Here is a 71,587-nt window from a genome sequence, read left to right as displayed (position 1 = left end):
ATGTCTATGGCAGGGGGTTGGAACTGGCTGAGCTCTGAGCTCTCTTCCAACCTAACTCATTCTATGATGCTATGGGAAGCAGAATCTCATGAGAGTCACCATATTTTTAAGAGGCTCCATCCCTTTCTGGGGCTTGCTAATTTGCACACAACCTTTTGGTGTACTCAGGAGGAAGACAGCAGGCAGCAATCAATCTGTTCCCTGTAGTTAAGAGCAGGCAGGAGGCTCCCTAGGGACAAAGCCACTTCGCTCAGCACAGTTAGAGCACTTCGTTTTGAGTCCCAAAGGCAGAGCTGTAGCTCATCCACCCTTTGTCATCCTGCCTGTGTCTGCTCATTGAGGCCTCTGCTCTAAAACATTGGAGAAAGAGAAATGGGAGAATTCCTTTTCTGCAGTGGTTGTCTTGTCAGTGACAGCAGAGGACTGACCTGGCCAAGTGGCTTCTTCTATTCATAGGATCAAGAGGGTTGGAGGAGACCTCCAAGCTTATCCAGCCCAACCTAGCACCCAGCAGCACAGAATCATGGAATCAAGCAGGCTGGAAGAGACCTCTAAGTTCATCCAGCCCAACTTAGAAGCCAGCAGCACAGAATGAATGAATGAAGCAGGTTGGAAGAGACCTCCAAGCTCATACAGTCCATCTCCCAGCAGCATAGAATCATAGAATCAAGCAGGTTGGAAAAGACCTCCAAGCTCATCCAGCCCAACTTTGATCACATTCTGTGATTCTGTGCTCCACAACCTCCCTGGAGGTGTTCAGGACCAGGTTGGATGAGGCCTTGAGCAATCTGTTCTAGTGGGAGGTGTCCCTGCCTATGGCAGAGGGGGTTGGAACTGGCTGAGCTTTGAGCTCCTTTTCAACCTAAACCATTCCATGATTCTATGATTATTCTTTGCATCAGTGGAGGGAAATCAGGAGTTAGTGCTGCCCTCAGGAGCACCAATGAAGTTGCAGACCTCTTGAGGAGGACACCAGGAGCTGTTATGGCATCAAGGAGCAGCAATGAAGTGGTAAACCTCTTCTTTTTATTCCCTCCTCTCTTAATTAAATCCACCACAGTGGGCATGAAGTAGCTCTCAGCCAACTGGTGCCTGAAAAAAAAGTCCTTGAGTGCCATCATAAAGAATAAAACCTGGAGGCAAAGAATGCAAAGGGCCTGCTGGACAGATCAAAGAGCATCTGAAGAGTTATTTAACAGGTTTGCTAATGGATAGATAAGGGCTTGCAGGAGGGATGATGGAAGGAGGGAAATAATAATAATAATAAATATAAAAGAGAAGAACTGAGGATAAATTAAAAAGGCCAAAAGAGGCCTGGTAAAATGAAGCAGCAAGAGAAATCCATTAGCTGTAAACACTGGATAATATTAATCCTATAAATGAGGCTCCACAGCCTTTCCTTGCATTACCTTGGGTGAAAGGTGGGAGCTAGTGGCAGGAAATAGAATCATAGAATCAAGCAGATGGGAAGAGAACTCCAGGCTGAGCCAGCCCAACCTAGCACCCAGCAGCACTGAATCATAGAATCATAGAATGAAGCAGGTGGGAAGAGACCTCCAAGCTCAGCCAGCCCAACCTAGCACCCAGCCCTAGCTGAGCAACCAGACCATGGCACTAAGTGCCCCAGCCAGGCTTGGCTTCAACACCTCCAGGCATGGGCACTCCACCACCTCCCTGGGCAGCCCATTCCAATGCCAATCACTCTCTCTGCCAGGAACTTCCTCCTAACCTCCAGCCTGAACCTGCCCTGGCACAGCTTGAGGCTGTGTCCCCTTCTTCTGGTGCTGGTTGCCTGGCAGCAGAGCCCAACCCCACCTGGCTACAGCCTCCCTTCAGGTAGCTGCACAGAGCAATGAGCTCTGCCCTGAGCCTCCTCTTCTGCAGGCCAAACACCCCCAGCTCCCTCAGCCTCTCCTCACAGGGCTGTGCTCCAGGCCCCTCCCCAGCCTTGCTGCCCTGCTCTGGACACCTTCCAGCACCTCAACACTCTCAGTCACTCTCTCTGTGAAGAACTTCCTCCTAACATCCAGCCTAGATCTCCCATGGCACAGCTTGAGACTTTGTCCTCTTGTTCTGTTGCTGATTGCCTGGCAGAAGAGTTCAACCTCACCTGGCTACATCCTCCCTTCAGGTAGCTGTTAGGGGTGGGCTTTTATTTGTTGTTATTATTGTTATTATTATTATTATGGCCTTAAATAAGGCTACTGGGCAGGCTGGCAGCTGTGCCAAAGGAGCAGCTGGTAGCTAGGCAAAGATGTTTAATGTTTGTAACAATGGGGAATGGCTTTGTGTGGTTTGGGATTAAAAGCTTTGGGGAGAGGTATCTGGAGGAAAGAGATTAAAAATGTTAGGGAAATATTAATTCAAGGCAATTTTTTATATACATGCATCATAGAATCATAGAATGATAGAATCAAGCAGGTTGGAAGAGACCTCCAAGCTCAGCCAGCCCAACCTAGCACCCAGCCCTAGCCAAGCAACCAGACCATGGCACTAAATGCCCCAGCCAGGCTTGGCTTCAACATCTCCAGGCATGGGCACTCCACCACCTCCCTGGGCAGCCCATTCCAATGCCAATCACTCTCTCTGACAACAACTTCCTCCTAACATCCAGCCTGAACCTGCCCTGGCACAGCTTGAGGTTGTCCTGCCTTGTTCTGTGCTGGTTGCTTGGGAGCAGAGCCCAACCCCACCTGGCTCCAACCTCCCTTCAGGTAGTTGTAGACAGCAATGAGGTCTGCCCTGAGCCTGCTCTTTTTCAGGCTAAATAACCCCAGCTCCCTCTCTCTCTATATACACACATATATCACAGGCTCACAGGATGTTAGGGGTTGAAAGGGACCCAAGGAGATCTTCCAGTCCTACCCCCCCCTGCCAGAGCAGGACAATCCTACCTAACACAGATCACAGAAGAACACATCCAGACAGGCCTGGAAAGGCTCCAGAGAAGGAGACTCCACAACCTCTCTGGGCAGCCTGTGCCAGTGCTCTGGGACCCTTACAGTCAAGAAGTTTCCCCTTGTGTTGAGCTGGAACCTCCTGTGCTGCAGCTTCCATCCATTGCTCCTTGTCCTATCCCAGGCAGCAGTGAGCAGAGCCTGTCCCCTCCCTCCTGGCCAACCCTCAGATACTTATAAACATTGATCAAATCCCCTCTCAGTCTTCTCTTCTCCAGGCTAAGCAGCCCCAGGTCCCTCAGCCTCTCCTCATCAGCCATGCCCTCCAGTCCCCTCATCATCCTCATAACCCCTCCACTGGAGCCTCTCCAGCAGATCCCTGTCCCTCTGAAACTGGGGAGCCCAAAACTGAAGGCACTACTCAAGATGAGGTCTGAGCAGGGCAGAGCAGAGGGGGAGGAGAACCTCCCTTGATCTGCTGGACACACTCCCCCTAATACTGCCCAGGATGCCATTGGCCTTCTTGGCCAGCAGGGCACATTGCTGTGCCATGGGTAACTTGTTACCCACCAGGACCCCCAGCTCCCTCTCTACAGGGCTGCTCTCCAGCATTTATATATATGTATATATAAATGAAGTTTTAATGAAATAAAGTTCTGCTTGATATTAAGAGGAAATTCTTGACAGAGAGACTGATTTGTCTTGGAATGAGCTGCCCAGGGAGGTGGTGGAGTGCCCATCCCTGAAGGTGTTCAAGAGATGTGTGGATGTGCACAGGCTGGATGTAACAGAGAGTGACTGGCATGGGAATGGACTGCCCAGGGAGGTGGTGGAGTGCCCATCCGTGGTGGTGTTCAAGAGATGTGTGGATGTGCACAGGCTGGATGTAACAGAGAGTGACTGGCATGGGAATGAGCTGCCCAGGGAGGTGGTGGAGTGCCCATCCCTGGAGGTGTTCAAGAGATGTGTGGATGTGCACAGGCTGGATGTTAGGAGGAAGTTCTTGCCAGAGAGAGACTGACATTGGAATGGGCTCAGCATGTTTAGCACTGAAAAGAAGTTCAGGACAGAGAGACAAATCTGATGGGTGACATTCAGGCCATGGAACCTGCCTCAACCCAACACCCATCTCGACACTAACCACAGCCACTGGTAAATGAACTTCTCTGTTAAAATAGTCCCCATTACCATCAGCCCATGGTAGCAGAAGCTTTCTGGGTCCATGCACTTCACTGCCTCTAAAAGAAACTTCAATTTGCTGCTGCCAGGCTGGGAGAAATCACATCAGGAAGCCACTGAGTTGTTAAGAAATGTTGAAAGCAACATCTATGACTTCAGCCACTCCAGCTGGAAGGCAACAGAGCTCAATGTGATTGCTATCAGGAGGGCAGGATGCTGAGCTGGAGCAGGGTGACACTTGAATAAGAAGCATTGTGAACTTGCTGGTGACCTTCTTCTGCCTCAGGGGTGATTGCCTTCCCCAGATAAAGGTGAGAACGTGGTGCTTCTGAGCCTAGGGCACCTCAGCCTCTCTGCCACTTCATTCTGCCTTTAGCTCAGCTTACCAAAAGGAGTTACAGCAACTGGGAGCTGAGCCATGGGGGAGCTGCTGAGAGGAAAAGGAGAAAAAGAAAAAGGAAAAGGAAAAGGAAAAAAGAAAAAGTGAAAAGGAAAAGAAAGGGGAAAGGGAAAGGGAAGAGGAAAAGGAAAGGGAGGGAAGGGAAGGGAAGGGAAGGGAAGGGAAGGGAAGGGAAGGGAAGGGAAGGGAAGGGAAGGGAAGGGAAGGGAAGGGAAGGGAAGGGAAGGGAAGGGAAGGGAAGGGAAGGGAAGGGAAGGGAAGGGAAGGGAAGGGAAGGGAAGGGAAGGGAAGGAAAGGAAAGGAAAGGAAAGGAAAGGAAAGGAAAGGAAAGGAAAGGAAAGGAAAGGAAAGGAAAGGAAAGGAAAGGAAAGGAAAGGAAAGGAAAGGAAAGGAAAGGAAAGGAAAGGAAAGGAAAGGAAAGGAAAGGAAAGGAAAGGAAAGGAAAGGAAAGGAAAGGAAAGGAAAGGAAAGGAAAGGAAAGGAAAGGAAAGGAAAGGAAAGGAAAGGAAAGGAAAACTAAACTTTTTTTGAGGGTTGTGGTTGTTTTATTGTTTTTTTTCTTTGTCTCTTCAGGAACTGGCTAAGGAATGGGCTGGATGGGTGCAGCACTGCTGGCTAAGGAATGGGCTGGATGGTGGCAGACAGAGAGTGGTGATCCAGGGCACAATGCCCACCTAGAGAGCAGTGTCAAGTGGCTGCCTCAGGGGTCAGTGCTGGCACCAGTGCTGTTGGACATCTCTGTCAGTGCCATGGACACAGCAGTGCAGTGCAGCCTCAGCAAGTGTGCAGCTGGCACCAAGCTGTGTGGCACAGGTGACTTGCTAGAGGGCAGGGATCCATGCAGAGGGAGCTGGACAGGCTGCAGAGCTGTGCCCAGGCCAACCTCATGGCATTCAACAAGGCCAAGTGTCAGGTCCTGCAGCTGGGTGGGTGCAATCCCAAGCCCACCTGCAGGCTGGGTGGGGAATGGCTGAGAGCAGCCCTGAGGAACAGGCCCTGGGGGTCTGAGCTAATGAGGAGGTTCCAGCTCAACACAAGGGGAAACTTCTTGACTGGAAGGGTCCCAGAGCACTGGCACAGGCAGCCCAGAGAGGTTGTGGAGTCTCCTTCTCTGGAGCCTTCCAGGCCTGTCTGGATATGTTCCTGTGTGATCTGTGCTAGATTGTGAGGTCCTGCTCTGGCAGGGGGGTTGGACTGGATTATCTCGGTTTCCTCCCCTCTAATCTGCTCTGCTGAGACCCCACCTGGAGTACTGCATCCAGTTCTGGAGCCCCCTTACAGGAGGGATGTGGAGATGCTGGAGTGTGTCCAGAGCAGGGCCACGAGGATGCTCAGAGGGCTGCAGCAGCTCTGCTGTGAGCACAGACTGAAAGAGTTGGGGCTGTGCAGTCTGCAGAAGAGGAGGCTCCCAGGTGACCTTCTTGTCGCCTTCCAGGATCTGAAGGGGGCTACAAAAAAGCTGGGGAGGGACTTTTTAGGCTGTGAGGGAGTGACAGGACTGGGGGGAATGGAGCAGAGCAGGAGGTGGGGAGATTCAGGCTGGATTTGAGGAGGAAGTTCCTCATTATGAGAGTGGTGAGAGGCTGGAATGGGTTGCCCAGGGAGGTGGTTGAGGCCCCATGGCTGGAGGTGTTTAAGGCCAGGCTGGCTGAGGCTGTGGCCAGGCTGGTCTAGGGTAGGGTGTCCCTGGGCATGGCAGGGGGGTTGGAACTGGCTGATGCTGGTGGTCCCTTCCAGCCCTGAGTGTTTCTGTGTGATTCTATGATCTTATTGAGTCCTTTCCAACCCCTGACATCGTCTGAGCCTGTGATCCTTAAAGGTCCCTTCCAGCCCCTGACATTCTCTGCCTCTCTGATGCTGTATTCCCTCAGCCCTTCACAGACCTTTTTCCCCTCTGCAGGTCTGAAGGAACCATTGCTCTAATCTCCCTCCTGGTTCTCACAGCAGGCTGCCACAATCCCTCCTGCTGTCTGCAAGCAGGCTCCCAAATTGGGCCTATTACCTTGCTGCTGTGTGGGGAGTGACAGGAGAGCAGCAGCAATTGCTTTTGTTTAGACTGTTACTAACAGATGTTGCTCTGCTACACGACACATGCTGCTTAATATTGCCCAAACAATTATTCATTTATTCAGATCTGTGCAGTGGCTGCAAGCTGGCAGCCCCAGATCCTGCAGACATGGCCCTCAGGAATGCATCAGCAGAGAGAGATGTGGCATGCAATGAAGCCCTCCCCCCCCTGCCTGGCCCAGGACAACCTCATGGCATTCAACAGGGCAAAGTGTAAGGTCCTGCAGCTGGGTGGGTGCAATCCCAAGCACAGCTCTAGGCTGGGTGGGGAATGGCTGAGAGCAGCCCTGAGGAGCAGGCCCTGGGGGTCTGGGCTGATGAAAAGCTCAAGAGGAGCCTGCAGTGTGAGTGCAGCCCAGACAGCAACCCTGTGCTGGGCTGCAGCAAGAGCAGTGTGGGCAGCAGGGCAAGGGAGGGCATTCTGCCCCTTGGCTCTGCTCTCCTCACACCCCACCTGCACTCCTGGCTGCAGCTCTGCAGCCCCCAGCACAAGCAGGACATGGAAGTGTTTGGGCCAGTGCAGAGGAGGCCACCAAGATGCTGAGAGGGCTGCAGCAGCTGTGCTGTGAGGACAGGCTGAGAGAGTTGGGGCTGTGCAGGCTGCAGAAGAGAAGGCTTCCAGGAGCCCTTGGAGTGGCCTTGCAGGCTGTGAAGGGAGCTGCAGGAGGGCTGGGGAGGAACTCTTGAGAAGGTCTTGTCATGAGAGGAGGAGGAGGAGGAGGAGGAGGAGGAGGAGGAGGTGGAGGAGGAGGAGGAGGAGGAGGAGGAGGAGGAGGAGAAAATGGGTTTGAAGTGTCAGAGGAGAGCTTGAAAGTGGATGTTAGGAAGTTGTTTGCAGTGAGGGTGGTGAGAGACTGGCAGAGGTTGCCCTGGGAGGTCGTGGAGCACAGAAGCACAGAATGGGATTCACTCAAGCTGTGCCCTCACCAGTGCTGAGCACAGGGACACAATCCTGTGTGTTCCTCTTGGACAGAGGACTCAGAACTGCCCCCAGGATTCTAGGGCATTGAGTGCAGGGGAACCATCCCTACCTGAGTCCTGCTGGTCACACTGATATCCCTGCCCCAGGACCCAGGGCCAAATGCCCTGATGCCAGTTCCTCCTTCTTCCTTTTACCTCCTTGGTCCTCCTCCAAGAGCAAAGCACAAGGAAGAAAAAAAAACAGTTGAAGAGTTGGTTTGATTTCTTTTGATTGAATTAACAAGGGTTCCTTTTAATTGAATTAACTAGTGGGATAACAGCATGACTGAATTTTAATGCATAATTAAAGGATTCATCTCCAACTTAATGATGGTAGGCAAGGAAATTACCTCGGAGCAGACGCTCCACAAGTTGTCTCTCTTCTCCTTTGGGTGTTCATGAGCAGGTAGCACATTAAACCTTCTCTAAAGGGCAGAACTGGAACCAAGGGCATGCCTTAAAGGACACTTCTGTCTGCTCTCAGAGCCATGGCTTGTGCTGACAGGTTAGGATTCGCTCTGCTCTGGATGTAGGAACTCTTGGGTGCTTTGACTGCAGCAATTAACAGATGCCAGCTCCCCAAAGCAGGGTGTTCAAGCCTCTGGTTGGTTGTGTTGTAAAGCATGGAATCATAGAATCACTGAGTCACAGAATGACAGAATCACTGAGTCATAGAATGACAGAATCACTGAGTCACAGAATCACTGAGTCATAGAATCACTGAGTCACAGAATCACTGAGTCACAGAATCACAGAATCAGAGTCACAGAATCACAGAATCACTGAGTCACAGAATCACTGAGTCACAGAATCACTGAGTCACAGAATCGCTGAGTCACAGAATCACTGAGTCATAGAATCACTGAGTCACAGAATCACTGAGTCATAGAATCGCTGAGTCACAGAATCACTGAGTCACAGAATCACTGAGTCATAGAATCACTGAGTCATAGAATCACTGAGTCACAGAATCACTGAGTCATAGAATCACAGAATCACTGAGTCACAGAATCGCTGAGTCACAGAATCACTGAGTCATAGAATCACTGAGTCACAGAATCGCTGAGTCACAGAATCACTGAGTCATAGAATCACTGAGTCACAGAATCACTGAGTCACAGAATCACTGAGTCACAGAATCACTGAGTCACAGAATCACTGAGTCATAGAATCACTGAGTCACAGAATCACTGAGTCATAGAATCACAGAATCACTGAGTCACAGAATCACCAAGTCATAGAATCACTGAGTCATAGAATCACAGAATCACTGAGTCATAGAATCACTGAGACACAGATCACCAAGTCATAGAATCACTGAGTCACTGAGTCACAGAATCACAGAATCACTGAGTCATAGAATCACTGAGTCACAGAATCACAGAATCACTGAGTCACAGAATCACAGAATCACTGAATCCCAGAATGGTTTGAGTTGGAAGGGACCCCCCAAAGCTCATCTCCAGACTAAGCCCCTGCACTCAGCAGGGATATCCTCCACTAGAGCAATTTGCTCCCAGCCTTGTCCAGCCTGGAATATCTCAGGTGGGGGAGGTTCAGGTTGGACATGAGAAGAAACTTGTTGACTGGAAGGGTTCTCCAAGCCTGGCACAGGCTGCCCAGGGAGGTGATTGAATGCCCATCCCTGAGCTGTTGGGAAGAGGCAGAGCTGTGGTGCTGAGGGCCATGGCTCAGCCTCAGCCTGGGCAGTTAGAGAATCACAGAATCCTAGGATGGTCTGGGCTGGAAGGGACCTCCAAAGCTGACCCAGCCCAGCCCCCTGCACTCAGCAGGGACATCCTCCACCAGAGCAGGTTGCTCACAGCCTTGCCCAGCCTCACCTTGAGTATCTCCAGGCATGGAGCCTCAAGCACCTCCCTGGGCAACCTGTTGCAGTGTTGCAGCAGCCTCCTGGTGCAGAACTTGTTCCTCACATCCAATCTCCATCTGCTCTGCTCTCATTTCAAACCATTGCCCTGCTCCTGCCCCTGCAGCCCTTTGGGAACAGTTCCTCTGCAGCCTGCCTGAAGCCCCTTTGGGCACTCAAAGGCTGCTATTAGGTCTCCTTAGAGCCTTCTCTTCTCCAAGCTGCACACCCCCAACTCCCTCAGCCTGTCCTCATAGCAGAGGTGTTTCAGGCCCTCCTCTGGTCCCACTCCATGAGTATGACACTTTCCCCACGTGTTTGTCAGGAATCAGACTTTCATGCATGCTAATGATCTTTTTTTCCCCCGTTCCTGCCTTTTCCAGCATTATTTTCATTGGGGGGAAAAAGGAAAAGTAAAACTGAGAGAAACTTTTCCTTCAAGGCTTCCAGCAGCTAAACAGAAGTTAAGGAAGACATTTATCCCCGAAGGAAATGGTTTGAAGGCAGTGAAATTTGCCCCCTCAGGCCTGAAGGTAATAGCTTTCCCTGGAAGTGTATTCAGAATCTAATTATCAAGGACCTGATAGCATCTTGTAGCCCTGCAAGGCAGCAATCCCTGGGTTTATCATTAACCTTCAGAGCTGGATGACCTCCTGCAATGAGGAGAGAGGTGATCAAGAGGAGAACTGAATCAGTTCTAACTTCTTGTTGATTCCTTTGGGGTTTGGCTGGCAGGAGGCCTTCCAGAAGTGAAAGGGAGGCTACAGGCATGCTGGGGACACCATCCTGTAGCCAAGGCACCCTAGAGTCATAGAATTGTAGAGCCATGGAATTATTTGGGTTGGAAAAAGCCCTCTGAGGTCACCCAGTCCAACCAGCAACCCAGCACCACCATAGCCATTAAACCATGTCCCCACATGCCATGGCAAGGGTGGGGGTTGGCATGAGATGGAAGGCACCGTGAAGATCACCTAGTTCCAAGGCCCCTTCACAGGAAAACAATTCCTCCTCATCTTCCCATGAAGCTTCCCATGGCTCAGCTTCCACCCAGTGCCCCTTGGCCTGTCCCTTGGGCATCACCCAGCAGAGCCTGGCTCCAGCCTCCTGCCACTCACCTGCACATCCTGAGACCCATTGCTGAGGTCACCTCTCAGGCTCCTCCTGTCCCAGCAGCACAGCCCCAGCTCCCTCAGGCTCTCCTCCTAACAGAGCTGTTCCATTCCCTTCAGCACCTTTGTGGCTCTGTGCTGGACTCTCTCCAGCAGTTCTCTGTCCCTCTTGAACTGGGGGGCTCAGAAATGGACACAGTCCTCCAGCTGTGGCCACAGCAGGGCAGAGCAGAGGGGCAGGAGAACCTCTCTCCACCTCCTACCCACCACCCTTCTAATCCCCCCAAGACTGGCACTGCCCCTCCTGGCCACCAGAGCACATTGCTGGCTCATGCTCACCCTCCCATCCACCAGGACCCCCAGATCCTTTTCCCCTTTGCTGCCTTCCAACAGCTCAGTCCCCAACCTGTCCTGCTCCCTGGGGTTGTTCTTTCCCAGGTGCCAGACTCTCCCCTTGCCCTTGTTGACCTTCATTCCATTTCTCCCTGCCCACCCCTCCAGCCTGTCCCAGCCTGGCTGAATGCCACCACAGCCTTCTGGTGTGTCACCACTCCAGCCAGTTTGGTGCCATCAGCAAACTTGCTGCCAGTGCCCTCTGTGCCCTCTGCCAGGGCATCAATGGATTTATTGACCAGAACTGTCCTTCAGGCAGCTCTTGCAAAACCTATGAGCTTGGGTCTCTTTTCCATGTAGAAATTCCCATTTCTGGGATAAGCTCCTGCTGTTCTCCTTCTTCAGAGCTGGCACAGCCTGACCCCTGGGGTTGTCCTATCCTAGGTGCAAGATTCTGCCCTTGCCCTTACTGGAAGGGTGCTGACAGCAACCAGCACCAGAAGAAGGGGACACAGCCTCAAGCTGTGCCAGGGCAGGTTCAGGCTGGATGTGAGGAGGAAGTTGTTGTCAGAGAGAGTGATTGGCATTGGAATGGGCTGCCCAGGGAGGTGGTGGAGTCCCCATCCCTGGAGGTGTTGAAGCCAAGCCTGGCTGGGGCACTTAGTGCCATGGTCTGGTTGCTTGGCTAGGGCTGGGTGCTAGGTTGGGCTGGCTGAGCTTGGAGGTCTCTTCCAACCTGCTTCATTCTCTGATTCTATTCTATGATTCTCTGAGTTCCCAGCACTGTTGTTATGCAATCCCTCACCTGTTCCTCCAAACACTTGCAAACCTTCTGAGTTTGAAGTGGCAGAGCCACACTCTGGCAGTAACTTGCAGGCTGCAGTCAGAGGCTGGGTACAAATCATGATTATTGCTCTGGAAACATTTTGCTTTGAATGTGCTGAAGAATGAGTCCCTGTAAAGTCTCCTTTCTCAATTAATCCTTATTATTCCCTCCACTTTTATCACCTTCCCCCTTCAATCATTTAACATAATCATCTTTCACTCTTCCTTTGAAGTAAAGATTTAGTTTTGGGTGGGTTTTTCCCCCCCTTTCCTTACCAATAATTTGTTCTTATCTCTCTTCCCTCAACCTGTCTAGTTTTGCAGTGTGTTTTCTCTGATAAGGAACCAGGCTGAAGCAGAGAAGTATTAGGGGGCTACATCAGTGACAATCTCCAAAGACATTTGCTGCACCAGCACCCCACTCATTATGCACCTCAACAATTTATTTCCCTTGGGATACAAGAGTCCAACCATTCTCTGGCTCTGCCAAGGCTGGGGCTAAGCCATGACCCTCAGCACCACAGCTCTGCCTCTTTGAAACACCTCCAGGGATGGGAATTCATATATTCATAGAATCATAGAGTCACAGAGTCATAGAATCATAGTATCAGAGAGTCATAGAATCATAGAGTCATATATTCAGAGAATCATAGAAACATTTAGAGTCATAGATTCATAGAGTCATAGAATCATAGATTCATAGAGTCATAGAATCATAGATTCATAGAGTCATAGATTCACAGAGTCATAGATTCATGGAATCATAGAATCATAGATTCATATATTCAGAGAATCATAGAAACATTAAGAGTCATAGATTCATAGAGTCAGAGAGTCATAGACTCATAGACTCATGGAATCATAGAACCATAGAGTCATAGAATCAGAGAATCATAGAGTCATACAATCATATATTCATAGACTCATAGATTCATAGAACCATAGAATCACAGAATCAGTCAGGGTTGGAAGGGACCACGAGGATCAGCCAGTCCCAACCCCCCCTGCCATGCCCAGGGACACCTCACACTAGAGCAGGCTGCCCACAGCCTCAGCCAGCCTGGCCTTAAACACATCCAGGGATAAGGCTTCCTCCACCTCCCTGGGCAACCCCTTCCAGGCTCTCACCAGCCTCATGCTGAAGAGCTTCTTCCTCACATCCAGGCTGAATCTCCCAATTTCTAGCTTGGTTCTATTCCCCCCACTCCTATCCCTATCTGACAGCCTACAAAGTCCCTCCCCAGCTTTCTTCTTGTCCCCTTCAGATACTGAAACATCAGATTGTTTCAGTTGGAAAAGATCTCTAAGCTCACCCAGCCATTCTCTGACTCTACCATGGCACTGCATGGAAGCTGAGCCATAGGAAGTTCCATGGAAACAGGAGGAGGAATGTTTTCCCTGTGAGGGTGCCAGAACCCTGGAAGAGGCTGCCCAGGGGGGTTGTGGAGTCTCCCTCTCTGGAGATACTCCAAACCTGCCTAGATGTGTTCTGTGTGCTGTGGTCTAGGAGATGCTGCTCTGGCAAGGGGGTTGGACTGGATGAGCTTTGGAGGTCCCTTCCAGCCCCTGACACTCTGTGATGCTGTGATTTTGTGCTTGTCCTGAAGGAGCAATCTCTTTGGCACTGAATTTGCTGTCAAAGCTTTGATCAAGGTACTCCTAAGACTTGAATTTTCTGCCTCCTTCTGAAGGTTTAGGTTGGATTTCCTTCACTTCCTGCTCACAGGCAAGCAGTTGCTCATTTAGTTTTGGGATTGGTTTTGTTTCTTTTCATCCTGGGATGGTGCAGAGAGGGGTACAAGGTCAGTGCAAGTGGAAAACTCTCGCTGCTGTATTTAATTCTGCCCTGACTTGCTGACAGCAGAGGCTGATTGGGATCTTGCACAAAGCTGACCCTTGTTTGCTGCCACTGCTGGGATGCTTCTGTTGTAAGGAGACCCTCAGAGCCCCAAAGCAGAGGTCACAGTTGTTCAAGGCACTGCATCCAGTTCCCATGATGAAAAACATTAGTTAAACTCTCTGGTTAATGTACCTGTGTTTGGATTTGAGAACTCATTAACTGCCACAGACATCAAAAGGCTGTGTCAGAACTGCAGGGGAACAGCTTCACTGTGGAGATGTGTGGGAAACAGCTGTGAAACGAAGGCAAATAATGAATAATTGTTCTCCAGGAATGAGATTGGTGCAGACAAGGCCCTGGCAAATGACAGAAGATCTCATCAAAGCCAGAGAGGTTAACAATTGCTGCCTGTGCTCTGCCTTGTGGGGGATAACTTCCGAGTTTGCCTTTTCCGTCTTTGAACGACAGGCAGCAGCAATTTCTTCTGCTCCAGCAGTTTCCCTGTGAATGTGGGAGGGGAAAATAAGAGAGAAATTCTGGAGATTTGAAACAGTCTGAAATGAAAAGAATCACAGAATCACAGAGACATCCAGGTTGGAAAAGACCCTCAGGTCACCAAGTCCAACCTTGATCTTCGGAGGTCCTTTCCAGCCCCTGACGTTCTATGAACACCCTGGAGGTGTTCAAGGACCAGGTTGGATGAGGCTTTGAGTGACCTGTTCTAGTGGGAGGTGTTCCTGCCTATAGCAGGGGGTGGGAGCTGGCTGAGCTTTGAGCTCCCTTCCAACCTAACCCATTCTGTGCTTCTATGAGACAACATCTGGAGTATGGTGTCCAGCTCTGAGCTCCCCAGTTGAAGAGAGACCTATCAGAGAGAGTCCAATGGAGGCTGTGAGGATGCTGAAGGGGTTGGAACATCTGTGTGAGGAGGGAAGGCTGGGAGTCCTGGGGCTGCTGAGCCTGGAGGAGACTGACAGCAGGCCTTATGAATGCTTATGGATATCTGAATCATAGAACCATAGAATCATTGAATCATAGAACCATAGAGTCATAGAACCATAGAGTCATAGAACCATAGAATCATAGAACATAGAATCATAGAGTCATAGAACCATAGAATCATAGAACATAGAACCATAGAATCATAGAACACAGAATCACAGAATCACAGAATCATAGTCATAGAACCATAGAGTCATAGAACCATAGAAACATTGAATCATAGAACTATAGAATCACAGAATCACAGAACCATAGAATCATAGAACCATGGAACCATAGAATCATAGAACCAGAGAACCATAGAATCATAATAATTGAATCATAGAATCATAGAACATAGAATCATAGAGTCACAGAATCATAGAGTCATAGAACCATAGAATCATTGAATCATAGAACTATAGAATCACAGATTCACAGAACCATAGAGTCATAGAAGCATGGAACCATAGAATCATAGAACCATAGAACCAAAGAATTATAGAACCAGAGAACCATAGAATCACTGAACCATACAATCATAATAATTGAATCATAGAACCATAGAATCATAGAACATAGAATTAGAGAATCACAGAACCATAGTCATAGAACCATTGAATCATAGAACTATAGAATCACAGATTCACAGAACCATAGAGTCATAGAACAATGGAACCATAGAATCATAGAACCAGAGAATTATAGAACCAGAGAACCATAGAATTATTGAACCATAGAATCATAATAATTGAGTCATAGAACCATAAAATCATAGAACATAGAATCATAGTATCATTGAATCATAGAACCATAGAATCATAGAACCATATAAACATAGATTAATAGAATCATTGACTCATAGAACCATGGAATCATTGAATCATAGAATCATAGAACCATAGAATCATAGAACCATAGAACAATGGAATCATTGAACCATACAACCATAGAACCATTGAATCATAGAACCACAGAATCATAGAACTATCGAACCATGGACTCATTGAATCACAGAATCAGGGAACCATAGAATCATAGAACCATAGACTGAGAATCACAGAATCAGGGTTGGAAGAGACCACAAGCATCATCCAGTTCCAACCCCCCCTTCCATGCCCAGGGACACCTCACACTAGATCAGGCTGGCCAGAGCCGAAGGGTGAGAGGCAAGGAGAAAGAGGGCAATAAGATGCCAGGCTCTGTTTAGTGATACTCTTTGACAGGACAAAGGGGCAATGAGCACAAACTGGAACCCAGGAGGTTCCACCTCAACATGAGGAGAAACTTCCTTGGTTTGAGGGTGCTGGAGGCCTGGAGCAGGCTGCCCAGAGAGGCTGTGGAGTCTCCTCTGGAGGTTTTCCAACCCCATGTGGATATGTTGCTGTGTGCCCTGCATCAGCCTGGGTGATGCTGCATTGGCAGGGGGAGTTGGAGTGGATGATCTCTGGAGGTCTGTTCCAACCTCTACCACTCTGTGATTTTCTGATTCATAGAATCACAGAATCAAGCAGGTTGGAAGAGACCTCCAAGCTCATCCAGCCCAACCTAGCAACCAGCCCTGTCCAGTCAACCAGACCATGACACTAAGTGCCTCATCCAGTATTTTTTTGAACACCACCAGGTTGAATCATTCCAGAACTTTGAAGCCTTTCTCCAATGTTCCCTCTTTGAACTCTTCCCCATTTTAATTCAGCTGGGATCTAAATTTCACCAGAGTGAAAACATGCAGGAAATGTAAAGCAGGAGCCAGGTCTGGACTTTCAGATGCACTTTTGGTGACTCCTCTCCAAGGAGATTCATGCAAGCAAAGTTTCACTGGGGGTGAATTTCCTTCAGAAAAGTGAATTTTGGGGCCAGTAGCTGAAATTTGTTTTCTGATTAGCTGTAAATCCTTCCAGGCAGCAAGCAATATGCTTGTTTTTCCAGCTCAATCTGCCCACAAAATGCTGACCTTTCTCTCCAGCAGATCCCAGGATCCAGCAGGGAGAACAAAGCATCTGGGTGGAAGTGTTGGAGTTAGTTCTTGGTGACCAAGTCAGGATCTCATCTTGGCAGGGAAGCATAGAATCATAGAATCAAGCAGGTGGGAAGAGACCTCCAAGCTCACCCAGCCCAACCTAGCACCCAGCCCTAGCCAAGCAACCAGACCATGGCACTAAGTGCACCAGCCAGGCTTGGCTTCAACACCTCCAGGCATGGGCACTCCACCACCTCCCTGGGCAGCCCATTCCAATGCCAACAACTTCCTCCTATCATCCAGCCTGAACCTGCCCTGGCACAGCTTGAGGCTGTGTCCCCTTGTTCTGTTGCTGGGTGTCTGGCAGCAGAGCCCAACCCCACCTGGCTACAACCTCCCTTCAGGGAGCTGCAGAGAGCAATGAGCTCTGCCCTGAGCCTCCTCTTCTGCAGGCCAAACACCCCCAGCTCCCTCAGCCTCTCCTCACAGGGCTGTGCTCCAGGCCTCTCCCCAGCCTTGCTGCCCTGCTCTGGACACCTTCCAGCACCTCAACAGCTCTTTTCAATTGAGGAGCCCACAGCTGGACACAGCACTCAAGGGGTGTCCTGAGCAGTGCTGAGCACAGGGGCACAAGAACCTCCCTTGTCCTGCTGCCCACACTGCTCCTGAGCCAGCCCAGGATGCCATTGGCTCTGCTGCCCACCTGGGCACACTGCTGCCTCAGCTTCAGCTCCTCTCTCCCAGCACCCCCAGGGCCCTCTCTGCCTGCCTGCTCTCAGCCACTCTGGCCCCAGCCTGGAGTGCTGCTTGGGCTTGTTGTGGCCAAAGTGTAGAACCCTGCACTTGGCCTTGTTCAGTCTCATCCCATTGGCCTCTGCCCACCCATCCAGCCAGGCCAGGTCCCTCTGCAGGGCTCTCCTACCCTCCACCAGCTCCACACCTGCTCCTAGCTTGGTGTCATCTGCAACCTCACTGATGCTGGACTCAATTCCCTGCTCCAGATCATCAATAAACATAATGAACAGGACTGTGCCCAGCACTGATCCTTGTCCATTTTTAATTGTTTTTACTATATATTTATTGTTTCCCAAGGAGGTCATCCACATCTGGCCTCAGGTTGCACCAGGGGAGGTTTAGGTTAGAGAAGGGCACCAGCAGCCTGGCCTGGATCAGCACTGGTGTGGGCAGCAGGGGCAGGGCAGGGATTGTACCACTGTGCCCAGCACTGGGGAGGCCACAGCTTGAGGGCTGGGGTCAGGTTTGGGACCCTCACTGCAGGAAGGACATTGAGGGACTGGAGCAGGTCGAGGGAAGGGCACGAAATGTGGAGAAGGGTCTGGAGAACAGGACTGAGGAGGAGCAGCTGAGGGAGCTGGGGGAGTTTGGTGTGGAGCAGAGGAGGCTGAGGGCAGAGCTCATTGCTCTCTGCAGCTCCCTGACAGGAGGCTGGAGCCAGGTGGGGGTTGGGCTCTGCTCCCTAGTAAAAGTTGTAGGAGGAGAGGAGATGTCCTCAGGTAGCACCAGGGGAGGTTTAGGCTGAAGATGAGAGGAAACTTCTTGACTGGAAGGGTTCTCACAGCTTGGCACAGGCTGCCCAGGGAGGTGGCTGAATGCCCACCCCTGGAGGGGTTTGAAGGAGGCAGAGCTGTGGTGCTGAGGGCCATGGCTTAGCCCCAGCCCTGCTAGAATTAGAGAACGATTAGAGTTGATGATCTTAGTTTCAAACCACAGCTCCTTGTCCTGACACTGCACACCCTTGTAAACAGCCCTTCCCCAGCCTTCAGACAGTGAAATCCTTCATCATTTCCAAGGATGAGCTGTCCATGGTCTCTCTGGGCAGCCTGTTCCTGTGCCTCACCACCCTCACTGCCCAGAACCTCTTTCTGATGGCCAGCCTAAACCTACCCTGCCATGGTTCCAGACCTTTGCCCCTCTCCTATCACCTTGTAAAAAGTCCTTCTCCAAATGAAATGTTAAACAAAGCATTAGAGTCACAGAATCAGTCAGGGTTGGAAGGGACCACAAGGATCAGCCAGTTCCAACCCCTGCCATGCCCAGGGACACCTCACACTAGAGCAGGCTGCCCACAGCCTCATCCAGCCTGGCCTTAAACACCTCCAGGGATAAGGCTTCCACCCCCTCCCTGGGTGAGCTTGAGGTGCTCTGGCAAGGGGTGGGGGCTGGGCTGGATGATCTCCAGAGGTCCCTTCCAACCCCTACCATTCTGTGTGCTCTGAGGGCAGGTCTGGCTGACCCAGAAAAGCCAGCATGAAGAAGTGGCTACCATCAATGCCCTCTGTGTTTGCTCTGCACCCACAGACCATCCACTTAAAGGGTTTGATGCTCAGCTCCAGGCTCACTGCCACGGCTGGGATCCAATTTCGAGCTCCATTAGCACTCCTTCCCTCTTGAAGCTTCTTTAGCTCAGCCACTGCCCCTGATAAGGAAAGGACATTCATTTGCTAAATAGGATTTGAATCGAGGCACGCCAGGAGTGCCCCTGGCAGCAGACACCAACGGATCGATGCTAACCCTTCCCTAATTCCATTTGTGCCTCAGGGCTGCTCCACTTTGCCTTTGCAGCCCCTGGTATCCATAACCAGAGAGGAGAGAAAATCACAACCTCCCTCAGACTTGCCTAATTCGAGCCAAGCTGGAGGGTAAAATGGGTCTAGAGGTTAATTTAGAGGTCAGCTGGCTGGAAAACAGCTTCCAGAAAGAGACTGCCTGGGTGATGGGCATGGGATTGAGGTGATGTGGGCAAGTCACTGGCACTGCTCAGCAGCTGTGGCTCAGCTGCTGAATGCTTCGTCCATCTACTCAAAGGAGCATTGGGGGTTTACATTTACTCAGTGCTCACAGAGTCAAGTCAGGGTTGGAAGGGACCACAAGGATCATCCAGTCCCAACCCCCCTGCCATGGCCAGGGACACCTCACACTAAATCAGGCTGGCCAAAGCCATCTTCAGGAGCAGCCTCCTGCTCCAGGGCTCTCTTGGTTGATCAATGAAGTAATCTTCTTGCTGCTGTGTGCCTGTTGTGGGTTGTGGTACTGCCTGTGAGAGGCTTTTGTCTCCTTCTAGCCTCCTGTACTCCAAGGAGCTGTTGTTGGAGGCCTGGCCTTAATGCTTCAGCATTCTCTGCTGCTCAGTATCCTGCATACAGGCACCTCTGTCCCAGAGCATCCCATGGTCCTGCTCTGGCAGGGGGGTTGATCTCTAGAGGTCCCTTCCAGTCCCTAACATTCTGTAGTCCTGTGATCCAGCCTGGCCTTAAACACCTTCAGGGACGAGGCTTCCACCACCTCCCTGGGCAACCTATTCCAGGCTCTCACCACCCTCATGCTGAACAACTTCTTCCTCACATCCAGGCTGAGTCTCCCCATTTCTAGCTTGGTTCTATTCCCCCCACTCCTATCCCTACCTGACAGCCTGAAAAGTCCCTCCCCAGCTTTCTCTAGCCCCCTTCAGATACTATAAGGCCAAAATCAGGTCATGGTTTGGGTTGGAAAGGCTCTTAAAGACCATCCAGTTCCATCCCCCTGCCATGGGCAGGGACATCTTCCCCTAGATCAGGTTGTTCAAGGCCTCTATGTTAGGACTGAACAACTTCTGCTATGGGTAGGTTGACCTTATTTAATGAGTTACTACTGTGAGTAGCTCAGACAAACAGAGGTCTGTAAAGTGATGCCCCAGGAACACACAGAGGAACTGTGACCTTCCAGTATCTGAAGGAGGCTACAAGAAAGCTGGGGAGGGACTTTTGAGGCTGTCAGGTAGGGATAGGAGTGGGGGGCATAGAACCAAGCTAGAGATGGGGAGAAGGAAGTTGTTGTCAGAGAGAGTGATTGGCATTGGAATGGGCTGCCCAGGCAGGTGGTGGAGTGCCCATGCCTGGAGGTGTTGAAGCCAAGCCTGGCTGGGGCACTTAGTGCCATGGTCTGGTTGCTTGGCTAGGGCTGGGTGCTAGGTTGGGCTGGATGAGCTTGGAGGTCTCTTCCAAACTGCTTGATTCTATGACCCTGTGATCCTATGACTATGATTTTCAATCCTTATTTCCATGGTAGTAATAAAATAACCTTTCTATTTATTGCCCATTAATATTGTTATTATTATTACTATTATTATTAATTATTATTATTATTATTTTCCTGGTGTTTAAAATGATTCTGGCTGTCATCCCTGCTGGGTCTCTTTCAGGCTGCCTCCTCCTCCTCCTCCTCCTCTCATATACAAAGTTCAGCCCTGGCACACTGAGCGCTGGCGACCAAGATAGGAACCAACCCTTTCCTACCTCCTGTGCGGGGCTGCCCCTGTTGGAAACACCTCTCCAAGGCATCCAGGATGGAGTTGCCTCTTCTCTGGCTGCCTGGGGAGCACAGCAGCAGGCCTCCACTCCAAACAAACTAAATGCCAACGGTGCCACACTGCTGCCCACCTGGAGCCCAGCGGCGCAGCGCTCCTGCCGCGTCCTGCTCGCCACAGCTCCTCCAGGGCTTCTTAATACAATTAAACATTTAAAACGTTCAGACTGGATGAGATCTGCCTTTTGGCCATCTGGAACCACAACCTGTCCAGATTAGATGCACGTATCCAGAGCATTCCTCCTCCTGCCCGCTGGCTCTCTGCCACCTTGCTGATCCCGAGGAGATTTCCCCCCGCAGCATGGTTGTTGCTTTTGTGCTGCTTTATTAACTCCTTCCCATCCTTCCTGCAGGGCTCTCTACATCCAGACTTGATAGATGGTGGCATTTGGACTCACTCTTGACACACCGACTGCTGCTCAGGCTCCTGTCTCTAAATCATTGCTGCTTAGCCTGTGCTGATCCACGTGGACCTGTGTTCACTTTCATCCTTTCTGCCACCACTGCTTTAAATCACTGCATGCTTTGGGCTGGAAGGGACCCTCAAGGGTCATCTTGTCATCCCCCCAAGTCAGTGGGGACTGGAAGGGACCCTTAAGGGTCATTTTGGGTGTGTCCCCCCCCCCCAGTCAGTGGGGACTGGAAGGGACTCTCAAGTGTTCTACCACCCTCAGAGTAAAGAGTTTCTTCCCAATGACCAACCTAAATCTCCCCTGGTCTAGTTTCATGCCATCATCTCCTGTCCTAGTGCTACAGGTCCTCTCCAGCTCTCTTGTAGGCTCTCTGCAGGTGTGGGAAGGCATTGGAAGGTTTTACTCTTCTCCAGGCTGAACACCCCCAGCTCCCTCAGGCTCTCCTTGTAGCAGAGGTATTCCAGCCCTAGGAAAATCTCTGTGGCCCTCCTCTGGGTTCTGTGCCCTGCTTACGATGGGGACAGCAGAACTGGACTCAGTATTTGAGGTGGAGTCAGAGAACCATAGAATCAAGCAGGTTGGAAGAGACCTCCAAGCAGATCCAGTCCAACCTAGCACCTAACTTTTCTATTTAACTAACCCTAGGGCTGCAGAGTGGGGGGGGGGGGGGGGGGGGGGGGGCGGGGGGCGGAAATAGCCTAGAAAGATCAACAGGTTCCTTTAATTGCATCTAATGGATTTAATGTAGCCTCAGTATTTGTTGTTCCATTAGATTTTATTCTTATTATTAGGAAAAAAATGTTTCAAGAATCATAGAATCAAGCCAACATTATCCAGTACAACCTATCCAACCAAGCTCATCCAGTCCAACCTAACCAACCAAGCTCATCCAGCCCAACCTATCCAACCAAGCTCATCCAGCCCAACCTATCCAACCTATCCATCCAGTCCAACCAAGCTCATCCAGCCCAACCTATCCAACCAAGCTCATCCAGTCCAACCTATCCAACCTATCCATCCAGTCCAACCAAGCTCAGCCAGCCCAACCTATCCATCCAGTCCAACCAAGCTCAGCCAGCCCAACCTATCCAACCTATCCATCCAGTCCAACCAAGCTCATCCAGCCCGAACTAGCACCCAGCCCTAGCCAAGCAACCAGACCATGGCACTAAGTGTCCCAGCCAGGCTTGGCTTCAACACCTCCAGGCATGGGCACTCCACCACCTCCCTGGGCTGCCCATTCCAATGCCAATCACTCTCTCTGACAACAACTTCCTAACAACATCCAGCCTGAACCTGCCCTGGCACAGCTGGAGGCTGTGTCCCCTTGTTCTGTTGCTGGCTGCCTGGCAGCAGAGCCCAACCCCACCTGGCTACAACCTCCCTTCAGGGAGCTGCAGAGAGCAATGAGGTCTGCCCTGAGCCTCCTCTTCTGCAGGCCAAACACCCCCAGCTCCCTCAGCCTCTCCTCACAGGGCTGTGCTCCAGGCCCCTCCCCAGCCTTGCTGCCCTGCTCTGGAGAAGAGTAAAGCTGCCTCAAGATGCAAGTGCAGACAGCCCCAGACACTTCATCTGCAGCCTCAGCAGCACACATTTCTAGCTGGTTTGTGTCTCTCCTGCAGACACTGCAGTCTGTGCTCTGCTGCCAACGTTCTGAGCGAAGATCTGCTGGGATTTGGCAATAGCTACATGAAAAACAAAAGCTCTGCTGCAAGGGTCTCCAGGAGACAGCCCATCCCTCAAGAGAAGATTAACTAGGCATGTTATCACTGCTGACAGATGGGTGCAGAGCGTATTCCTGAAGACCTCGGTGGTGGAGAGTCTCAAAACAAAGTATTCCACACTCTGTGCAGCTCTGCAGATGCAGCACTGCAAGGCTGCAGCTGACACCGAGCTGGGTGGCAGTATTAATCTGCTGGAGGGTAAGGAAGGCTCTGCAGAGGCACCTGGCCAGGCTGGATCACAGAATGAACCAGGTTGGAAGAGACCTCCAGGGTCATCGAGTCCAACCTATCACCTAAGCCTTCCATTTAACTAACCCATGGCACTAAATGCCTATGCAGCCTTCTCTTAAACACTTCCAGGGACAGCAACTCCACCACCCCCCTGGGCAGCCCATTCCAATGCCCATCACTCACTGGCAAGAGCTTAGTATCATAGAATCATAGAATCAAGTAGGTTGGAAGAGACCTCCAAGCTCATCCAGTCCAACCTAGCACCCAGCCCTAGCCAAGCAACCAGACCATGGCACTAAGTGCCCCAGCCAGGCTTGGCTTCAACAACTTCAGGGACAGCAACTCCACCACCTCCCTGGGCACCCATTCCAATGCCAATCACTCTCTCTGACAACAACTTCCTCCTAACATCCAGCCTGAATCTGCCCTGGCACAGCTTGAGGCTGTGTCCCCTTCTTCTGTTGCTGGGAGCCTGGCTTTGAGCACCTCATTAGACTTAGATGAAAGATCAGCTGAAAAGTAAAGTCTTTCCTAAACTATTTGCTGCCTTTGAGTAAGGCATTTGACTGTCCCACAGGACAGTCTGGTCACCAAGCTGCAAATACACAGATGGATGGGTGCACCACTGCTGGCTAAGGAATGGGCTGGATGGTGGCAGACAGAGAGTGGTGATCCAGAGCACAATGCCCACCTGGACAGCAGTGCCAAGTGGCTGCCTCAGGGGTCAGTGCTGGCACCAGTGATGTTGGACATCTCTGTCAGTGCCATGGACAGAGCAGTGCAGTGCAGCCTCAGCAAGTGTGCAGCTGGCACCAAGCTGTGTGGCACAGGTGACTTGCTAGAGGGCAGGGATCCATGCAGAGGGAGCTGGACAGGCTGCAGAGCTGTGCCCAGGCCAACCTCATGGCATTCAACAGGGCAAAGTGTAAGGTCCTGCAGCTGGGTGGGTGCAATCCCAAGCGCAACTGCAGGCTGGGTGGGGAATGGCTGAGAGCAGCCCTGAGGAACAGGCCCTGGGGGGTCTGGGCTGAGGAAAAGCTCAAAAGGAGCCTGCAGTGTGAGTGCAGCCCAGACAGCAACCCTGTGCTGGGCTGCAGCAAGAGCAGTGTGGGCAGCAGGGCAAGGGAGGGCATTCTGCCCCTTGGCTCTGCTCTCCTCACACCCCACCTGCACTCCTGGCTGCAGCTCTGCAGCCCCCAGCACAAGCAGGACATGGAAGTGTTGGAGCCAGTGCAGAGGAGGCCACCAAGATGCTGAGAGGGCTGCAGCAGCTGTGCTGTGAGGACAGGCTGAGAGAGTTGGGGCTGTGCAGGCTGCAGAAGAGAAGGCTTCCAGGAGCCCTTGGAGTGTCCTTGCAGGATGTGAAGGGGGCTGCAGGAGGGCTGGGGAGGAACTATTGAGAAGGTCTTGTGATGAGAGGAGGAGGAGGAATGGGTTTGGAGTGTCAGAGGGGAGACTGAAAGTGGCCGTTAGGAAGGAGTTTGCAGTGAGGGTGGTGAGAGACTGGCACAGGTTGCCCAGGGAGGTTGTGAAGCAGAGAAGTGCAGGATGTGAGCAAAGATCACCCCTCTGGAGGTGTTCAGGACCAGGCTGAATGAGACCTTGAGCAACCTGTTCTAGTGGAAGGTGTCCCTTCCTATGGCAGAGAGGCTGGACCTGGCTGAGCTTTGAGCTCCCTTCCAACCTAACCCATTCTACACATCGCTTCCTATGACAATCCCCCACCCTGCGAGGCTCCGTTTTAACTCCCAGCTGCTGGAATCTCTCTGGCATCATTCTGGAATACTTTTATTTATTTGATTTGAGTGGGTTGTGGTTTGTTTTTTTTATAACTCTCATTAAAAGGAAAGAATACAAACCCAAATCCTCCAACACTCAGACCATAAGCATCCTGCTTGAGGCAGAAACAGCAGCTTGCAAAGGAAGAGGTACCTGCTGCTTAAGCGATATATTTTACTTTTAGAGTTTCAGCTGGGGGTTTGGGGTGGGTTTGTTTTATGATGTGTTTGGTTTGGGGTTTTTTTTTTTTGAAGGGGAAATGAACTAAATGGCATCTGCCTCAGCTTCCAATTTCCAACTTGGAATGCACAAAGTACGTTGGGAAAAGGGAAAACCAAGCGAACAAAGAGAGCCGTTCTGAAGCCACTGCAGTAAAAGTCTGTTCGGGATGGAGTTTTGTGTTGGGTTTTATCTTCCTCTTAGATGGCAGAGTTTGAGGGTCTGCAGGGAAATGAACAGCAGAAATTAAAGAAGCCCCTGCCTGAGCACAGAGAACCCTCCTGGGCTCTGTGTGTGCAGCTCCTAAGGGGAGAGAGATTGGGAAGCAAAATGAGGTTGGGAATGAGTCTCTCACCTGCAGGCTGTAGAGACCACAGAGCTACTCTGCTGCTATTTCACAGCTACCTCAGGCTTCTCTTTGAGCCCTTTGCTCAAAAAAGGATCTCCTCCTTTCATCCAGTTTCTATAGCTACCTTGTCTGGTTCTGTCAGTCTACCTGCCCCCAGTATCAGAGAACCATGGAATCACAGAACTACAGAATCACAGAATCAAAGAATCACAGAATCATAGAATCATTAAATCATAGAACCACAGAATCACAGATCATAGAACCACAGAATCACAGAGCCACAGAACCACAGAGCCACAGAACCACAGAATCACAGAACCACAGAATCACAGAACCACAGAATCATAGAATCACAGAATCATAGAATCATAGAATCATTAAATCATAGAACCACAGAATCACAGATCATAGAACCACAGAATCACAGAGCCACAGAATCACAGAATCATAGAACCACAGAATCACAGAACCACAGAATCACAGAGCCACAGAATCACAGAATCATAGAACCACAGAATCACAGAATCATAGAACCACAGAATCACAGAACCACAGAATCACAGAGCCACAGAATCACAGAATCATAGAACCACAGAATCACAGAGCCACAGAATCATAGAACCACAGAATCACAGAACCACAGAATCACAGAGCCACAGAATCACAGAACCACAGAATCACAGAATCATTGAATTATAGAACCACAGAATCACAGAATCCAAGATTCACAGAATCATAAAACCACAGAATCACAGAATCACAGAGCCACAGAACCACAGAATCATAGAACCACAGAATCACAGAATCAAAGAATCACAGAATCACAGAATCATAGAACCACAGAATCACAGAATCAAAGAATCACAGAATCACAGAATCAATCACAAAATCATAGAACCACAGCATCACTGAATCATAGAATCAGAGAATCATAGAAACACAGCTTTGCAGCAAAGTAGCTAAAGATGGACAAGAAGAAATTCCAGTTTTAGAGCATCACCAAGACACGTTGGGTGTTGAAATTTCCACTCCCTTTGTGTGCCCACTCCACTCCATTCTAGGAGTGAGTCCCACCAAGATTATCAGAGTGCTGGAGCACTTCTCCTATCACTACAGGCTGAGAGAGTTGGGGAAGAGAAGGTTACAGGGAGACCTTAGAGCTGCATTACAATATCTGAATGGGACCCACAGGAAGGCTGGGGAGGAAATGCTTAGAAGGGCTTGGAATGATCACAGGCTCACAGGACATCAGAGTCTGGAAGGGACTCAAAGAGCTCATTGAGTCCAACCCCCCCTGCCAGAGCAGGACCATCCAATATAGCTCAGGGCACACAGGGACACATCCAGACAGGCCTGGAAAGGCTCCAGAGAAGGAGACTCCACAGCATCTCTGGGCAGCCTGTGCCAGTGCTCTGGGACCCTTCCAGTCAAGAAGTTCCCCCTTGTGTTGAGCTGGAACCTCCTGTGCTGCAGCTTCCATCCACTGCTCCTTGTCCTATCTCAGGCAGCAGTGAGCAGTGCCTGTCCCCCCTCATCACCCCCAATCCCCAGCCCTCAGATAGTTACAGACATTGATTAGATCCCCTCTCAGTCTTCTCCAGACTAAGCAGCTCCAGGTCCTTCAGCATCTCCTCACCAGGCAGTGCTCCAGTCCTCTCATGATCCTCATAGCCCTCACTTGGAGTCTCTCCAGCAGATCCCTGTCCCTCTGAAAATGAGGAGCCCAAAACTGAAGGCAGTACTCAAGATGAGGTCTCAGCAGGGCAGAGTAGAGGTGGAGGAGAACCTCCTTTGATCCCTTGATAGGGTGAGAGGCAATGGTATGAAACTGGAGCATGGGAGGAATTTCTGCACAATGAGGGTGGAGAAAGCTTGGAATAGGTTTTCCAGGAGGGTGGTTGAAGTCCCATCCCTGGAAGCACTCAAGATTAGGATGAATGTGGCCCTGGGCAGCCTGATCTAGCTGGGGCTGTCCATGCTGACTGCAGGGGGCTGGACAAGGTCACAGAATCACAGAATGAAGCAGGTTGGAAGAGACCTCCAAGCTCGAGTCCACCCTATCCCCTAACTCTTCTAATTAACTAACCCATGGCACTCAGTGCCCCAGCCAGGCTTGGCTTCAACACCTCCAGGCATGGGCACTCCACCACCTCCCTGGGCAGCCCATTCCAATGCCAATCACTCTCTCTGACAACAACTTCCTCCTAACACCCAGCCTGAACCTGCCCTGGCACAGCTTGAGGCTGTGTCCCCTTGTTCTCTTGCTGGGTGCCTGGCAGCAGAGCCCAACCCCACCTGGCTACAGCCTCCCTTCAGGTAGCTGTAGAGAGCAATGAGGTCTGCCCTGAGCCTCCTCTTCAGCAGTTTGAGAAGGGCAAATATGCCCTTTGATGATCCCTCCCCACCCAATACCAGCTTTAGATGTGTGCCTGTGCAGCTCTTTCTAACTGCTCCTCACCTGTAGCCTCCCCATGACACTCTCCATGTCCAACTGGATCCTTCAGAGAAACACAGAACCACAGCCTTCAGCCAGCAAAAAGACACAAAGATCCATGCAAGAGCTTTGCTGGCTCCCTGCCTGAGCTTGGGAGGCCAAAACCTGCTTCCCACATTGCAGGCTGCAGACACAGAATGCAGCTGTGGAGCATAGCAGGAGTATTTCTTATCTCACCCTAGCGTCTGCTTGTCCTACTTTGAATTCCAGCAGCTAAACCAATCCTCAAGTGGGTTTGTATTTCATTTCATCCCAACCCTGAGAGGTAGAATTAGAAAGTGAGTTCAGCTGATTTGGCAAGGAAATGTTTGTCTTCTCAACAGGCACCAAATTGGGGCAGGGAGTTGGGTGGTGGAATTGTAGAATAGAAGGGAATGGGTTAGGTTGGAAGGAACCTCAAGGATGAGCCAGTTCCAACACCCTGCCATAGACAGGGATACCTCCCACTAGAACAGGTTGGTCAAGATCTCATCCACCCTGGCCTTGTATGCCTCCCTGGGCAACCTGTGCCAGTGTCTCACCACCCTCACTGAAAACAACTTCTTCCTAACATCCATTTTCAATCTCCCCTCTGCCACTTCAAACCCATTCCTCCTCCTCCTCCTGTCCTTACAGGACCTTGTCAATAGTCCCTATGAGGTTCACCTCATAGAATCAAGCAGGTGGGAAGAGACCTCCAAGCTCAGCCAGCCCAAGCTAGCACCCAGCCCTAGCCAAGCAACCAGACCATGGCACTAAGTGCCCCAGCCAGGCTTGGCTTCAACACCTCCAGGCATGGGCACTCCACCACCTCCCTGGGCAGCCCAATCCAATGCCAATCACTCTGTCTGACAACAACTTCCTCCTAACATCCAGCCTGAACCTGCCCTGGCACAGCTTGAGGCTGTGTCCCCTTCTTCTGTTGCTGGCTGCCTGGCAGCAGAGCCCAACCCCACCTGGCTACAACCTCCCTTCAGGTAGTTGTAGACAGCAATGAGGTCTGCTCTGAGCCTCCTCTTCTGCAGGCTGCACACCCCCAGCTCCCTCAGCCTCTCCTCGTAGGGCAAACAGCAAACCCTGTTGGAATTCTGGTACTCCACATCACAGAATCACAGAATCAAGCAGGTTAGAAGAGACCTCCAAGCTCATCCAGCCCAACCTAGCACCCAGCCCTGGCACTAAGTGCCTCATCCAGGCTTTGCTTCCACAACATGAATGGTGACTGGGGGCAGTATAGTGCTAAAGCCCATCCATGCTCCCTTCAAAGCCTTCTAGCAGCTCTTGGCACATGAAATAATCAAGCTGAAATGAAAGAAATCAGGCAATGCTCCATTCCTTACTGTGACAGCTTCCTCCTCCTCCTCCTCCTCTGCAAACACCTAATCGTGTGGCCACAGCTCCCACACTTCACTGCAGCTCCCACATTGCAAGGGTTATGATAAAGAACATGAGCCTTGGAGATTGCTTTCTTCCAGAGCTCTGTAGTCTCTCCTAACATGAGAGCTTTGTGATTTGTTTGTTGTTTTGGTTGTTGTTTTTTTTTATTTTCCTGAGCTTCTCTCTGCTGAGAAGGAAAAAAAATATTAAAAGAGAGAAAGAAAAAGGGAAAAGGAAAAAAAAAGTAACCAAAGTGTGAAAAATTTGAGTTCAGTGCAGAGGCAGGAATTTGGGATGCTGGTTCTGAAGTGCTGGTTCAGGTTGTTGTTCGTTTACAAAGCCAACAGCAGCACTGAACAGCTGCACTTAGATATAGTTCTACAAGAAATACTTGTGGTGGGTTGGGTGTTGGGGCTTTTTTTTTTTCTCCTCTTGGCTGTAGAGTTTCATGTGAAAATATCAAAGATGAAGGGTTGGAAATCATAGAATGGTTTGAGCTGGAAGAAAACTGAAAGATAAACTACTCCCAACTGCCCTGCCATGGGCAGGGTCGCCTTGCACTAGCCCAGCCTGCTCAAGGGCTTGTCCAATATGAGTTTCTATATCATAGAAGCATAGAATCAGACAGGGCTGGAAGGGACCACAAGGATCAGCTAGTCCCAAACTCCCTGTCATGCCCAGGGACACCTCACATTAGAGCAGGCTGCCCACAGCCTCAGCCAGCCTGGCCTTAAACACCTCCAGCCATGAGGCTTCCACCACTTCCCTGGGCAACCCCTTCCAGGCTCTCACCACCCTTATGCTGAACAACTTCATCCTCACATCCAGGCTGAATCTCCCCATTTCTATTTTGGGTCCATTCTGGTTCTGTGATGTCCATAGCAGCATAGAATGTCCATAGAAGCATAGAACCAGTCAGGTTGTGACCAAGGATTAGCCAGTTCCAACTCTCCTGCAATGGGCAGGACACCCTACCCTAGAAGTTCTTCACAGAGAGTGGTTTGCCATTGGAATGGGCTGGCTGAGGCTGTGGGCAGCCTGCTCTACTGTGAGGTGTCCCTGGGCATGGCAGGGGGATTGGAACTGGCTGATCCTTGAGGTTCCTTCCAACCCTGACTGACTCTATGATTCTGTGATTCTCCAGTCTCAATCTGCCCTCTCCCAGCTTCAATCCCTTCTCTCTGGTCCTATCACAACCAGCCCTTGCTAAAAGTCCCTTCCTGGTTTTCTTGTGTCCCAGCACTGGTGTGGGGGTGACCTGCTGGAAAGCAGCTCTGTGGAGCAGTAACTGACAGTTGAAAGCAGCCTTTCAACCTCCACCTGCACATCTTCCTGCCTAGGTGAACCTGCTTTGGCATGGGGCATGGAGTGGATGATCTCCAATCCCTACCATTTTTTGCTTCTGTGATGCCTTCTGAGTCTTCATCCTGCACAAACTCCTTGCAGAGATGCTTAGCAGGTTGTCACACCTCTGGATCTAAGCCTGAAGAGAGGAGATTGAGACTGGAGATGAGGAAGGAATTCTTTACTGACATTCTCTGCACTCAGCACCCCCCTCAGCATTTTGGATCAGAGACAACTTCCATACACTGCAGCTGCACAACCTGGTGCCTTGGTGATGCTTCTCCCTAGGGCACACAGGCTGGGAGAGCTGCTGGAGCACCTCTGCTGCAGAGACAGACTGAGAGAGTTGGGGTCATTCAGCCTGGAAAAGAGAAGGCTCCAGGGAGAGCACAGAGTGGTCTTCCAGTACCTGAAAGGGGCTGCAAGAAAGGTGGAGAGGGACATTTGGCAAGGGCTGGGAGTGCCAAGATGAGGGACAATGGCTTAGAGCTGGGAGAGGAGAGCTTGAGAGTGGAGATGATGAAGAAATCCTTGAGAGTGAGGGTGGTGAGAGACTGGCACAGGTTGCCCAGGAAGGTTGTGGAGCACAGAGAGTGAGGGTGGTGAGAGAGTGGCACAGGTTGCCCAGGGAGGTTGTGGAGCACAGAGAGTGAGGGTGGTGAGACACTGGCACAGGTTGCTCAGAGAGGTTGTGGAGCACAGAGAATGAGAGTGGTGAGACCCTGGCACAGGTTGCCCAGGGAGATTGTGGAGCACAGAAGCACCCAATGTGATCTGTGCTTCTGTGCTCCACAACCTCCCTGGAGGTGTTCAAGGCCAGGCTGGGTGAGGCTTTGATCACCGTGGAGTGGTGGGAGGTGTCCCTGCCCATGGCAGGGGGCTGGAACTGAGTGATCTCCCTGAGGTCCCTTTCAACCCAACCCATTGTAGCAGTCTGTGAAGATGATGCTGAACACTGGAAAGACCTCGTTGCCGGCCAGGGGAGCTGCCTGGAGGGTTCCTAGGTGCTGATCCCTTCTGCCACACAAAGCCTCTGCCTCTGCTCCAGCAGCACACAAAGGAGCGGAGCTGCATATTGATTTCCCATTGTCTTTTGCCACTCCGGAGGCTGATTGTGAGCAGCCTGAGCTAAGTCTTTCTCACCTGCTGTTTGAAACCTGACTCAGGCTGCCTTTAGCAGGACAATCACAGGGGCATTGTTTCTCTGCCTGCTCCCAGTGTGGCTGCTGCTCTTACAACCCAGAGGGCAGGCTAATGAAACCACTTTTCCACCCCCCACCACCCCTGCTTCTTTCAGGCAAATAAATGCAACAGCTAAGACATTTGAGATGAATTCCCTGCCTTTTGCCTTCTGGAGATGAATTCTCTGCCTTTTCCTTTCTTTTGCAGCAAGATCCTTTGGGATGTGAGCCTGAGATGCTGCTTGTTCTGAGCCACCCTGGGCTCTCCCTTGGGATAAAGCAGAACAGGTTGCCAAGGCAGGTGGTGGACTCACCCCTGGAGGTGTTCCAAATGCATAGACCTGGCCTTCTGGGGCATCTTTTACTGGGCATGGTGGTGCTGGGTTGATAGATGGACTTGATGTTAGAGCTACTGCATTCAGGTAGTGATAGGACTTGGGGGGATGGAACCAAGCCAGAAATAGGTAGATTGAGCCTGGATGTTAGGAAGAAGTTCTTCAACTTGCAACCTGCTCTGGTGGGAGGTGTCCCTGCCCATGGCAGGCTCTGCTCACTGCTCCCTGGGATAGGACAAGGAGCAATGGATGGAAGCTGCAGCACAGAAGGTTCCAGCTCAACACAAGGGGGAACTTCTTGACTGGAAGGGTCCCAGAGCACTGGCACAGGCTGCCCAGAGAGGTTGTGGAGTCTCCTTCCCTGGAGCCTTTCCAGGCCTGTCTGGATGTGTCCCTGTGTGACCTGAGCTAGCTCAGATGGTCCTGCTCTGGCAGGGGGAGTTGGTCTCGATGATCTCTTTGGGTCCTTTTTGCCTCCTGACATCCTGTGAGCCTGTGAACCTGTGAGATTCTCTGTTTCTTAGCACAGAATCTGAAGCCAGTTAGGCAGCTAAAGCTGTGCTGCTGAGTCTCTAGAAGTTCCTGAGTGCTTACAAAGAAATGTTGATGGTTGCACGAGAGAATGGACACATCTTGACAACCTCCCCAGGGATGGTGGACAGGCTGGAGAGCAGGGCAGAGAGGAACACCAGGAAGTTCAAGAAGGGCAAGTATAGAGTCATAGAATCATAGAACCAACCACGTTGGAAGAGACCTCCAAGCTCATCCAGCCCAACCTAGCACCCAGCCCTATCCAGTCAACCAGACCATGGCTTTGCTTCAACACCTCCAGGGATGGTGACTCCACCACCTCCCTGCACCTGGGGATGAATAACTTCCTGCAGGTCTGGAGAGAGGAGATAAAGATCACAAGGTTCATCCCTATCCCTTTCTTGGAGATATTCAAGGCCAGGCTGGATGAGTGCTTGAGCAACCTGGGCTAGTGGGAGGTGTCCCTACCCACTGCAGGGGTAGGGACTGGCTGAGCTGTAAGGTCCCTTCCAACCCAACCCATTCCATGATCACTTTTACCACATCACCCCTGAAGCAGCTGAAGTGGTCTGCGCAGTGTCTGCCTCGGCTCTGTGACCAGACCTTGCTTTAGCTGCTTCTGTGTCAGAGCTTTAACAAAGGAAATTTGAGCCTCTCAGCCCCTGTGACTTGCTTTAAGCATCACCTTCCACAAAACTGCCTGCCTGCCTTCATGGATGGCTGCCACGCACCGAAGAGAAGCAGTTGCAGCAGCAGCAGATGGAGACATTTTCCTGCCAAGCAGACTTCTGTGCCTCAGGTTATGCAAGGGACTGGCCCCAACATCAGCATCAGCAATTTTCTCATTACAGCCCGGCAGATACCCTTAGATGAAAGTCAGCCCCACCCCAGAGGGTGCCCATCACCACAAGAGGATGTGGAGCTTCTTATCTGAATGCCAAGGTTGCCACTGAGTGCATCGACTGGTGCAGTCCTTGCTGCACACACAACGTGGCCTTTGCCAGGGTCATGCTCCTGCTCCTGCACTAAGAAATCATTTTTCCTCCTAATTCTGTTTCTAGACCCAAATCCCATCCCTGGGATCAGCTTCCTCTGCAGTTTTGTTTCCTGTTTCATGAGAAGTTTTTAATCCTTTCCAATGTGGGCAGCTTCTGGTAAAAGCAATCAGAGTAGTCATGCTGAGCCTCTTGGGCCACATCCTGCACTGAGCAGACCCTCATTTGAACACCCCACTCTGCTCTGCCCAAGCAGCATCCCTCAATCATAGAATCATAGAATCACAGAACCAAGCAGGTTGGAAGAGACCTGCAAGCTCATCCAGCCCAACCTAGCACCCAGCCCTAGCCAAGCAACCAGACCATGGCACTAAGTGCCCCCAGCCAGGCTTGGCTTCAACACCTCCAGGCATGGGCACTCCACCACCTCCCTGGGCAGCCCATTCCAATGCCAATCACTCTCTCTGACAACAACTTCCTCCTCACATCCAACCTGAACCTGCCCTGGCACAGCTTGAGGCTGTGTCCCCTTGTTCTCTTGCTGGCTGCCTGGCAGCAGAGCCCAACCTTACCTGGCTACAGCCTCCCTTCAGGTAGTTGTAGAGAGCAATGAGGTCTGCCCTGCCTCTTCATCCACTCTGCCTCTTCATCCAGGTGGTTGATGAAGATATTCTAGTGGGAGGAGTCCCTGCCCATGGCAGGGGAGTTGGAACTGGATGATCCTCGTGGTCCCTTCCAACCCTGACTATGATTCTGTGTTAGGGGTTGGAAGGGACCTCTGGAGATCTTTGAGTCTAACCCTCCTGCCAGAGCAACAGCACAGAATTCAGAGGAGAGATTCTCCAACCTACTAATCCTGTTCTTCTTGAGCTGGAGAGCCCAGAGCTGGCCACAAGGCTCCAGGTGAGCCTCAGCAGGGCTGAGTAGAAGAGAAGGAGATCCTCTCTTCACCTGTTGGTCACACTCTTCTTCGTGCAGCCCAGGAGACCATTGGCATTCCTGGCTGTGAGGGCACATTACGCTCTCATGACCAACTTAATGTCCACCAGCACTCCCAGCTCCTGCTCTGCAGAGCTGCTTCCCCCCACCTGTCCTGGTGCAGGACCCTACACTCACCCTTGCTGAACTTCATGAAGTTCCTCTCTGCCCAGCACTCCAGGCTGGTCAAATAATCATAGTATCATAGAATGGGTTAGGTTGGAAGGGAGCTCAAAAGCTCAGCCAGTTCCAACCCCCTGCCATAGGAAGGGACACTTCCCACTAGAACAGGTCACTCAAGGCCTCATCCAACCTGGTCCTCAACACCTACAGAGGGGGTTGTGGAGCACAAAAGTGCAGAATGAGATCTTAGATCCCATTCTGTGCTTCTGAGCTCCACAACCTCCCTGGGCAACCTGTGCCAGTCTCTCACCACCCTCACTGAAAACAACTTCTTCCTAATATCCACTTTCAATCTCCCCTCTCACACTTCAAACCCATTCCTCCTCCTCCTCTCATGACAAGACTTTCTCAGTAGTCCCTCCCCAGCCCTCCTGCAGCCCCCTTCACAGCCTGCAAGGACACTCCAAGAGCTCCTGGAAGCCTTCTCTTCTGCAGCCTGCACAGCCCCAACTCTCTCAGCCTGTCCTCACAGCACAGCTGCTGCAGCCCTCTCAGCATCTTGGTGGCCTCCTCTGCACTGCCTCCAACACTTCCATGTCCTGCTTGTGCTGGGGGCTGCAGAGCTGCAGCCAGGAGTGCAGGTGGGGTGTGAGGAGAGCAGAGCCAAGGGGCAGAATGCCCTCCCTTGCTCTGCTGCCCACACTGCTCTTGCTGCAGCCCAGCACAGGGTTGCTGTCTGGGCTGCACTCACACTGCAGGCTCCTCTTGAGCTTTTCCTCAGCCCAGACCCCCAGGGCCTGTTCCTCAGGGCTGCTCTCAGCCATGCACTGGCACAGGCTCCCCGGAGAGGTTGTGGAGTCTTCTCTGGAGCCTTTCAAGGCCTGTCTGGATGTGTTCCTCTGTGAACCGAGATAGATTGTATGGCCCTGCTCTGGCAGGGACGTTGGACTGGATGATCTCCTTGGAACACTTCCAATCCTGTGATCCTGTAATTCCCAAACCCAGCCTGGAGTTGTGCTTGGGACTGCACACACCCAAGTGCAGGACCTTACACTTGGCCTCGTTTGAACGTCACGCGAGTTGGCTTGGGCACACCTCTGCAGCCTTTCCAGCTCCCTCTGGACAGCAACCATCAGCAAGAAGAGGTTTTTTAGAGCCCAAAGGAATGGAATAACTACAGTTTCATTGTCCCTCAGCACAGCAGCGAGGCCCTGGGAGCTTTCAAAGCAGGTTGGAAGGCTGCTGCTCGTTGTGCTGGGCTGTTGTTTTCTTTTTGTACAGCAAGAGAGCAGGCAAGGGGAAAAAAAAACCTAAAAGAAGCCAACCAACTGTTTTTCATAAAGCCCCAAACTTTCCAACACACTCCAGGCCTGTTTTGGAGAGCATTCTGACAAACAGAATGCAAGGGACCAGGGGCAATTTAATTATCATCTTGTGCGGATGGAGGTTCAGCAGATGGCAAATATCTTTTGCTGCAAGAAGCAAGCCTTGAAGAGGGAGGAGGGGGAAGGTACAAAGTTCAGCTGTCTGCTTTCAGAGGTCTGCTGTGAAGCAGAGCTGGGATGAGACCTGTTAAGGTCCTGCTCCGAGGTGGACCAGGGTTAGTCATAGGTTGGGGGTTCCTAATTGCCCTCCTGGCACTCGTGTTCCCAGGCAGTGCATTGCAGACTCTAGCAGGGGCGTTCACACTTCAAGGGTGGCAGATGAGAGCATGTAGATAATGCCAATAATAAGTTGTTTGCACAAGGCTGAGAAGCCTCTAAACATCTGTCAGAAGTTTTGTTGTTTCTCTTCTGCTAGAGACCCAAAAAAATAATGCAGCCAGTTCTGGAGCCTCTATTACAGGAGGGATGTGGAGATGCTGGAGTGTGTCCAGAGAAGGGCCACGAGGGTGCTCAGAGGGCTGCAGCAGCTCTGCTGTGAGCACAGACTGAAAGAGTTGGGGCTGTGCAGTCTGCAGAAGAGGAGGCTCCCAGGTGACCTTCTTGTGGCCTTCCAGGATCTGAAAGGGACTACAAAAAAGCTGGGGAGGGACTTTTTAGGCTGTCTGGGAGTGACAGGACTGGGGGGAATGGAGCAAACCTGGAGGTGGGGAGATTCAGAGTGGACACAAGGAGGAAGTTGTTGAGCATGAGAGTGGTGAGAGGCTGGCATGGATTGCCCAGGGAGGTGGTTGAGGCCCCATGGCTGGAGGTGTTTAAGGCCAGGCTGGATGAGGCTGTGGGCAGCCTGATTTAGGGTAGGGTGTCCCTGCCCATGGCAAGGAGGTTAGAACTGATTGATCCTTGTGGTCCCTTCCAACCCTGACTGAGTCTATGATTCTATGCTTTCCTGGAATGATGGCTTGGCTTGGATTAATGCCATCCTGTTTTCCATGACATCATCATCATCATCATCATCATCATCATCATCATCATCATCATCATCATCATCATCATCATCAATCTGGAGTGTGAGTCAGGGGAGGGATTGTAAGAATCCCAGCTGTGTTAGATTGAAGTTCTCACTGAAGCTCTTGCAGGACATCTTTATGTTCATAGATGCAACAGAATGGGTTGGGTTGGAAGGGACCTTCAAGCTCATCCAATCCCATACCTCTGCCAAGGGCAGGGACACCTCCCACCAGGCCAGGGTGCTCAGGGCCTCATCCAGCCTGGTCTTGAGCATCTCCAGGGAGGGGGCAGCCACAGCCTCCATGGGTAGCCTCTGCTAGTGTCTCACCACCCTCACTGCCCTGAATTTCTTCCTAATCTCCACTCTCAATCTCCCCTCTCCCAGCTTCAATCCATCCCTTCTCATCCTGGCATTCCCAGCCTTTATCCAAATTCCCTCCCTAGCTCACCTGGAGCCCCTTCAGCTACTGGAAGGCTTCTCTAAGGTCTCCCTGGAGCCTTTTCTTCTGCAGGCTGAATAGCCCAAGCTCTCTCAGCCTGTCACCTAGAGCAGGTTTGCAACCTTCTGATCATAGAATCATAGAATCAAGCAGGTGGGAAGAGACCTCCAAGCTCAGCCAGCCCAACCTAGCACCCAGCCCTAGCCAAGCAACCAGATCATGGCACTAAGTGCCCCAGCCAGGCTTGGCTTCAACATCTCCAGGGATGGGGACTCCACCACCTCCCTGGGCAGCCTGTGGTAACCTCTGCACCAAAGATGGGTCCTTTGGGGTTTTGCTCATCATAGAATGATAGAATCACTCAGCCCAACCACCAACCCAACACCTCCATGGCCACTAAACCATGGCCCCAAGTACCAAGTACCATGTTTTTAACACCTGCAGGGATGGGGACTCCACCACCTCCCTGGGCAGCCTGTGCCAACCTCTGCACCACAGGTGATTCCTTTGGGGTTTTGCTCAGCATAGAATCATGGAATCTCTCAGTCCAACCATCAACCCAACACCACCATGGCCACTAAACCGTGGCCCCAGGTGCAACACCCACACCATTCTGGGACACCTCCAGAGATGGAGACTCCACCACCTCCTTGGGCAACCTATTTCTGCGCCTTGTGGCAAGTTGCAGGAGAGTGCCTGCAGAGAAGCCAAGCTTCAAACTCATGGAATCACAGAATCAAGCAGGTTGGAAGAGACCTCCAAGCTCATCTAGCCCTGTCCAATCAACCAGACCATAGCACTAAGTGCCTCATCCAGTCTTGAACACCTCCAGGGATGACAACTCCACCTCCATGGACACAACTTTCTTCTCCACTTTGAAATGCTTGCAGGTGCTCCCAGGCAGCTCTCCCCACCTCACGCTGCCTCCCTCACCTCTTCAGCCAGCAAATCTTTGTTGAGCTGCAGTCAAGCTCCTGCTTTATTTTTAGCAGGGCTGCAGAACACTGGATGCTGGGGACAGCTGGAGCGTGTGGGATGTGGCAGGCTATTTATTCTCCTCACTCAGAAAAAAAGCAGCAGATGGGTGACTACTTGATGAAATCCAAGCCCATGTATGGTACCTTCCAGATGTTGACCACAGGCTTTGCCCAGCTAAGACATGCAGAACCTATTCCTGTGTGCCCACTTCTTCAAAGCCGCCTCAGATGTGCTTGTCCCACCCAACTGCTGAGCTGCTGATCCACATCTGTCCTGCTTTGCTGATGGGATAAGGGAGATGGCCTTCAAATCAAAGGAGAAAACAACAACTGAGAGCTTTTCATATAATTTTAAGTACTCCCTGTTGCATTTATAAACATACAAGGGGGCTGGCAGTCACTTCCTTTCAAGTAGGGTGGTGCAATGCTTTGATGGCACAGCATGCTCATAAATCATAGAATCATAGAAACAAGCAGGTTGGAAGAGACCTCCAAGCTCATCCAGCCCAACTTAACACCCAGCCCTAGCCAAGCAACCGGACCATGGCACTAAGTGCCCCAGCCAGGCTTGGCTTCAACACCTCCAGGCATGGGAACTTCACCACCTGCCTGGGTAACCATCTACCTCAACCCCCTATGCTAGAACAGGTCCACTTCATACAACCACAGAATCAAAGACTCAGAGAATCATAGAATCAAGCAGGTCGAAGAGACCTCCAAGCCCATCCAGCCCAACCTAGCACCCAGCCCTAGCCAGTCCACCAGACCATGGCACTAAGTGCCCCAGCCAGTCTTGAACACCTCCAGGGAGAGCAACTCCACCACCTCCCTGGGCAGCCCATTCCAATGGCAAATCACTTTCTCTGCGGCATATATCAGCAGCCTGCTCTAGATGAATCTGCTTCAGCAGGGAGATTGGACTAGATCATAGAATCATAGAATCAACCAGGTTGGGAGAGACCTCCAAGATCATCCAGTCCAACCTAGCACCCAGCCCTGTCCAGTCAACTAGACCATGGCACTAAGTGCCTCATCCAGTCTTTTCTTGGAGACCCCCAGGGATGGTGCCTCCACCACCTCCCTGGGCAGCCCATTCCAATGCCAATCACTCTCTCTGGGAAGAACTTCCTCCTAACATCCAGCCTATATCTACCCTGGCACAACTTGAGACTGTGTCCCCTTGTTCTATTGCTGATTGCCTGGGAGAAGAGGCCACCCCTCACCTGGCTACAATGTCCCTTCAGGTAGTTGTAGACAGTAATAAGATCACCCCTGAGCCTCCTCTTCTCCAGGCTAAACAGGCCCAGCTCCTTCATAAATACATCAGCAGCCTGCTCTAGGTGAACCTGCTCTGGCAGGAAGGCTGGATTAGAGGATGTCCAGAGGTCACCTCCAACCCCCATCACTCTGTGATTGAAAGGAACAGCAATAAGGAACCTGTGAGAGAAAGAGGAGGAGAGGACAGTGTCAAGCCTTGGCAAACCCTTCTACTCTGCCCTGGTGTTCAGTCAGTCCTGTGGTCAGTTCTGGGCTCCTCAGTTCAAGAGAGACAAGGAACTCCTGGAGAGAGTCCAAAGGAGGGACACCAAAGCAGTGAGGGGACAGGAGCAGCTCTCTTTACCTTCCAGTACCTGAGAGGGGCTACAGAAAATCTGGAAATGGCCTAACTCTAAGAGCCTGTGGTGACAGGACAAGGGACAATGGTTTGAAGCTAGAGCAGGATAACTTTAGGTTGGACTGGTTGGACATGTTGCAGGTGTCTTCCAACCTGGTTGATTCTATGGTTCTATGACATCAGGAAGAAGCTCACAGGTTGCACTGAGAAGTTACAGATGCCTCATCCCTGGAGGTGTTCAAGGCCAGGCTGGATGAGGCTTGGAGCAACTTGGGCTGCTGAGAGGTGTCCCTGCCTATGGGAGGGAGCTGGAACTGGATGGTCTTTAAGGTGGCTTCCAAGTCAAGCCATTGTGTGGTTCTATGATCTTCAGAGATTCCATCAGAGCCCTAATATTCTTTGATGCTATGCATTTGCACTCAGTCAAAGAAGTGACTGAGACCTGAGGGAGTCTGCATTTGACACAAGTTCTCCCATTGCACGAAGGAGGAATGGTAGAGAAGAAAATGAATTTCTTTGTCATCTTGCTCAACACAGATTCACAGAGTGGCTTGGCTTGGAAGGCACCCACCTTCTTTGCAGTGAGAGTGACAGAGCCCTGGAGCAGGCTGCCCAGAGAGGCTGTGGAGTTTCCTCCTCTGGAGGCTTTGCAAACCTGCCTGCATGAATTCTTGTGTGAACTGCCCTGAGTGATCCTGCTTGGCAGGAGGGGGTTGGACTGGATGACTTCTAGAGGTCCCTTCCAACCTCTAATGTTTGGGATTCTGTGATTCCATGATTGTATAATTTTATGATTCCATGGTTAAATGTTTCACTGATTCCATGATTCCATGTCTCCATCCTTCCATGACTCTACAATTCTATGACTCCATGGTTCTATGTCCCCATGATTCCACAATTCTATCATTCCATGGTTCTCTAAACCCATGACTATGATTCCATGTCCCTATGATTTCATGACTCTCTGATTCCATGTCTCCATGATTCCACAACTCTCTGATTTCATGTCTCTATGATGCCACAATTCCATGATTCCATGTCTCTATGATTCCACCACTCTGATTCCATGACTCTCTGATTCCATGACTCTCTGATTCCATGTCTTTATGATTCCAGCACTCTATGATTCCACCACTCTCTGATTCCTTGTCTCTATGATTCTACCACTCTATGAATCCACCACTCTCTGATTCCACATCTCTGATTCCACCACTCTCTGATTCCATGTCTCTATGATTCCACCACTCTATGATTCCACCACTCCCTGATTCCACGACTCTATGATTCCACCACTCTCTGATTCCACCACTCTCTGATTCCACCACTCTATTATTCCACCACTCCCTGATTCCATGTCTCTATGACTCCACCACTCTCTGATTCCATGACTCTCTGATTCCACTCCTCTATGATTCACAGGCTCACAGAATGTTAGGGGTTGGAAGGGACCCAAGGAGAGCATCCAGTCCAACCCCTCTGCCAGAGCCTGTCTGGATGTGTTGCTATCTAACACAGCAACACATCCAGACAGGCCAGGAAAGTCTCCAGAGAAGGAGACTCCACAACCTCTCTGGGCAGCCTGTGCCAGTGCTCTGTGACCCTTACAGTCAAGAAGCTCCCCTTTGTGCTGAAGTGGAACCTCCTGTGCTGCAATTCCATGCCTCTATAATTCCACCACTCTCTGGATTCCACCACTCTCTGCTTCCATGCCTCTAATTCCCTGACTCCCTGATTCCACGACTCCATGCCTATATGATCCCAAATCCCACTGGCCCATCTTTGAGCTGTCTCCTTTCATGGCAGCACCACAGCACAGACTCTCCCCCGCTATAGGCAGGCAGGAGCAGGTCCTGGGGCTGGGCAGAGCCTCAGCCTCAGCCTCCCTTTTCCCACTGCATCTGCTCTGTTTATTTCATACTCCTTTGCAGGATTATCAACTTCTGCTCCATATGGATGATCCATATTGTGCCTTGGTGAAATGATGCCACATTATGCTTTTATGCTTTTATCATCAAACACTCCTCATGAAAAAATCACCAGGTTTAGCCTAGGTTCAGCTGTTCAATTTATTTCCCTCCCTCCCCCTCCCCCCTCAACTTTTATTTTGAATAAAACACCTACAGTAAATGTGATTTATGGAAATGAATAAAACAAAACAGTTACATAAGCTGCCTTCCCCCCCCTCCCATTGAATCATTCAGCTCCTTCCTGGTGCTGTTCATATGAAATCCTCCACCAACAGCTTTTCTTTGGGGCTATTTCATCCCCCCCCCAAACCCCTTCCAGCTAAATATGTGAAATAATAAGATGTGTACAAAAGCTTTCGTTCAGGTTTTAGTTCCAGCCTCTCTGCCAAGCTTCTCAGACACAAAGCAGCTCTACTATTTCAAAGACAGTTTTTCCTCCTGAGCTTTTACATCCTCTTTCCAAATATCTCTCACAATCTTATTGTGAGAAAACTCTCACATCTTGGAAGTGGAGTTTCATTTCACAGAATAGCAGAATCAAGCAGGTTGGAAGAGTCCTCCAAGTCCACCCAGCCCAACCTAGCACCCAGCAGCATAGAATCATAGAATCAACCATGTTTGAAGAGTCCTCCAAGCTCATCCAGCTCAACCTAGCACCCAGCAGCATAGAATCATAGAATCAAAGATTCATAGAATCATAGAATCAAGCAGGTGGAAGAGACCTCCAAGCTCCTCCACTCCAACCCAGCACCCAACAACAGAGAATAACAGAATCAAGCAGGTTGGAAGAGATCTCCAAGGTCATCCAGCCCAACCTAGCACCCAGAAGAACAGAATCATAGAATCAACCATGTTGGACGAGTCCTCCAAGCTCATCCAGTCCAACCTAGCTTCCAGCAGCATAGCATCATAGAATCAAGAAGGTTGGACGAGTCCTCCAAGCTCATCCAGTCCAACCTAGCACCCAGCATCACAGAATCATAGAATAGAGCAGGTTGGAAGAGATCTCCAAGCTCATCCAGCCCAACCTAGCACCCAGCCTTTCATCTTTTCCTTCTTTTCTTCATGGTTTTCCACCCTCCACATCTCAACTCATATTCTGTGCTTCTGTGCTCCACAACCTCCCTGGAGGTGTTCAGGACCAGGTTGGATGAGTCCTTGAGCACCCTGTTCTAGTGGGAGGTGTCCCTGCCTATGGCAGGGGGGGTTGAAACTGGCTGAGCTTTGAGCTTCTTTCCAGCCTAAACCATTCTATGATTCCATGAGACTGTTCCTGCCCCAAAGAAGACTTCAACCTCTGCATCCAGGCAATCCTGACCTGAAATCCTTTTTTTGGCTGATGGAAACTTGAGGTCTCTGTTTTTTGACTCCCACAACCATTTTCCCTTCAGTGCCCCTGGTGAGGCCTGGCACAGTGCCATTCCGATTGGCGAATCCATGCCCAATGCCCAGCGAGTCATGGGCTGGATGCTGACAAAAGGGATGAGCAGGCAGCACGAGGCTGCTGCTGCCTCATTTTGCATCCCCAGTTTGCCTGGAGAGCAACCAGGAGCAGGCTCCAAACACCTGGCATGGCCCCAGCGTGACACTGTGCTGAGAGCCTGCACACCTCGAGACATCCTGCCTGCCCCTGAGAGTCTTCCTGCTGAGACTGCAAGTCCTGGGATGGAAGAGTGGACAGTGAGGTGGGTTAGGAACTGGTTGCAAGAGTTCAGAGAGTGGTGAGCAATGGTGCCAGGTCCAGCTGGAGAGCTGTGACCAGTGGTGTCCCCCAGGGCTCAGTGCTGGGGCAGTCCTGTTCAACATCTTCATCAGCAGACAGAGTCTGCTCAGCAGGTTTGCTGGTGACACCAAGCTGGGAGGCTTGGCTGAGACAGCTGCAGGATGTGTGGGTGTCCAGCAAGACTTGGACAGACTGAGTGCTGGGCACAGAGGAACCAGATGAGGCTCAACAAGGACAAGTGCAGAGTCCTGCACCTGGGGAGGAATAACAAACTGCACCAGGACAGGCAGGGAGGTGACTGCTGGAGAGCAGCCCTGTGGAGAGGGACCTGGGGGTTCTGGTGGGTAACAAGTTACCCATGGCACAGCAATGTGCCCTGCTGGCCAAAAAGGCCAAGGGGATCCTGGGGTGTATTAGGAGGAGTGTGTCCAGCAGATGGAGGGAGGGGGTCAGGAGGGGGGGGACAGGCTCTGCTCACTGCTGCCTGGGATAGGACAAGGAGCAATGGATGGAAGCTGCAGCACAGGAGGTTCCAGCTCAACACAAGGGGGAACTTCTTGACTGGAAGGGTCCCAGAGCACTGGCACAGGCTGCCCAGAGAGGTTGTGGAGTCTCCTCTGGAGACTTTCCAGGCCTGTCTGGATGTGTCCCTGTGTGAACTGTGTTAGATAGGATTGCCCTGCTCTGGCAGAGGGGTTGGACTGGATGCTCTCCTTGGGTCCCCTCCAACCCCTAACATCCTGTGTGCCTGTGATGCTGTGAGACACACAGATCACCCAGAGGAGCCAGGGACAAGGTCAGAGAGGGTCTGCCTCCTTTCAACAGAAGCCTGGGAGAAATCAAGTCTCAGCAGCCCACTGGACAGAGTTCCACCTGCTCTGGGCACTGTCTGATGTATAATTTTGTGAGCAAATACTTCAAAGCCTCTTCCTGTACAATATTTGCCTTTGCAAAGTGCTCCAGTTCTGCCTGTGCCCTGCCTGTGTAACCTTCCACCCTGTGCAGTGGTTTTTGAAGTGGTGACTAAGTTTTCTGGTGAGTGTTGAATGCCAATAAACAGTTCTCACAGTCATTAACAACCATCACCTGGAAATGAACACAGCTTGTTCATCTTGCATCATCCTCCATGCCAAGGCAGGGATGTTGACTGTTCATGTTTCCCTTGGGGCCTTCGACTGCACTTGGATAAGGAAAAGACATTTTTCATCAGTTTCATGATGGTATTTAGAAGGACCAATTCCCCTCCTCCACCACCCCCAAAACACTTTTGATCTATAAAATATGCCTGCCAATAGTTGATTGGATAGGGCTGGGTGGACTTGAATGGTCTTGGAGGTCTCTTCCAACCTGCTTGATTCTATGATTGGCTAGGGCTGGGTGCTAGGTTGGGCTGGATGAGCTTGGAGGTCTCTTCCAACCTGCTTGATTCCATGATTCTCTTCTATGATTCTATGGTCTGGACACCTTTTTGTGTTAAATACCTGGAGAGATTGAAGAGCTATGTGGATGTGGTGCTGTGGAGCATGGCTTGGTGGCAACCCAGCAGTGCTGGGTTAATGTTTGGACTGGATGACCTTGAAGGTCTCTTCCAAGCAAAACTCTTCTGTGGTTCCATGTGCTCTTTGGAGATGCTCTTTGGCTTGTTGCTGCAAGCAGTCAGCACTGAATACCTTTTCCACTCCCACTTCTTTGGAGAAGAGAAAGGAATTTCACAGAGAGAGTGATTGGCTTTGGGATGGGCTGCCCAGGGAGGTGGTGGAGTGCCCATGCCTGGAGGTGTTGAAGCCAAGCCTGGCTGGGGCACTTAGTGCCATGGTCTGGTTGGTTGGGTAGGCCTGGGTGCTAGGTTGGGCTGGATGAGCTTGGAGGTCTCTTCCAACCTGCTTCTATGACTCTATGATTCTATATTTCATTGTTTGTGGGACAGTGCAAGTGTGGTGTTGGCAGAGGAGGAAGGAAATGAATCTGAAGCTGTTGAGGAATGGGGAAATAAAGGAGAGGGGAAAAGAAATCTTGCTCCATTTTTTATCCATCCATGGTGTTTTTTGTGTGCCAGTCTTGGCAGGGTTCATCCTTAAGAAGAGGTATAACAGGTTACAGGTGCTCAGTTTTGGGGGGGTCTTCACTCCAAGAGGGACCTGGACAAGGTTCAGAGAAGGGCATCAAAGATGGAGAAGGGTCTGGAGATGGTCCAGAGAAGGGCACCAAAGCTGAGGAAGGGTCTGCACGTGGTCCAGAGATGGGCATCAAAGATGGAGAAAGGTTTGGATATAGTCCAGAGAAGGGCACCAAATATGGGCAAAGTCTGGAGATGGTCCAAAGAAGGGCAGCAAAGCTGGAGCAGGATCTGGAGAAGGTCCAGAGAAGGGCACCAAAACTGAGGAAGGGTCTGGAGAACAGGGCTGGGGAGGAGCAACTGAGGGAACTGGAGGGGGGTGGTCTGGAGAAGGCTGAGGGAAGAGCTCATTGCTCTCTGCAGCTCCCTGAGAGGAGACTGCAGCCAGGTAGGTGCTGATCTCTCTACTAAGTGATCTCTCTACTAAGAGAGAGGTCTCTTGGAGGTCTCTTCCAACCTGCTTCATTCTGCAATTCTAACCATGAGAGGGAGTCATAGTTAGGACTTCTGCAAGGAATACAATCACAGAGTGTCAGGGGCTGGAAGGGACCTCCAAAGCTCATCCAGTCCAGTTCCTCTGCCAGAGCAGCATCTCCTAGACCAGAGCACACATCAACAGATGCAGGCAGGTTTGAATATCTCCAGAGAGGGAGACTCCACAGCCCCCCTGGGCAGCCTCTTCCAGGTTTCTGGCACCATCACGGGGAAAGAATTCCTCCTTATCTTTCTATGCCTCAGCTTCTAGGGTCTTTGTTTCCCAGCAGGATGAAGTCCAAGTGTTCCACCCAGGACAAAATCCGCCTGCCACTCAGGATGAGGTTCACCTGCTACTCAGGATGAGTTCCAAATGCCACTCAGGATGAGGTCCACCTTCCACCCTGGATGAGGTCCACCTGCCACTCAGGATGAGGTCCACTTGTCACCCAGGATGAGGCTCACCTGCCACTCAGGATGAGGTCCACCTGCCACTCAGGACGAGGTCCACCTGCCACTCAGGATGAGGTCCAAATGCCACTCAGGACGAGGTCCACCTGCCATTCAGGACGAGGTCCACCTGACACTCAGGACGAGGTCCACCTGCCACTAGATGTCATTACTGTGCCATTAAATGTCCCCTCCCCTGCATTTCGTGTGGCTGTCAATAAGGCAGCCTGCAAAGAGAGCTTTGGAATCCCTGTGCTCGAGTTTCACCTCCAAAGATCTCCTTTCTCCTTGGTCTGAAAATTCCAGTCCCATGGAAGCCCTTCAGGCTTCTCAGCTATGGAATTGGAGGCCTGTGATTAGTTGGGGTCCCACAGGGGTCAGTGCTGGGACCAGTTCTGGTCAATAAATCCATTGATGCCCTGGCAGAGGGCACAGAGGGCACTGGCAGCAAGTGTGCTGATGGCACCAAACTGGCTGGAGTGGTGACACACCAGAAGGCTGTGGTGGCATTCAGCCAGGCTGGGACAGGCTGGAGGGGTGGGCAGGGAGAAATGGAATGAACAAGGGCAAGGGGAGAGTCTGGCACCTGGGAAAGAACAACCCCAGGGAGCAGGACAGGTTGGGGACTGAGCTGTTGGAAGGCAGCAAAGGGGAAAAGGATCTGGGGGTCCTGGTGGATGGGAGGGTGAGCATGAGCCAGCAATGTGCTCTGGTGGCCAGGAGGGGCAGTGCCAGTCTGGGGGGGGATTAGAAGGGCTGTGGGTAGCAGGTCCAGAGAGGTTCTCCTGCCCCTCTGCTCTGCCCTGCTGAGGCCACATCTGGAGGATTGTGTCCAGTTCTGAGCCCCCAGTTCAAGAGGGACAGAGAACTGCTGGAGAGAGTCCAGCACAGAGCCACAAAGGTGCTGAAGGCAATGGAAGAGCTCTGTTAGCAGGAGAGCCTGAGGGAGCTGGGGCTGTGCTGCTGGGACAGGAGGAGCCTGAGAGGTGACCTCAGCAATGGGTCTCAGGATGTGCAGGTGAGTGGCAGGAGGCTGGAGCCAGGCTCTGCTGGGTGATGCCCAGGGAGAGGCCAAGGGGCACTGGGTGGAGGCTGAGCCATGGGAAGTTCCATGGAAACACAAGGATGTTTTTTTTCCTTTTGAGGGTGTCAGAACCCTGGAACAGGCTGCCCAGGGAGGCTGTGGAGTCTCCCTCTCTGGTGGTGATATTCAAACCACACCTGGATGTGTTCCTGATGCTCTGGTATAGGAGATGCTGCTCTGGCAGGGGGGTTGGACTGGATGAGCTTTGGAGGTCCCTTCCAGCCCTGACACTCTGTGATTCATCCTCCTCTACATCATTGTACTTGAATAAATCTTTGTTTGATTCCACAGCCTTCTTTTGTGTGTGGCCATGGCTCTTTGGGGCAGGCTTTAATGCTGTTAAGTGAATGGTTGGATTCAATGATCTTATTGAGCAATTCTCTGAGCTCATTTCAGCTTGGGGAAGAGCTGAACATCCCCTGCTCAAGCTCCAATCCATTCCCTCCAATCCTATCACAATCAGGCCTTGTACAAACAAAACTCCAGGACAGAATTCACTTGGAGGCAGCTTCAGTGATGTGTGCTGAAATCTCCTCTCTTGCTCCCTGGGACAGGACAAGGAGCAGTGGATGGAAGCTGCAGCACAAGAGGTTCCAGCTCAACACAAGGGGGAACTTCTTGACTGGAAGGGTCCCAGAGCACTGGCACAGGCTGCCCAGAGAGGTTTTGGAGCCTCCTTCCCTGGAGCCTTTCCAGGCCTGTCTGCATGTGTTCCTGAGCTAGACTGTGAGGTCCTGCTCTGGCAGGGAGGTTGGACTCGATGAGCTCTTTGGGTCCCCTCCAACCCCTGTCGTCCTCTGAGCCTGTGAAATCTGAAGAAGAAAGGTTCATGCTGGCTCTATGCTGGCATCCTGGGCTGCATCCAGCAGATGGAGTGAGGGAATTCTGCCTCTCTCCTCTGCTGAGACCTCACCTGCAGTGCTGCATGCAGCTTTCATCCAGGCCTTCAACACAAAGGACAGGGAGCAATGGCCACAGAAAGTGATGAGAGGGCTGGAGCTCCTCTTCTGCAAAGACAGGCTGGGAGAGCTCACAGAATCATCGAGGCTGGAAGAGAGCTCTGAGATCATCAAGTGCAGCCTATAACCTAACCCCACCAGCTAACCTATGCCACCAAACGCCACATCCAATCTTCTCTTAGAGACTGCCATGGACAGGGGCTCCACCACCTCCCTGGGCAGTCCATGGCAGTGCCTGATGGGGCTGCTCAGCCTGGAGAAGAGGTTCCAGGTTCAGAGCAGCCTTCCAGTAGCTCAAGAAGGCCTACAAGAAAGCTGGGGAGGAGCTGTTTACAAGGGCCTGTAGCACTAGGATGTGGGATAATGGTTTGAAACTGGAGCTGGGCAGACTGAGACTGGGCATTAGGAAGAAGTCCTTTGCTCAGAGGGTGGTGGAACACTGGAATGGTGCTGGTGGTGGAGGCCCTAACCCTGGAGACCTTCAAGGTCAGGCTTGATGGGGCTGTGAGCAACCTGATCTAGTTGGGGATGTTCCTGCTGACTGCAGTGTGTTTGGACAAGATGACATTAAGGAGTCACTTCCAACCCAGTGCCTTCTATGATGAAGAATAGAATCTCAAAATCACAGAATCAGAGAAGCACACAATCAGAATCACACAACCATAGAGTCACAGAACCACAGAACCATAGAATCAGTCAGGGTTGGAAGGCACCACAAGGATCAGCCAGTTCCAACCCCCCTGCCATGCCCAGGGACACCTCACATTAGAGCAGGCTGCCCACAGCCCCATCCAGCCTGGCCTTAAACACCTCCAGCCATGAGGCTTCCACCACCTTCCTGGGCAACCCCTTCCAGGCTCTCACCACCCTCATGCTGAACAACTTCTTCCTCACATCCAGGCTGAATCTCCCCATTTCTAGCTTGGTTCCATTCCCCCCATCCTAAAAAGTCCCTCCCCTATGATCCTATGAAATCATCTTTTGATGATGCTGGAAATATGCAGGATCAGCATCTCCTGCCTTAAAGGCATTTCCCCTCTGGAGCCAGTGGCTAACAACATTTCACATTTGCCAATTGGAAAGAAAAAAAATATGAGCTTAGGGATTGATTCTTCTGCCATTTAGGCCTGCCCTGCTCCTGCAACACGACCCTGCCAGGTCCGTGCATCTGGACTGTACCTCCAGCAGGGGTCAAGAGTCTCACTGATGCAGGGAGGGTGAAGAGAATCATAGAATCCCAGAAACATAGAGTCATAGAATCATAGACTCAGAGAATCATAGAATCATAGAATCAAAGAAACATAGAATCATAGAAACATAAAATCACAGAAACATAAAATCAGGGAATCATAGAATCACAGAAGCATAGAAACATAGAATCATAGAAACATAGAATCAGAGACACACAGAAACATAGAATCATAGAATCACAGTCATAGAATCACAGAATCAAGCAGGTTGGAAGAGACCTCCAAGCTCATCCAGCCCAACCTAGCACCCAGCCCTAGCCAAGCAACCAGACCATGGCACTAAGTGCCCCAGCCAGGCTTGGCTTCAACACCTCCAGGCATGGGCACTCCATCACCTCCCTGGGCAGCCCATTCCAATGCCAATCACTCTCTCTGCCAGGAACTTCCTCCTAACATCCAGCCTCAACCTGCCCTGGCACAGCTTCAGGCTGTGTCCCCTTCTTCTGTCCCTGAGTGCCTGGCAGCAGAGCCCAACCCCACCTGGCTACAACCTCCCTTCAGGCAGCTGCAGAGAGCAATGAGGTCTGCCCTGAGCCTCCTCTTCTGCAGGCCAAACACCCCCAGCTCCCTCAGCCTCTCCTCACAGGGCTGTGCTCCCCAGCCTTGCTGTCCTGCTCTGGACACCTTCCAGAACAAGCAGCAAAAATACAGCACACACACACACACAAAAAAGAAAGAGATTTGAAATGATACAAAAAAAAAGCCACTTGCAGAGCAGCCTTTCCTGGAGGCTATAAAGCACTTGAGCTCTCCAAGGGCTTTTTTTTCCAGCCTCTGAGGGGACTGAATTTGCTCTAAGGTGGCCCCTGTACATTCCCACCACTTGACAGCTGGGGTGAAGTTTTCCTTCCGCCCAGAGGAGGACTTGGGCTCTATTTCCCCCCCCTCTATTTCCTAATGGCTTGCCAGGGCTGCCAGGGCTATTTTCTCTCCAGCTGTGAGAGTGGCTTTTTAAAGTGACTCACAAAAGCTGCTGGCCAGCTGCTTCACCTCAGCCCTCACAAGAGCCCTGCATTCTAAGCAGGGCTGGTGCTGGCTCCCTTGAGAAGGGCTCATTTGTTGGGGCTGCTGCAGATGGGTTCCCTGCCTGAAGGGACCTCCGCTCAGGCAGGTGAGTCATGGGGCTTACATCACTGCAGGTGTCAGCTTCTTGTTGAGGTTGGGGAGAGGAAACATCTCCCCCTCACACACCCCCACCCCATGCCAGGCAGCTACCCTTGGCCCCCAGCCAGCAGGCAGACAAAGCAAATGCAGGCAGGAGATGTTAATTTGGAGCCACTGGATGGCCTGGATATTGTCAGGCAGCTGGAAAAGGAGATGATGATGATGATGATGATGGAAAGACCCATATGAGGATGGCTGTTAACCTGGAGGAGAACACTCATCTGGTTGGTGGTGAGCTCAAAACCTCATCCTTGAGGTAGAAGGATTAGGAGTTGCAGAGAGCTTGGAGTTGTTTCCCTCCTAGAATCATAGGATCATAGAATGGTTTATGTTGGAAGGGACCTCAAAGCTCAGCCAGTTGCAACCCCCCACCAGAGGCAGGGACAGCTCCCACTAGAACAGGTTACTCAAGGCCTCATCTAATCTGTCTTGGACACCTTCAGGGAGGTTGTGGAGCACAGAAGCACAGAATGTGATCTTTGCTCCCTGGGCAACCTGTGCCAGTGTCTCACCACCCTCACTGTAGGACCTCTCACACTCCATGTTTCCAGAAAGGAGCACCTGACTCTTCTCTTCTCTTCTCTTCTCTTCTCTTCTCTTCTCTTCTCTTCTCTTCTCTTCTCTTCTCTTCTCTTCTCTTCTCTTCTCTTCTCTTCTCTTCTCTTCTCTTCTCTTCTCTTCTCTTCTCTTCTCTTCTCTTCTCCTCTCTTCTCCTCTCTTCTCCTCTCTTCTCCTCTCTTCTCCTCTCTTCTCCTCTCTTCTCCTCTCTTCTCCTCTCTTCTCCTCTCTTCTCCTCTCTTCTCCTCTCTTCTCCTCTCTTCTCCTCTCTTCTCCTCTCTTCTCCTCTCTTCTCCTCTCTTCTCCCCTCCCCTCCCCTCCCCTCCCCTCCCCTCCCCTCCCCTCCCCTCCCCTCCCCTCCCCTCCCCTCCCCTCCTCTCCTCTCCTCTCCTCTCCTCTCCTCTCCTCTCCTCTCCTCTCCTCTCCTCTCCTCTCCTCTCCTCTCCTCTCCTCTCCGACTCACACTCAGCCTCCCTTTCTTCCCTTTCCCTTCTTTCCCTTATTCCCAATGCAAGCAATCAGTGGCTCACACTGATGTCTGGGAGACGTTTTGCAGACCTCAACTTCCACTGCCATGCAAATGAACAATTTTCCTTTGGCCTGGGTGCAATATATATATATATATATATATATATATATATATATATATGGCTGTGTGCAGCCTGCTCTAGGGTAGTGTGTCCCTGCCCATGGCAGGAGGGTTGGAACTGGATGATCCTTGTGGTCCCTTCCAACACTGACTGACTCTATATCTAGCTATCTAGCTATCTGACTGTCTATCTGTCTGTCTGTCTATCTATCTATCTCACGATATGTCTGTCTATCTCTCTGTCTATCTATCTGACTGTCTATCTATCTATCTATTTGTCTATCTATCTATTTGTCTATCTGTCTATCTATCCACTATGCCTATCTATGTCTATCTATCTATCTATCTATGTCTATGTCTGTCTGTCTATCTATCTATCTATCTATCTATCTATCTATCTATCTATCTGTGTACCTGTCTATCTATCTATCCATCTATCTGTCTGTCTATCTATCTATCTATCTATCTATCTATCTATCTGTCTGTCTGTCTACCAGTCTATCTATCTACCTAACCATCTATCTATTTGTCTGATATCTATCTATCTATCTAACCATCTATCTGTCTATCTACCTACATACCTACCTAACCATCTATCTATCTGTCTGTCTGTCTATCTATCTGCTATCTATCTATTTGTCTGTCTGTTTATGTATCTGACTATCTATGTATCTGTAGCTAACCATCTGTCTGCCTATCTGACTATCTATGCATCTATCTATCTATCTATCTATCTATCTATCTATCTATCTATCTATCTATCTATCTAATTATCTATCTATCTATCTATCTATCTATCTATCTAATTATCTATCTATCTATCTATCTATCTATCTATCTATCTATCTATCTATCTAACCAACCATCTATCTGTCTGTCTGTCTGTCTGTCTGTCTGTCTGTCTCTCTCTCTGTGTATCTCTATCTCTATTTACCACCCCTCAACCCCCCAGACCTGACTGAGCTCCATAACAGAATCAGATTCCTAAATGCTTTCTCTGGCCCCAGCTGTTCAAAGCTCCAAACATGTGGAGAATATCAAGGGACAGGAAGAAAAACCAGCAAACAAAAAAACCCCATCCCTAAAACAAACCTCCAAAGCACATTAAATGATTTTTTTTTCCTCTCCCCTCTCTCTCTTTTTCCTCTCTTCTCCCCCCCCCCCCCCCCACAATGATTGAATTGTCTCCCACAAGAGACTTCCTACTGGCATATCAGGGAGAGCTCATCTAAAGCCAATAAAATGGGACGGATCAATGGATATTTCATCACGAGGAACCCAGCTGCAAGACAACAAAAATGGACTGCATTTAGCCCCTTCATCTCTCAACCTCCTGTCACGACGAGGGGGGGGGGGGGCAGCTGGGACTTTAGGGTTTTTTTTTTCCTTTCCTTTTTTTTTTTGGGGGGGTGGGGGGGTGGGGAGTTGTGCTGTTGGTTTATTTCTGTGGGCAGGAGATTGCCTTGGAGGATGTCGTAAACGCCAGAGGTTAAATCACTTCTTTGAGGGAGAGGAGGGGGAATATTTTGTTTTCCTGGTTGTATGCTTCCCCCCACACACACCTCTTTTATTTCTGCAGCGACTTGGCAAGTAGTATTTAATGTGATGTAACTATAGAGAAGCAAACAAACCAACCCCCACCCCAACAACCCAACCCCCAAGGCGGCACCGTGATGCTTTCGGAGCGGTTTAGCTGAACACCCCCCAGATTTAAATGCTTGCAATAATAACTCACCCTGGGTCCAGCAACTCACCCTGGGTCCAGCATCAACCCTTGCTAAAAGCAAGCTGAGGCACTTGCAAAGCTGCTGTATTGCATTCTTACATCAAAAGAAGGTTCAGCTCCGTAGAGCTTTTCTTCTCCTTTGCCCGAAAATAGTCTTAACACTTTCCTAGGTCTGCCTGGAGGTGTTTCAGAGAGGCAGAGATGTGGGGCTGAGGGACAAGGATTAGCTCCTGATATGGCTTGGCTCCTGACATGGGTTTAGTCCTGACATGGGTTAGCTCCCAATATGAGTTAGCTCCTGACATGGGTTAGCTCCTGATATGGCTTTGCTCCTGACATGGGTTAGCTCTTGAAATGGGTTAGCTCTTGAAATGGGTTAGCTCCCAACATGGGTTAACTTCTGAACATGAGTTAGCTCCTGAAAGAGGTTAGCTCTTGAAAAGGGTTAGCTCCTGACATGGGTTAGCTCTTGATATGGGATAGCTCCTGACATGGGTTAGCTCCTCATACGGCTTGGCTCCTGACATGAGTTTGGTCCTGACAAGGGTTAGTTCCCAATATGAGTTAGCTCCTGACATGGGTTAGCTTTTGATATGGGTTAGTTCTTGATATGGGTTAGCTTCTGACATGGGTTAACTTCTGACATGAGTTAGCTCCTGAAAGAGGTTAGCTCTTGAAAAGGGTTAGCTCTTGACATGGGATAGCTCCTGACATAGCTTAGCTCCTGACATGGGTTAGCTCCTGACATGAGTTAGCTCCTGACATGGGTTAGCTCCTGATTGCACAGAGAATCACCTAGAATTGTCAGGGTTGGAAGGGACCACAGGGATTGTCCAGTTCCACCCCCCCTGCCATGCCCAGGGTCACTTCACACTAGATCAGGTTGCCCTGAGCCTCATCCAGCCTGGCTTTAAACACTTCCAGGGATGAGGATTCTACCACCTCTCTGGGCAACCTCTTCCAGGCTCTGACCACCCTCATGCTGAAGAACTTCTTCCTAATGTCCCATCAAAGCATTTGGAAACATTGGACATTAGGAATAAGTTTTTTCACAGAGACAGTGGTCAGGGACTGGAATGAGCTGCCCAGGGAGGTGGTGGAGTCACCCACCCTGGATGTGTTCAAAGGTGGTTTGGATGTGGTGCTTGGGGATATGGTTTAAGGTGAATCTTGCAGAGTAGGGTTATAGAATCACAGCATCACAGAGTGTCAGGGGCTGGAAGGGACCTCCAAAGCTCATCCAGTCCAACCCACCTGCCAGAGCAGCATCTCCTAGACCAGAGCACACAGCAACACATCCAGGTGAGTTTGAATATCATCACCAGAGAGGGAGACTCCACAGCCCCCCTGGGCAGCCTGTTCCAGGGTTCTGGCACCCTCACAGGGAAAACATTCCTCCTCCTGTTTCCATGGAACTTCCTATGGCTCAGCTTCCACCCAGTGCCCCTTGGCCTCTCCCTGGGCATCACCCAGCAGAGCCTGGCTCCAGCCTCCTGCCACTCACCTGCACATCCTGACACCCATTGCTGAGGTCACCTCTCAGGCTCCTCCTGTCCCAGCAGCACAGCCCCAGCTCCCTCAGGCTCTCCTCCTAACAGAGCTGTTCCATTCCCTTCAGCACCTTTGTGGCTCTGTGCTGGACTCTCTCCAGTAGTTCTATGTCCCTCTTGAACTAGGGTGCTCAGAACTGAACATAAGTTGGACTTGGTGACCCTGAGGGGCTTTTCCAAGCTGGATGTTTCTATGATTCTCTTAAAATCTCCCCTCTTCCAGCTTGGATTCATTCCCTCCAGTCCTATCACCACCTGACACCCCAAAACTAATCCCAGGAGTGGCTTTACCACTGCTGGACACTCCAAGAAGGACATTGAGTTGCTGGAGCAGGTCCAGAGAAAGTTGATGAAGCTGGGGAAGGGTCTGGAAAGCAGGGCTGGGGAGTAGCAGCTGAGGAAGCTGGAGGGGTTTGGTGTGGAGAAGAGGAGGCTGAGGGCAGAGCTCATTGCTCTCTACAGCTCCCTGAGAGGAGGTTTGTCCACCTAAGTGTGGTGTACAGTGGTGGTCTGTAAGCTAATTGGGAAAGACAGCAGCTAATGAGTAAGGAAATCAGAAGGGCTCCAAGAGCAGCTCTATGCCTATCTAGGCTGATGAGGAGATCAAGATTTGCCACAACCTCCAGCCAACTTCTCTTGAGTAGAGGTCTGAAGAAGAGAAAGCCCAAGGGAGACCTCAGAGCAGCCTTCCAGTACCTGAAGGGGACTGCACGAATGCTGGGGAGGGACTTTTGAAGAGGGCTGAGAGTGCCAGGACAAAGGACAATGGCTTGGAGCTGGGAGAAGGGAGATTGAGAATGGAGAGGAGGAAGAAATCCTGGAGAGTGAGGGTGGTGAAACACTGGCAGAGGTTGCCTGGAGAGGTTGTGGAGCACAGAAGCACAGAATGTGATCAAAGATTCACATTCTGTGCTTCTGTGCTCCACAACCTCCCTGGAGGTGTTCAAGGCCAGGTTGGATGAGGCCCTGAGCATCTTGGGCTAGTGGGAAGTGTCCTTTGGATCTAGCTGCTCTTGCAGGTCCCTTCCAACCCATTCCACGAGGACCTTTCAATATTCCCCATTGTTTTCAAGCCACATCTGAGGTTTTTTCCCTGCATTTCCTCCTGACTCCTAAAGCAGTGCAGGGAAAGTGAAAGAGGGGAAAAAAACCCACAACACAAAAAAGGGAATGTTGTAAAAAGCCCCAAGCTGCTGGAATGTCACCACGGAAAAACAGAACCTGGAGTACAGACAATTATGGCCTCTGTGTCCTTCACCAAAGGGCTGGCATAAAAGTTGGGCATCCTGAGTGAGAAGAACCCATTTAAGCCTAATCACCTAGAGATAAAATGAGCTGGAAAGAGGGGTGGGAGGTAGAAAGAGAAGATTCCAAGTTGCTGCTTATGGAAATGCTGAGCAAAAATGGAGAGGGGAAAAGAAAACATAAATGGAGAAGGGAAAATGAAACATAAATGGAGAGGGGAAAAGAAAACATAAATGGAGATGGGGAAAAAGGAAACATAAATGGAGAGGGGGAAAAGAAAACATAAATGGAGAGAGGGGAAAAAGGAAACATAAATGGAAAGGACTGGGGAAGAAAATATAAATGAAGAGGGGAAAAGAAAACATAAATGGAGTCGGGGGAAAAGGAAACAGAAATGGAGAGGGGGAAAAAGGAAACATAAATGGAGAGAGGGGAAAAAGGAAACAAATGGAGAGAGGGGGAAAAAGAAACATAAATGGAGAGAGGGGAAAAAGGAAACATAAATGGAAAGGAGGGGGGAAGAAAATATAAATGAAGAGGGGAAAAGAAAACATAAATGGAGTCGGGGGAAAAGGTAACAGAAATGGAGATGGGGAAAAGAAAACATAAATGGAGAGAGGGGAAAAAGGAAACATAAATGGAGTCGGGGGAAAAGGAAACAGAAATGGAGAGGGGGAAAAGAAAACATAAATGGAGAGAGGGGAAAAAGGAAACATAAATGGAGTCGGGGGAAAAGGAAACAGAAATGGAGAGGGGGAAAAGAAAACATAAATGGAGAGAGGGGAAAAAGGAAACATAAATGGAGTCGGGGGAAAAGGAAACAGAAATGGAGAGGGGAAAAAGAAAACATAAATGGAGAGAGGGAAAAAGGAAACATAAATGGAGTCGGGGGAAAAGGAAACAGAAATGGAGAGGGGGAAAAAGGAAACATAAATGGAGTTGGGGGAAAAGGAAACAGAAATGGAGAGGGGGAAAAAGGAAACAGAAATGGAGGGGAAGAAAGGAAACATAGATGGAGAGAGGAAAAAAAGCAGAAATGGAGAGGGGGGAAAGAAAACATAAATGGGAAGGGGGGAAAAGGAAACAGAAATGGAGAGGGGGAGAAAGGAAATATAAATTGAGAGGGGAGGGGGGAAGGAAACAGAAATGGAGAGAGGGGGAAAAGGAAACATAAATGGAAAGGAGAGAAAAAGGAAACAGAAATGGAGAGGTGGAAAAGGAAGCACAAATGGAGAGGGGGAAAAATAAACAGAAATGGAGAGGGGGAAAAGCAAACATAAATGGAGATAGGAAAAATGAAACATAAATTGGAAGGGGAGAAAAAAACAAACCCAAACTCAACACAATACCAAATGAAGCAGATCCATTATTTGGATTACATTTATCTTTAATCCACTTTGTCCTCTCCACCAAGCAGGGTATGAAGACATCTGCCAATATTTTAAAGGCTTCTGCTTGTGCCTGAATTATGTTTTTAAATTAGACCCTAAAGCTGCATTCTAATGCATTGCTTTCATTTGCTGGAGCATGCATAGAGTCTCCTACTACTCCCATGACATTCTTTATTTAATCAGGCTGAGAGCTGTGCAGACCCATATCTATTCCCACATAAATCTCTGCCAAATACTGCTGACTTCTAGATTTAACTTCCCTGGCAGTGGGTGACCTCCTTGGGAAGAAATAAATATACAGTCAAAACAATCCCAAATGGACAAATCTTTTAAAGGCAGAAGCAATCTCTCATCTTCTTGTGGGAAGGATGCAAAGCTGCTGCCCGGTTTAGAATGGAGGTGGTGTCCTTGTGGAAGTGCTGCAGTAAACAGCTTCAGCCTCTCCTCTCAAAGGTTAAGGGGGAGTGATTGATATGTTTGACAAAGCAATGGAAGGTCAGGAGCAGTGAAGGCAAGCTGCTCTTCACACCCCCCCAAAACAACCAACACCCCCCCCAGGAAAGCGCTACCTGGGCTGGGGATTCTCTGGGTGCTGTTGGTGCAGCTGCTGCTGCAGAAGGGTGAATAGAGCTGAGTCCTCTTGGAGCTTGTGGAGCTGAGAAATCATAGTCATGGAATCATAGAGTCATGGAGTCATAGAATCATGGAATCATAGAGTCATGGAATCCTGGAGTCATAGAGTCATTGAATCGTGGACTGAGTCCTGGAATCATAGACTCATAGAGTCATAGAATCATGGAATCATAGAGTCATGGAATTATGGAGTCATAGAGTCATGGAATCATGGACTGAGTCATGGAACCATAGACTCATAGAGTCATGGAGTCATGGAATCATAGAGTCATAGAGTCAAGGAATCATTGAGTCATGGAATCATAGAGTCATGGAATCCTGGAGTCATAGAGTCATTGAGTCATGAAATCATAGAGTCATAGAGTCAAGGAATCATTGAGTCAGAGTCATGGAGTCATAAAGTCATGGAATTATAGAGTCATGGAAACATAGAGTCATAGAATCATAGACTCATGGAATCATAGAGTCATGGGGTCATGCAGTCATGGGATCATAGAGTCATAGAATCATAGAGTCATAGAATCATGGAGTCATAAAGTCATGGAATCATAGAGTCATGGAATCATAGAGTCATGGAGTCATGGATGGAGTCATAGAGTCATAGAACCATAGAATCATAGATTCATAGAATCATAAAATCATAGTTTCATAGAGTCATAGATCCACAGAATCATAGAATCAGGGAGGGTTGGAAGGGACCACAAGGATCAGCCAGTCCCAACCCCCCTGCCATGCCCAGGGACACCTCACACTAGATCAGGCTGCCCACAGCCTCAGCCAGCCTGGCCTTAAACACCTCCAGCCATGAGGCTTCCACCACCTCCCTGGGCAACCCCTTCCAGGCTCTCATCACCCTCATGCTGAAGAACTTCATCCTCACATCCAGGCTGAATCTCCCCATTCCTAGCTTGGTTCCAGTCCCTCTAGTCCCATCACTACCTGATAGCCTAAAGAGTCCTTCCCCGTGGCTAGTAGCTGGCTCTGCTCTCTAACCATCAGCTCATGTCTAAGACAGAAAAGATAATCCTGGGGAGCATCTCCTCAACACTCTTCTTCAACACCTCCAGGGATGGAGACTCCACCACTTCCCAGGGCAGCCTGTTCCAACGTTTGACCACTCTTTTGGTCACGACTCATAGAATCATTTCAGCTGGCAAAACCCTTTCAGCTCACCCAGCCCAACCATTCTCTAACTCTGCCCAGGCTGGGGCTAAGCCATGGCCCTCAGCACCACAGCTCTGCCCCTTTAAAACCCCTCCAGGGATGGGCAGTCAGCCACCTCCCTGGGCAGCCTGTGCCAGGCTTAGAGAACCCTTTCAGTCAACAAGTTTCTTCTCATCTCCAACCTAAACCTCCCTTGGGACAACTTGAGGCCATTTTCTCTCATCCTCTCTCTGACAAGCAGAAGAGTCCAACCCCAGCTCACTGCAGACTCCTCTCAGGGAGAAGATCACACAGGTCCAGGTGGGTTTGGAAGATCTTCAGAGATGGAGCCTCCACCAATTCTCTGGGCAGGCTGTACCAGGGCTCCAGGACCCTCACATTACAAAAGCTCCTCCTCATCCTTAGATGGAACTTCTGATGTACCAGTTTGTGCCTGCTGAACCTTGTCCTGGCACTGGGCATCACTAAAAAAGGACTGGACTCATCCTTCTGACATCTACCCTTGAAGTGTTGATCAGCACCAATCAGATCCCCCTCAGGCTGCTCTTCTCCAGGCTCAGCAGCCCCATATCAAGAGCTGACTCCTTTCAGGAGCTAACCCACATCAAGAGCTAACCCATGTCAGGAGCTAACCCATGTCAGGAGCTAACCCATGTCAGGCCCAACCCATGTCAGGAGCCAAGCCATATCAGAAGCTAATCCTTGTCCCTCAGCCCCACATCTCTGCCTCTCTGAAACGCCTCCAGGTGGAGCTAGGAAAGTGTTAAGACTATTTTCAGGCAAAGGAGAAGAAAAACTCTACGGAGCTGAACCTTCTTTTGGTGTATGAATGCAATACAGCAGCTTTGCAAGTGCCTTAGCTTGTCCTCACCTCAGAGATGTTCCAGGCTCTTCAGCACCTCTGCAGTGCTTTGCTGTCCCCTCTCCAGCAGGTCCTTCTTGAACCGGGGAGCCCAGAACTGGACACAATCCTCCAGAGGTGACCTGAGCAGAACAGAGCAGAGGATGAAACAGAAGCCATCAGAACAGCACTGGATAATGTAGCAGATGCCAACACAGATTATTAAACTGCAGTCACAGTTTTTTTTCAGCCTAGATCTGGTTGCCTCATTCCATCTGAAGTCCCATATAAGACAGACCACAGAGATCCCAGAGTCATGGTGGAGTCACCATCCCTGGAGATGTCCAATAAACAGGTGTATGTGGCACTCTGGGCCATGGTTTAATGGCCATGGTGGAGCTGAGTTGATGGTTGGATTTGATCATCTCAGAGGTCTATTCCAACCAAAACAATTCCATGACTTAGAATCACTGAATCATAGAATGGGTTAGATTGGAAGGGAGCTCAAAGCTCAGCCAGTTCCAACCCCCTGCCATAGACAGGGACACCTCCCACTAGAACAGGCTGCCCAAGACCTCATCCTGAACATCCTCATCCTGAACACCTTCAAGGAGGTTGTGGAGCACAGAAGCACAGAATGTGATCTTAGATCTTAGATCCCATTCTGTGCTTCTGTGCTCCACAATCACCCTGGGCAACCTGTGCCAGTCTCTCACCACCCTCAATGCAACCAACTTCTTCCTAAGACCCACTTTCAATCCCCCCTTTGACACTCCAAACCCATTCCTCCTCCTCCTCCTCTCATGACAAGACCCTCTCAATAGTCCCTCCCCAGCCCTCCTGCAGCCCCCTTCACAGCCTGCAAGGACACTCCAAGGGCTCTCCTGGAAGCCTTCTCTTCTGCAGCCTGCACAGCCCCAACTCTCTCAGCCTGTCCTCACAGCACAGCTGCTGCAGCCCTCTCAGCATCTTGGTGGCCTCCTCTGCACTGCCTCCAACACTTCCATGTCCTGCTTGTGCTGGGGGCTGCAGAGCTGCAGCCAGGAGTGCAGGTGGGGTGTGAGGAGAGCAGAGCCAAGGGGCAGAATGCCCTCCCTTGCCCTGCTGCCCACACTGCTCTTGCTGCAGCCCAGCACAGGGTTGCTGTCTGGGCTGCACTCACACTGCAGGCTCCTCTTGAGCTTTTCATCAGCCCAGACCCCCATCAGAGCTCTAATTCCAGTCCTGCCAACCCCAAGTCAACAACTGAGCCATCAACTAACTATTTTTTTTTATGGAGGCAAAGCAAGAGGCATGGAAAATTCCTTGGCTATTGGCTGCTTTTTCCTTCCTCTGCAATCAGCACATGGCCAGGCAGTGTCCAGTGCAGTATGCACAGCGATATGGAAGTGGGTTTGTGGTTTTTTGGCAACAACAAGAAAGCAAAGCAAGAGATGTCCAAAGCAACAGAAGCTGAAGGCTGCTTGCTGATGGGCAAGAGAAGTCTGCCCACTGCTCCAACCTCCTCTGTCACTCCAACTGTTCAAGAGCTGACATTTTCCAAGCCCTAATTAATATTCACTTTGAAGATGCTTTTAATGAGCTATGGATGCTGAGCAAAGTCTCTAACAGCTTTCCAGTGGTACAGTAATGATTCATTCAGAGTAACAGATTCAGCTTTGCCACATCCCTGCGTCCTGCCCAGCGCTGCCGCTCCGCTGCTGCCAACACAACTCAATGTCTGGAGTGGTCGACCAAGCCATGTGGCACTAGGACTGTGCAGTCTCTTGATAGTAGCCTGGCACCCAGCCCTTTTGTTTCAATATTCCTCCTTCCATGCTGCTATTAAGGTGGAATCTTGTCTGTTAGTCCCTTGTTAGGCAGAACTGTACAGCTCAGCCTTTTATATCCACAGCTCCGTGTGCACTGGAGAGCGGCGAAAGGAGAGGCAGTGAGGAGATGCTTCCAGTTCAGGGCATCACAGAATGGGTTGGGTTGGAAGGGACCTGAAAGCTCAGCCAGCTCCATACCCCACCCCTGCCATGGCAGGGACATCTCCCACCAGCCCAGGGTGCTCAAGGTCTCATCCAGCCTGACTTTAAACACCTCCAGGGAGGTTGTGGAGCACAGAATCACCCAATGTGATCTTTGATCACATTGGGTGATTCTGTGCTCCACAACCTCCCTGGGCTACCTCTGCCAGAGTCTCCCCACCCTCACTGCCACTTCTCTCCAGTTCATGGCATCACAGAACGGGTTGGGTTAAAAGGGATCTGAAAACTCATCCAGCTCCAACCCTCTGTGCTCCACAACCTCCCTGGGCAGCCTCTGCCAGACTCTCCCCACTCTCAATGCCTCTTCTCCTTTCCACTCTTAGTCTCCCTTCTCCCAGGTCAAAGCCTTTGCCCCTCATCCTGTCACTCCCAGTCCTTGTCAAAAGCCCCTCCTCAGCCCCTTCAGTTACTGGAAGGCTGTTCTGAGGTTTCCCTCTTCTCCAGGCTGAACAGCCCCAGCTCAGCCTATCCCCACAGGGCAGGTTCTTCAGCCCCTCTGATCATCTTCATAGCCTCCTCTGGACCCACTCCAACCATTTGATGTCCCTCTTGTGTTGTCCAGAACTGGACACAGGACTGGAGGTGAGGTCTGAGCAGAGCAGAGCAGAGGGGCAGAATCCCCTCCCTGTGCTGCTCTCTCTGTTGCTCTGCCTGCAGCCAGCACACAGCTGCCTCTGGGCTGACAGCAACCAATGCTGGCTCCTGGGGAATTTGGCACCAACTGACAGCCCCCAAGGCTTTCTCCTCGAGTCTATTTGCATCCTGGCTGTACTAATACGATCAACTGAAGGTTAAGCAGAGAACCTTTGCAGCTTCCAGGAGTGCCTACACAGGCTGGAATGTGAGGATCTGGTTGTTTTCCTTCTGTCCTATGATTTTCAACAGTAAGGATTGAGGAGTTGCATCTCTGGGGGTTTTATTAGTGATCCCATGAGGAGGAGGAGCAGGGTCACGTTTCTTGGTCCCCAGGTGTCTTGGCTCTGCTGCTGCAGTAGACAGAAGTGTGTAGATACCACTCAAGGGGGTGGGGGTGTCACAGGTCACTTCAGGACAACACTCAAAAGAGGCACAACAGAAAAGCTGAGCTGTGAGCAGATCATAGAATCAATCATAGAATCATAGAATCAACCAGGTTGGAAGAGACCTCCAAGATCATCCAGTCCCACATATACAATAGTAGAAGAGGCAATGGCCTCAAGTTGCACCAGGAGAAGTTTAGGCTGGATATCAGGAAAATGTCTTTGCTGCAAGAGTGGTCAGGGATTGGCAGAGGCTGCCCAGGGAGGTGGTGGAGTTCCCATCCCTGGAGGTGTTCCAGAAAAGTGTGGCCATGGCATTTGGTGGCCATGGTGGTGCTGGGTTGCCAGTTGGAACTGAGTGAGCTCAGAAGGCCTTTTCCAAGTGAAACAATCCTGTGGCTCTCTGGTTTCCCTGAAGAGGAGAAGCCTTCCACAAGCACAGCCTGATGCAAGCAGCAGATCAACCTGCAGGCTTAACGAGATCCAAGGTCAGGATCACACCAAACCTGCCTGGCTTCTTTAGCTCCCCACTCAGCAGGCAGAAGGCAGTGTGAGCACTCTCCAGTGAAGCTGTTGTGCTAGAACAAACCATTACAGCATCAGGGGCTTGCAGCCTGTAATCAATCCCAGCTGGAAGCCTCCTATCAACATCCCTGCTCCTCTTGCCAGCTCCCTGCTAAGCCCTTTAAAAAGGGGTAGGTAAAAAGCAGAGCGAGTGGCTTGGATTACAGAGGGCTGATTTATGGGACCCAGCTATTCAAACATTTCCTTCTACACAGTTTACAGGCCACAAGCATTTTGTTTCTCAGATGCCTAATTGGTTAATTGTGACCATACCAAAGAAATGACAAAAGGCTCCAGAGGAAATTCCACCCCAGAGTCTCCTTTCTGGAGTGTTGTGTTCCCCGTTCCTAGCACTGGGGCTCCCTCTGGTCATGGCAGCAATGCTCTGTGGGGATGAGGCAGGACCTTTGTGGGGTGAAAAAGGTTCTTTGTGGGGTGAGGAAGGACCTTTGTGGGTGAGGAGGGACTTTTGTAGGGTGAGGAATGAGCTTTGTGGAGTGAGGAAGAACTTTAGTGGGGTGAGGGAGGAACTTTATGGGGTGAAAAAGGTTCTTTGTGGGGTGAAAAAAGTTCTTTGTGGGGTGAGGAAGAGCTTCTGTGGGATGAGGAAGGAACTTTGTGGGTGAGGAAGGACCTTTGTGGGGTGAGGAAGGACTTCTTGTAGGGTGAGGAATGAACTTTTTGGGGTGAGGAAGGAATTTTGTGGAGTGAAAAAGGTTCTTTGTGGGATGAAAAAAATTCATTCTGGGGTGAGGGATGACCTTTGTAGGATGAGAGAGGACTTTAGTGGGGTGAGGAAGGACACTTGTGGGGTGAGAAAGGACCTTTGGGGGGTAGAAAGGACCTTTGTGGGGTGAGGAAGGAACTTTGTGGATGAGGAAGGACTTTTATAGGGTGAGGAACAAACCTTTTGGGGTGAGGAAGGAACTTTGTGGGGTGAGGAAAGACCTTTGTGGGGTGATGAAGGACTTTAGTGGGGCGAGGAAGGACTTTAGTGGGGTGAGGAAGGAACTTTGTGAGGTTAAAAAGGTTCTTTGTGGGGTGAGGAAGAACTTTTGTGGGATGAGGAAGGAACTTTGTGGGGCAGGAAGGACCTTCATGGGGTGAGGAAGGAACTTTGTGGGTGAAGAAGAACTTTAGTGGGGTGAGAAAGGAACTTCATGGGGTTAAAAAGGTTCCTTGTGGGGTGAGGAAGAACTTCAGTGGAGTGAGGAAGGAACTTTTTGGGATGAGGAAGGAACTTTGTGGGGTGAGGAAGAACTTCAGGGGGGTGAGTGGGGTTGAGTTTACCAGGGCCAAGACACCTCTGGAAGGAACTGCAGGTTTTCAGTTGCTCATCTGCTGTTTAGGACGTTCAGCTTCGAAAGCACAAAGCTTAAGTCTTGAGCTTTGATGAATTAATCAGACCAGGAGGCTTGCACTTCAACAAAGAAGAGCCTAAAGAGAGCATTTAGTGGTTCGTAAGGCTTGTGAGACGCCTTGGAGCTTGTGGAAGCTCTGCAATTTCCTTCCCCCCCCCAACCTCACCTCGTGAGGTGATGCCTGGTCTGTATTTCTCACATTTCAGCTTGCAAGGGGCACTTCTGGGGCTGAAAACTCATCAGCTTGCCAAAACCTTGCCTGGAAGGGCTGCTTTTAACGAGGAAATTATTCCTTTTCACCCTGATTCCAGGACCATTTTGTTGCCTACCTATATTATTATCATTCAGTGACCTAATCCTAGGTGAGGGGGAAGAGGGGAAACCAACCTCCTAATTGAGCCTTTTCTTAACAAGCAGAGCAAAATTCTCTCGTGGCTTGGGGTTTCTTCCATCAATGAGCTGATGAAAACAGGTTGTGCTTGTCCATGATGCTCACCACCAGCTGCAGGAACATCTCATGCCTGGAATCAAGAGCAGGCAGCCAAGGACCTGATGCTGAGAAAAGAAAGAAGTCCATCAGGGAACTTTACCTTCAGCTCATATTTATTTTTTGCTGATCTAACAGCAGAAGAAACAGAATCAAAGATCCCATTCTGTGCTTCTGTGTTCCACAACCTGCCTGGGCAACCTGTGCCAGTCTCTCACCACCCTCAATGCAACCAACTTCTTCCTAAGATCCACTTTCAATCCCCCCTTTGACACTTCAAACCCATTCCTCCTCCTCCTCCTCCTCCTCCTCTCATGACAAGACCTTCTCAATAGTCCCTCCCCAGCCCTCCTGCAGCCCCCTTCACAGCCTGCAAGGCCACTCCAAGGGCTCCTGGAAGCCTTCTCTTCTGCAGCCTGCACAGCCCCAACTCTCTCAGCCTGTCCTCACAGCACAGCTGCTGCAGCCCTCTCAGCATCTTGGTGGCCTCCTCTGCACTGGCTCCAACACTTCCATGTCCTGCTTGTGCTGGGGGCTGCAGAGCTGCAGCCAGGAGTGCAGGTGGGGTGTGAGGAGAGCAGAGCCAAGGGGCAGAATCCCCTCCCTTGCCCTGCTGCCCACACTGCTCTTGCTGCAGCCCAGCACAGGGTTGCTGTCTGGGCTGCACTCACACTGCAGGCTCCTCTTGAGCTTTTCCTCAGCCCAGACCCCCAGGGCCTGTTCCTCAGGGCTGCTCTCAGACATTCCCCACCCAGCCTGCAGGTGTGCTTGGGATTGCACCCACCCAGCTGCAGGACCTTACACTTTGCCTTGTTGAATGCCATGAGGTTGGCCTGGGCACAGCTCTGCAGCCTGTCCAGCTCCCTCTGCATGGATCCCTGCCCTCTAGCAAGTCACCTGTGCCACACAGCTTGGTGCCAGCTGCACACTTGCTGAGGCTGCACTGCACTGCTCTGTCCATGGCACTGACAGAGATGTCCAACAGCACTGGTGCCAGCACTGACCCCTGAGGCAGCCACTCGGCACTGCTCTCCAGGTGGACATTGTGCCTTTGCTCACCACTCTCTGCCTGCCACCATCCAGCCCATTCCTTAGCCAGCAGTGCTGCACCCATCCAGTCTGTGTGTTTGCAGCTTGGTGTCATATGGGACACAGTCAAATGCCTTACTCAGGGCCAGGTAGATGCTGTCAGTTGCCCTTCCCTTGTCCACTGTTGCTGTGACTTCATCATAAAAAGCCACTACGTTTGTCAGGCAGGATCTGCCCTTGGTGCAGCCATTTCTGGGTACCCCCAATCACCTCTGCTTTGTTCTCCACTTGCCTTAGCAGAGCCTTCAGCAATAATGAAGAAAAAATGTCTTAGCAGAAATGTCAAGGGCTGGAAAAATCATCAAGGTGCAGTTTACATATTTTATCTGAGGCCAGATTCCTCCATACCAGAACAATTCTGCCAAATGGCATAATTAAAATAATAATAACAACATCAACCTTATCACCAGGCCTCTGCACTGCTTCCAGTGAAATCCCACTTCAGATACAAGCAGAGCAGAGCAAGGCATTGATCCATCACTTCTCACTGCAGGGAGGTGTTTATAGAATCAAGCAGGTGGAAAGAAACCTCCAAGCTCAGCCAGCCCAACCTAGCACCCAGCCCTAGCCAAGCAACCAGACCATGGCACTAAGTGCCCCAGCCAGCCTTGGCTTCAACACCTCCAGGGACGGTGACTCCACCACCTCCCTGGGCAGCCCATTCCAATGCCAATCACTCTCTCTGACAACAACTTCCTCCTAACATCCAGCCTGAACCTGCCCTGGCACAGCTTCAGGCTGTGTCCCCTTCTTCTGTTGCTGGGTGCCTGGCAGCAGAGCCCAACCCCACCTGGCTACAACCTCCCTTCAGGGAGCTGCACAGAGCAATGAGGTCTGCCCTGAGCCTCCTCTTCTGCAGGCCAAACACCCCCAGCTCCCTCAGCCTCTCCTCACAGGGCTGTGCTCCAGGCCCCTCCCCAGCCTTGCTGCCCTGCTCTCGACACCTTCCAGCACCTCAACAGCTCTCTTCAATCAAGCAGCCCACAACTGGACACAGCACTCAAGGGGTGGCCTGAGCAGTGCTGAGCACAGGGGCACAAGAACCTCCCTTGTCCTGCTGCCCACACTGCTCCTGAGCCAGCCCAGGATGCCATTGGCTCTGCTGCCCACCTGGGCACACTGCTGCCTCAGCTTCAGCTCCTCTCTCCCAGCACCCCCAGCTCCCTTTCTGCCTGCCTGCTCTCAGCCACTCTGTCCCCAGCCTGGAGTGCTGCTTGGGGTTGTTGTGGCCAAAGTGCAGAACCCTGCACTTGGCCTTGTTCAGTCTCATCCCATTGGCCTCTGCCCACCCATGCAGCCTGGCCAGGTCCCTCTGCAGGGCTCTCCTACCCTCCAGCAGCTCCACACCGAGGCCCTTTGCAGGAAACATAGAGTTTTTGGATGGTTTCTCATTCCTCTCCAGAGGGTGTGGGAAAATTATCTGAGGTTTATGCATGCTGCTTCTCTGCCTCCTGTAGCAGCCTGGGAGCCTTTCTGATGTGACAATTTCAAAAGAAGGATCTGTCTCCTCACAAACATTTCCCCCCCCTTCCCAACTGTCTCTTTTATTTCTGGGGCACAACTGCATACAAATCCCTCCTCTTGCACTGGAGGAGACTCCTTGTTATGCTGAAAACAAAATCCAAGTTGGGGAGAGGCAACCAAGCCAAATGTTGGCTTTGGTGTGAGGGGTTTTTGGGTTTGGTTTTTCATTCTTTTTTCTCCTTTTTTTTTTTCATTTTTCTCTCTTCCTTACAAGCAGCTCTTACAAAATTCAGTGATTCTGGAGCAGGCCAAAGCCTTTCAGCAAGCTTCAGCCTCCTGTAGCAGCATGGCACAGAATAAGGTCAAGCATCTCCCCAGCCAAGGGAGTGTTCATGTTTGATGGACGTGCAGAGATGTCAACAAGCTTCCAAATGGCTTCACTTTGAAACCTGCCTGGGCTCATTCCAGTTTACTTTTGCCTGCAGATGTCCAGGACTGTTCAGGAAGGGACTGCCATGGCTTTAAGGCTTCCTAGTGTCCCAGATTTCTAGCCTCAGGCATCCTTGGCACTGAGGTGGTTCAAGGCTTGCTGAACCCAAAGCATCTCGTTGTTTGCTGGCGGCACAGACTGCGCGCGAGGCTGTGTCAGATGGACTGCTCTGCCTTCATCTGATGCACTTCACATGTTGGGAGCTAAACGAGACAACTGGCAGGGAGGGAGGGAGAGAAATGACCTGGAGACCACATCTCCTAGGTGGTCACATCAGCCTGAGTTCAGCTTCACTAACAGAACAAAAGGCATCACCCAAATCAATTCATACCAACACCTACGCCGAGATGTTCTATGTCTCTGCTTAGAGTTTGCCACTTTGCTTTCTGAGATTTCATTTCCCACTCCCCTCCTCCCATCCCCTCCCCAAGAATTGCAAATAAAACATTTCTAAATGTGAATTCTGTTCTTTGCAGGGCTGAGACTTAGGCAGATACCAGGGCTGGGGACCATCTCAGACCTGCTCAGACCTCACCTCCGAACCTGCTTCCAGTGCTAATGGCCCTAGCAGAAGGAGGGCATGGAGCTGGTGCAGAGAGTCCAGAGGAGGCCACAAAGATGCTCCAAGGGCTGGAGCAGCTCTGCTGTGAGCACAGGCTGAGGGAGCTGGGGGGGTGCAGCCTGCAGAGGAGAAGGCTCCAGGGGCACCTCAGAGCTGCCTGCCAGTGCCTGAAGGGATCCTGCAGGAAGGCTGCAGAGGGACTTGTGCTGAGTGGATCTGAGACAGGCCAAGGGGGAATGGTTTGGAGCTGAGGCAGAGCTTAGCAAAGCACTGTCAGATGGAGTAGAACTGAAGGAGACTTGAATGCTGCCTCCAGTTCTAGACATAGGAAGAACACAGCAGGGCAAGAAAGGATTGTACCCCTTGGCTCTGCTCTGCTCAGACCTCACCTCCAGTGCTGCTGTCTCCAGCAGAAGAAGGACACAGAGCTGCTGGAGAGAGTCCAGAGAAGACAAGAAAGATGCTCCAAGGGCTGGAGCAGCTCTGCTGTGAGCACAGGCTGAGGGAGCTGGCGGGGTGCAGCCTGCAGAGGAGAAGGCTCCAGGGGGACCTCAGAGCTGTTAGAAGTAGTTGGGGAGGGACTTTGTACAAGGGCTTGTAGCACGAGGACAAGGGGCAATGGTTTGGAACAAGAGCAGGCCAGAGTTAGGTTGGACCCTGGTCTAGGGTAGGGTGTCCCTGCCCATGGCAGGGGGCTGGAACTAGATGATCCTTGTGGTCCCTTCCAACCCTGCCTGATTCTATGATTCTATGGACATCAGGGAAGAAGCTCTTTACTCTGAGGATGGTGGAACATTGGAATGGGTCCCCAGGACCAACCAGGTCCAAATAGGAACTCAACCCCAGCCCTGGAGACTCGATGGGGCCCTGAGCAAGCTGTTCTAGTTGAGGATGCCTCTGCTGACTGCAGTGGGTTTGGGCTGGACAACCTTTGGAGGTCTCTTCCAACCCAATGCCTTCTATGATTCTCTGAAGCAGTGCAGTGATTTTCAGTCCCTCCTTTGGAGAGCTAAGAATTAGGGGTGCTGGGGGGGGGGTTTGGTCGCTCACTTGAGAACTGGGAGAGTTATTTTCTACATGTCAAAGCCAGCAGACAGCAGAGCTGAGCAGAGAATTTCATTTACACCGTGGCTCTTGGAGAAGCACATGTAGACATGAAGGGTGACAGATACTTGCACCACTTTGGTACTCCAAAATCTAGGGCAGGGATGCATTTCTGGATGCCTGTGTGCGTTCTGCATGCATAAATGATGAAGGGGAAGTGGTTAGGTTGCTATTCAGAGAGACCCAGGCAGGTTGGAGGAGTGGGCCAACAGGAGCCTGATGAAATTCAGTGAGGACAAATGCAAAGTCCTGCATCTGGGAAGAAGAAAAACC

This window comes from Pogoniulus pusillus, chromosome 7 (genome assembly GCF_015220805.1).
Source record: "Pogoniulus pusillus isolate bPogPus1 chromosome 7, bPogPus1.pri, whole genome shotgun sequence".
Classification (NCBI taxonomy): Eukaryota; Metazoa; Chordata; class Aves; order Piciformes; family Lybiidae; genus Pogoniulus; species Pogoniulus pusillus.
Note: the sequence above shows the minus strand (reverse complement) of the source record.